This window comes from Saccostrea cucullata, unplaced genomic scaffold, assembly GCF_032062105.1.
Source record: "Saccostrea cucullata isolate Sc308-1 unplaced genomic scaffold, CSIRO_AGI_Scuc_v1 ctg5491, whole genome shotgun sequence".
NCBI classification, from domain to species: domain Eukaryota; kingdom Metazoa; phylum Mollusca; class Bivalvia; order Ostreida; family Ostreidae; genus Saccostrea; species Saccostrea cuccullata.
In genome coordinates, this window is record NW_026936884.1 from 10,433 (window position 1) to 74,633 (window position 64,201).

Genomic DNA, 64,201 nt, shown 5'->3' on the forward strand with positions numbered 1-64,201 from the left:
ATCCCTCACCGTTCAAAAGTTATGGCCAAGGTTAAAGTTTTTTCACAAGTACGGAAATCTACAAGGTCAAGGGGTCAAGGTTGTAGGTATCCAAAAAAAGGTCTTTCAACAAACATAACATGTGAAGTATAAATGTCCTGGTATCTACTGTTAAAAGATATGGCCAAAGTAAAAGTTTAAAATTTTCATGTGAAAGAGGGTCAAACTCCAAGGTCAAGGTCAAATTTGGTGGTGCCCAAAGAAAGGTCTTGTCACAAGGAATATACATATGAAATATGAAAGTCATAGCTCCACTAAATCAAAAGTTATTGGCAAGGTTAAAGTTTTTGCGGACAAACAGCTAGACAGAAAGACGGATGGACACGACAAAAACTACATACCCCTGAAACTTCGTTCATGGGGGCATGAAAATATTACTGCATAACAGATACGCCAGTTCTTATGTTATCTGGGTCACCTATTGCTATCCGTTTTTGTCCGTCATCGTACGTCGTTAATCGGTCGTAAACTCTCGAACATTTTCAGCTTCTTCTATTGAGTCGCTGCATCAATTGCAACCAAATTCGGCATAAAGCATCTATGGTTGAACAGGAATAAAAATTGTGAATTTAAGAACCCTGCCCCCTTTGAGAGATGGGGCCAAAACTACCAAATTTGATGCACTAGAGCGGGTCTCTATTGATTATTTAGTAAAGATGTATTAATTTCTTTGAAAATCGTCTCTGCTCCTGGGTATTAAACGAATTTTAATGTATAGTTATGACGAGGAAGGGTGTTTTTTCCCAATATTGTGAATTGCATGTCCCAGAGTCAAGGGACTTGTGTTAATGGGGCGGGGCTCTATGATTGTATATTATTTAACGTCCCATTCGAGAATTAATTTTTTATTCATATAGAGACGTCATCGTATTCCGGTGAAGGGCTTCAAATTTAGACCTACACTAGGCACTCAGAGATTGAGCAGTGAGGGTTCTTTATCGTGCCAACGCCTATACAGTGACATGGGACCTACGTTTTTAAGGTCATTTCCGAAAGGCCTTTGACTTTCACTTCAAATGTCGAAATTTTGGCGAAGGAACAATCACTACCTATGTTTGACGCAGCATCGTGAACGAGAATCGGGCCCAAGTCTCCCGATTATAAAACGAACTGATTCTATAGTGAAAATGCATTACACTAGGCACTCAGGGACATTGAGCAGTGAGGGTTCTTTATCGTGCCAACGCATATACAGTGACACGGGACCTACGTTTTTAAGGTCATATCCGAAAGACCTGTGACTTTCACTTCAAATGCCGAGCTTTTAGCGAAGGAACAATCACTACCTATGTTTACGTCCGAGGTTTGACGCAGCATCATGAACGAGAATCGGGCCCAAGTCTCCCGATCCTGAAACGAACTGATTATATAGTGAAAATGCATTGATTCTTTGAAAAAATTATCTTCTCCTCTGTTCCTGGTTATTATACAAACTAGCTACACACGTAGTAGTGTTGAGGAAGGGTGTATACAGTCTGAAATTGTAAATTTCATGGCCCCAGAGTTAGGGGTTCTCTTGTTAGGGCGGGGTTATTTTGCTTATATTTTTAAAATGCATTGTTTCTTTGAAAATATATTTTTCTGCTCCTTGGTGTTAAACAAATGTAATGTATAGCTAAGATATAGAAGGTGTGTCTTTTTCCAGATTTGTGAATTGCAAGGCTTCAGAGTCAGGAGTTCTGGTGTTCAAGTGGGGCTCTTTAGATTATACAGTGAAAATGGAATAATTCTTTCAAAATCTATTTCTCTGCTCCTGGGTATATAACAAACTTACTACTAAGGTATGATGGGAAAGGTGCCTCTTCTACCATTGTATCATGGCCTCGTGGTCAGAGGTTATGACGTTAGCTTGGGTCTCTATTGATTATGTAGTGAAAATGCATTCTTTAAAAAATATTCTCCTCTGCTCCAAAAACTAGCTGCATAAGTAGTTTTGGTAAGGAGGGGTGCCTCTTCCAAAATTGTGATTTTCACGGCCCCGGGTATAGAAGTTCTGGTGAAGGGGGGGGGGCTCTAAAAATACTCAAAACAAAACTTCGCCTAGATATTCTTGTGAGAAATATACAAAAATTTCATATCTGTATGTGCAACCCCTGCAAAGAACTAGAGGTACTGTGAGCAATGAGCTCACTAAATAATAATACCCCCCCCCGCCTCCCATATGAATATAATGGCAGTATCCATGTTTTACTCTGGAAAATCCAAAGTATATGTCAGATCAAAAAGTAAAATAGGAGGTGCACAATGGCAACATGTAATAAAGATTTTGTGAAAGTTTCATGAAATTTCCTTCAGTGGTATGAGAGGAGTTGCGGATAAGAGATGGGTACATGTACCCCAAAGCGTGACAGACGGACGGACATACCGATTACTATCTACCCTCCCGCTTTTCAAGCGGAGGTATAATGAACGGAAACTGTTGATGGACCGAACTGACAGACAGCAGCAAAGCAATATACCCTCACTTTAAAAAATATAGGGAATCACTGTTTAGTTTATTGGGTATGCCAGGAACATTAATAACAGTTCGAATTGTGGGATTATTTATGCTAAATATCCCACAATTCTAACGATTGTTGATTCCCTGGCATACCTAATAAACTAGATAAAGATTCCTTAAATATGATCAGAAGAGCCCATTGGAACAAAAGTACTTACTTATTTAGGTAACTGTCCTTCATTCTTTCTGCAAAACTACTGCACTTACTCTGCTTTTAGTGATAAATTTTCACCATAATGCCTGCAATTAATCAAAGTGTATTATATATTAGCAAGAAGTATTTAGTCCTCATACCTACGAAGAACAGCCTTTGAATTCAAGTCAAATGCTTATATGTGCTTCCCCGTTTTATTGTGTAAACCGGACCACAGCATCACAGCAGCTGTTTTTGCACCTTATATGCAGCACCGAACCAATACCATAACGTTTTTCCAGTGTTGATAGGTGTAGTGGCACTTTGCATAATATGACAAAACATCTGCCTAGTAAGGTGGCCTAATTCTACGATCCTGCTACCTTCTGTCCATTCTTTCGATATTTTGGCGATGGGCCCATCACCTACTTCAACTTCGCAACCGAAGTTGTCCAGTGCACCACCAAATACAACTGGTTCGTGGAAGTCATGGCAGAGACCATGAAATTCACAAATTTTGTTCCCCTTCACCCATAGCTATTGGGTTCAGTGGTTCCATAAAGGAAGCTAAAATGTTCTAAAGTTTATGACCGACGTACGACTGACGAAAACAGATAGCAATAGGTCACAGGTGACCTAATAAAATCCCTGATAATTTGGTTTCAAGAAAGGCTGAATATGAACTAGTGTTCTTTAATGAAATAAAACATGTGGAGCATCCATTTGATAATGCGACACAGACCTTTCAATTTCTTAGAGACATCAAATTATCTGTGCCAATACCTGTTATTAGATTTAGCCCAGGTGGATCAACACAGACAACTCTTGTTGTTTCCATGGCTCCAACAAATACATATGACCCTGACATTCTAATAACTTATGCAAGAATGTTACAGCAGGCAAGACCAAAGCTTCTGGAGTTTTATACGAGACAAATGAAGCGTGTTTAGAAAGAAAAAATGAACAACATCACAACTTTGTCTCCTTCATTACTAGAGTTAATCTACAAAGAAATAGGATTTGATGGTTCACAAGCTGTAACCCTGTCACACAAGAAGGGGAGGCCAAAGAATAAGTTTGACGTTTTCTTTAACAAACTTGGATCCACCGTAGAGGACATCACTGCAGCTGATGACAGAAGACATGGACAAACACATCTGAGTGAATGTATATCTATTCCTGATCACATCAAACAAGCTTCTTCTAATTGCCCTCCTGAAACAACTATACCATCAGCAAGTCTTGTTTGTCTGCAATTTTTTGCCTCGAGAAGTTGTAAATTTTACATCTAGATTAAACGTTCAGTTCAAGATTCAGAAGGACAACTTCGACTAGCTCACCTAGACAGTCATTTCTGCAATGACCAGTTCAAATATTTGAAATTATATGCTGTTGAGGAGAGAGACAAGAGCGTGCTGGTTTTTTGTGACGATAAAGCCAAAATACTAGTTGGTGACCCAGGGACAGCCATTTCAAGTGGAGTGAGAGGAAAAAAGTACCTACCACATCGACATTGGTGGCTCTGAACCATGATATGACAACCTCGTTAACACAATCTGTTGTTCTTAAGTCTGCTTAAGGGTCAAGTTACAACGATTTTAAATGACTCAGTATTTTAAACTGCCTCTCCCTTCCGTCATGCTGCAGATCTGTCAAAAATGATGCATGTGATTTTAACAAATTTTGCTGAAGTTTACTGATGGAGGTGTTGATCAGAGAAGTAATTTGGAGTCTGTCAAGTTGCCAACATATGCTTGTTCCAAGGAATATATTCTTGATTTCTTGGTTCATGAACGGTGTGCCCCTGGACAGCGATGGAAAATGTGAAGCAAAGAATAATGGAGAGATTCATTCGATTGAGTCTGAAAAAGTCATGGATCCTGTCACTGATGAGAAAATCGACATCCTGAAACGACACCTAATGGAAATGTTTCAAGAAATGGATCTCAGCAAGTTACAAAAAGCTCAATCACACTAAATCAATTGGTGCTTATCAAGACTGGTTAGAAATTAATAGTAAGAGCTCACATTACTTGATGAACTTGATGAAACTGGCAGTCATTACAAGCCCTACAAGATGAAAGTGAAGAAAACAACTGAAAAAGATCGGCCCTCATTAAAACCACCAAAGCAAACAAAGGAAAGGTATATAAATAAAAAAGGTAGCTGCAGTCAGGGAAATACCACAGAAATCACCAGAAAATGAAACAGGACAAGATGTCATAGAACCACAAAATGTCCATGAAGACAGCTATATTAAAATGCCCATTTCTTCTCCAAGTTTATGCACAGTCCAAAACGCAAGATCACTCATAGAATGTGTAGAGTGTCGAAAACCCGGGGTTATACACTCAAAATTATGACTCACTGAGAGCCAGCAGTGTTCTCTTGCGTGTGGAATAAATGACTATGAGTATACCTGTGGATCCCCACTACTGCCACCAGTCAACCCACTTTTCAAGACCTTTATGTCCAGAACCCTTGCATGTGATATTCCAGTTGAGCTCGCTTATTATAAAAGTGGTCTAGAAAAGCCATAAATATGATGTTACTGTTGGCAGAGGGAGAAATTCACAAGGAACTCTTTAAAAAATTCAAAACTCTGCTGCCTATATGTAAACCAAACTGGTTTAAATTTCAATCCGGTTTACCTCGGTAAAACAAATACACAGTTTGTATAAGATGGCGTCGTCAAAAAGATGGAGAACAACATACAATGTACATGTACGTATTAACCAAATTACACATGCAAATAAATTTGTTAAAATTTAATCAAATGAACAATTTCCACATTTTTAACACATGGAAAGATAAACACTCGGGTATATATATAATGACTCTATTTAAACTGTCTTTACAGTATGTTAAACAATTTACCATACATGTTGAAGTCTGCCCAAATGATTCAAAACTTATTTTTGAAAAGGAAAATTTTACATATTCTGTTCATTATTATTGAACAAACACCATTATTTTCAATACACAGCATTTGTCTATTCTCTGAAGCCTTATATATAAAACATCAAATTTCAGAGTGTGGCATTTTAGTCAAAAGAGTTGTTTGTCCTAAAAACAATTATTTATAACTTTTTTTCTTTATTAGAATAGTCACCATCTTTCATCACCGCCATATTGGAATACTTCCCGCTCTTTCGTAAACCGAATAAACCACCATTGGAGGTGGTTTAGTTGGTTTAACGAACTGGTTTCAGTTACAGCCAAAACAAATGGAAAACCGGTTCTGGGTTTAAACTAGTTTAAAACCAGTTTGTGGAACAAATGAACAGTTTACAAAACTGGTTCAAAACTAAACCCAGTTTTTGAGAAACAAATTCGCCCTAAATTATGTATCTTAGTGAAGTCTACTTGTGTGCAAAGTTAAATTGGAACCAGACCAAAACTGTAGGAGGAGAAGCGTTTTAAAGGAATTTCAAAGAAATTGATATTTAAAGTAACCATGGCAACAGTATTTATCAAAATTAAGAATCAATGCACTTAATTATGTATCTTAGTATAGTCTACTTGTATGCCAAGTTATACTGAAGTCAGACTAAACCTGTGGGATGAATAATGTTTTAAAGGAATTTCACAGAAATTTCTATTTTTAGTAACAATGACAACACAGTTCATTGAAATCAAAAGCCGATATACGGAATTATGTATCTTAGTGTAGTCTACTTGTGTGCCAAGTCATATTGAAGACAGACTAAAACTGTTGGATGAGTAATGTTTTAAAGGAATTTCACAGAAATTTCTATTTTTAGTAACTATGGCAACACCGTTCATTGAAATCAAAAACCGATGCATTCAATTAGGTATCTTAGTGTGGTCTACTGGTGTGCCAAGTTATATTGTAATCAGACCAAAACTGTAGGAAGAATAGCGTTTAAAACGATTTTCAAAGAAATTTCTATTTTTAGTAACCACGACAACACCGTTCATCGAAATCAAAAACCGATGCACTAAATTACGTTTCTTAGTGTAGTCTACTTGTGAGCCAAGTTATATTAAAATCAGACCAAAACTGTAGAAGGAGTTGTGCTTTGAAGGAATTTCACAGAAATTTCTATTTTTAGTAACTATGGCAACGTTCATTGAAATCAAAATCCGATGCACTAAATTATCTTAGTATAGGCTACTTGTGTGCCAAGTTAAATGTATATTGAAATCCGACCAAAACTGTAGGGGAAGTAGCATTTTGAAAAATTGTTTATAGCCAGACGGGCGGACGGACACCTTACTATCGCATAAGCTCTTCTGGTCTCGGACCAGTAGAGCTAAAAATACTGAAAAAACTATATAAAGGAGCTTTATAGATAGTTTTCGATTGACCAAGAGTTACTTCCCGTTGGCCGCCATACTGGAGGTCCAAATGCTCATATTCCTTCATTGTTCAACCAATTTAAAATTTTTATATTTGCTATTTTGAATTAGAAATCATTATTTTTTTAAGAATATAAATTTTTGGAAGCCTCCTTTATTTAAAAAAAAATATTTAAAAAAGATTTTCCACCAAATATTTCTGCTATATTTTCTTAAACTTGGTAAGACAAAGAGGGAAAATCACTGAGTCGACCTCAAAAAAGGCGGTCAACGGGAGGTAACTTTCGCTAAATTCAGGCCTATCGAAAACTATCTATACACAGTGTACTGTCTATTATAAAATACCACTTGTGTTGTGCGTCAAGACATAAAATTTAATTGTAAAGGATTATATTGAGTGACCTGTGATGTTATTTTTAATCGTGTATTCAGTTCATATCCAAAAATTGCTGTCGGAAAAAATAAAAATAAAAAATTAATTTCCTATCTACCTACCATATTTTACTTAAGGTGGCAGGAATCAAGACTATATTTTTCCGGGAATTTCCGTACTTTCCAACTTAAATTTTTGGCCATACCATGATTATGAAGATGAACTTTTCAGCACAACGCCTTGTAAACCGCTGCATGCAATTTCGTCAAACTTTGCAGACATTTAGGACAACATATGTAGATGTGGATATATTACCAGGAATTTCCGATTCCTTTATTTTTTCCGGGAATTTCAGCACTTCGACTTTTGGGGGAGCGTGGGGTACATGAGCTTGCTCACTTATTCTTTTATTATAATTGAAAATATGTGGCTCCTTATTAAAAGAGGCTTCAAGGAAGGATATGGAAAATTGAGAACAAAGACGATCTCTTCCGTGAAATTCAACACATCTAGATCGACATAACACCAGAGCCTGCACATGACCATACCGAGACGGTTACTTAGTGTAATACGCTTTTAAAAGGTTATCAAACTTTAATTTCTGAAATGAAATAAACGAGCTACAATGTTGAACCTTCTTTCGTCGCGAATGGAAACATGCCGGCATTTTGTGCGAATATAATTATATTGAATCAATACACTTCCATTTATATACTAGTACCCAAAAATAAAAATTTACTGTAAGACACTGATTACAAACTTTTAGTTCATAATATTATTTTCGTTATATTTTTTCATGCCCGAGATTTATTGATTGTATATTGTTTAACGCCGAGTCGGCAATTTTTCAGCCATATTTCGGCGGACTATTAGGTTAATGGATCGATAAAGTTTTTGGTTTCTCTGGCGGCCCGCAATGAGCCTACTCTTTTTCGAACCCCAGAGAATCGATCTTTTACGTGCCAAGGGGGTTGTCATCCCTGACACGGGGCACCATTTAACGTCCCGTCCGACGGACTTAAATATTTTTAAAAATATATATACTGTTAAAAATAATGTATAAACTGTTGATAAAATAAATTCATATATGTTAATGTATTTCTAGTTAAAATTACTTTCAAATTTTTTTTTTCAAATTTTACTATAATAATCCGTTTCTTGTAGATATTCTAAAATTTTGTAAACATGAACATTTTTAAAAAGTTCATACATTGTTTTTACACTTCCAAAAAGTCTACTTCGAATAGGTGTAAAAGCGGAACATTCTAAAAGTATGTGATTTATAGTTATCGGACAGTCACAGGATATACATTCTGGCTGTGACTCCCGATTCAATAAATATTCATGTGTAATTTTTGAATGCCCAATACGTATTCTTGATATAATGCCCGAGAAACCTCTTTGTTAAGTGATTTCATCCAAGTTACGTAAAAAAAAATTAATACGTACACATATAAATTTGTAAATTGAAACAAAATGGGAATAGAGAAGGCTGTTTTCATTTAAATGTTTAATTTATTGAAAAATTAATTTATACATAACTGGTATGTAAAAAAAAAACTTGTGTCATTGAAAATTGATCAAGATTGTCTCTTAGTTGTATGATATAATTTAGTGTATTAGAAAGGTTCAAGGTTACTGTGTCATTATTAAACTCGAAGAATGCTGTTCCGACAAATATACTAAAAAAAGAATTTAAAAAAGTAATTGTTGCTTCATCATGCAATCATACGTCAATGATTGGCTCTGCAATAATAGGAGAAGGCTTTTACAGTCATGTACAGTAAAATCGATATGAATGGGGGGGGGGGGTCAAAGGTTTGAAGCATTAGAAGTCATCGACGTATAACCCCCCCCCCCCCCCCCCCCCCCCCCACACACCCACACCAAATTGGGTTTTTTAAGTTTGGGCTACTTTGCATTTTTTGGGGGGGGGTGGTTTTTTTTTTTTTTTGGCCTGGGTGGACCCCCCCCCCCCCCTTGGAAAAATTTTCTGCATCCGCGCCTGTCTGTAAATTGTGATCGTATCTGTTATTGAAGCCCTAGACCAAAATTTAAAAACACATCATATACTGTTCTTTATTGAAAATGTACTGTAGGCAGCACATTTCTAAGGCGTTCAAATACAGTGGTACCGAAAACGACTTGAAGACCCTTGTAAGCGATTCATAAAAGGGGTGGTTTAAGGTGGTTTTCATCCCAAAATCGAGAATAACTGATTGTTTGAAAATTGTTCAGTGTCAATATATTTACATTTATTTTCATAGATATTTGTTGAATTCCGAGTCATTTTGGTATACCAGGAAATACGAAGGCTGAAAGTGCTGAAAAATGCACTTCAGTATGAAATGGTACACTTTAAATTCCTAATACTGATCTAAAATCTTGAGTAAAAAGTTATATTTCACTTTTGCAAATATTTTGCGATTTTTGCAATGTTGATAAACTTTATGCAATACAAAATAAAGTTTACCAGTCATCTTATTTCGAATTTGAAAGGGCAGGACGAAGTCATAATGTCAAGGTTACGCATTGGACATTCAAAGTTTACTCACCTGTATTTACTTTAAATATGGAACCACAACCCAAATGCATATCTAATGACTGCAATAGCTATTTTTGCAATTACCATATTCTTTTAGAATGTTCCGACTAGTTTTCGCCTATTCATAATAAACCTTTTTCCCTTTCGAAGAAGGGGGCATATTGCTTTGCGCTGTCTGTCGGTCCACCACCGGTTTCCGTACATTTTCTTAGCCGGGATTACACGCATTGAACTGAAATTTGATATGCATATTTATCATAAGAATTTCTAGGTCAAGTTCTATTTGGGTATGATTCAGCCATTTTGGACAGAATTATGCCCCTTGGACTTAGATTGGTTGATTGATTGTATGTTGTCTAACGTCCCTCTCGAGAATTTTTCACTCATGGAGACGCCAACACTTGCCGGTGGAGGGCTACAAATTTAGTCCTATGGTCGGCACTCAGGGCCTCTGAGCAGTGAGGGATATTTTTCGTTCCAGCAACTAGTGCGACACGGGGCCTCGGTTTATACTGATTCATCCGAAGGACCGGTCTCCACGTTCCACAGTGAGATTCGAACCCGCGACGTAAGGATTGACTCCTTACCTCGGAACTCTAGAGCAGACGCTCTAACCACTTCGCCACGCGGGCGACTATGAATGAACGAAAATTAAGAAATAAAAAATAGATTGGAAAAAATAAACACACAAATAATACTTATAAATGGAAAATTAAAAATAAACAAATTCAAGAAAGATAGCCGTCATATAAGTATAAAGAAACGAATTAAATTCTTTCGCTTTAATAAATATTCTTACAGTGAAAATTAACATAAGCTAGATGAAATAAGAATATAAAGTCCACCGAGAACCTGTTTTATACGCAACAACTCTCCTCATGCCCCTGTGCTAAAAATAGCGACATGTAATACAATAAATACTAATAAAACAAACGGGTCGGGGCACTTTGAGAGGGGTGAGAGAGGTTCTAGGGAGTTTTGGTATAAAATTACATTGCAAAAGCTCAAAATCTTCTTGAAATATCGCCCGGAAATGATAGTGTTTCATACAGACAGAATGTATAAATTTATGACCTTGAACTTTGACCTTTTGACCTCAAAATCAATAGGGATCTTCCTTCGGCCACAGGGAGTTGTTATGTAAAATTTCATCGCAAAAGCTCAGAGTTCTCGAGATACTGCGTGGAAACGAAAGTTATAAAAGACAGAATTTGCGAATTTATGACCTTGACCTTTGACCGTTTGACCTCAAAATCAATAGGGGTCTTCTTTAGTCCATAGGAAGTTGCTATGCAAAATTTCATTGCGAAAGCTCAAAGGGTTCTCGAGATATCGTGTGGAAACGAAAGCGTTACAGACCGACAGAAAGACGGACGGACGGACAGACCCAAATTAATATCCCCCACTTTTCAAGCGGGGGACAACAATTTAAAAGCAAACTGATATGACAATTCAATTTAAAAAACTTTTACAAGTTGTGGTATCAATTTAAATTATTTTTTGGTAGGTCCTGTAACTATGGTGTTTGTCATGGATATTGGCCTGTGTAGCTCTGTCGGTGGAGCACCTGTCTTGTGATGCCGGGTCCAGGGTTTGATTTCCGCTATAACCATACATTTTCTATTTTCCTGTTAGAGTCAACAAACTGTTCCCTATTCTGTCAATAAACTTTCCGAAGAACATAGGTGTTAAACACCGTTACCCTATATAGGCATCGGAACTTTTTTTGCAAATATATACTAGAATATAGGCATTGAAAATTGCGGTTTACCTTTTATTTGTTGGTTTAGCCCTCTCCCCCCCCCCCCCCCTTTCAATTGCCTTCCGACGCCTATGCCCTAGACTTTGATATGCTCCACTGAGAACAACTCCAGAGTCGAACACTTGTACCCTAGTCTAAGGATGGGCTCTACTGAGAACAACATTATAGTCAAACATCTGTCTGTATCCTAGGCTTCTTAGATTGAAAAAAACATGACAAACACCTGTACCCTAGTCTATTGATATGCTCTACTGAAAAAAAAAAACATGAAGTCACACACCTGTACATGTACCCTGGGCTTTTGCAGCAATCTAGCTGCAAGTTTATTCACTGTAAAAATTAAGGTCATGAGTTTTAATCTTATATATTATTTTGCAAATATTGTTTGGTTTCACAATAAATAGCTTTTCCTCCCTATCATTACTCAATATTTCATTGGATATAATCTTTTATCGGTATCTGAGATTGAAGAATTCAACAAAATGGAATCCATAACAATTTTGTTATTGCATGGTTATAGCAAGTAAAAAACAGTATATATGCACTTCAAGTGTATAGACAACTGTATTTTTAAGTCACCTGAGTGACTCATTGATATCCGTTTTCGTCCGTCGTCGTCGTGTGTCAACATTTGAACATTTTCAGCTTCCCTGAAACCACTCAAGCAAATTTTGTATACAGCATCTATGGATAAAGGGAAACAAAATTTGTGCATTTCATGGTCCCTGCCCCCCCCCCCCCCTTTGGGGCCTGAGGGATGGGGCCAAAACCACTAAAATTAACGAAATCTTTAAAAATCTTCTTTACTTCTGGACTTCAAGCAGGCAAACTGTTAGCATGAATGTAATGAGCATTAAGTCCTCTACCAAAATTGTGAAATTCATGGCCCCAGGGTCAGGGTTCTAGTGCTAGGGCGGGACTATATAGATTATATAGTTATATAGTGAAAATGGATTATTTCTTTGAAAAACTTCTTCTCTGCTCCTAGGTATTAAATAAACTAAGTACATAGTTATGATGAGCAAGAGTGCCTCTTCCAAAGTTGTGAATTTTATGGCCCCAAGGTCAGGAGTTCTGGTGTTAAGGCGGGGCTCTATTTATTATATAGTGTAAATGTATTAATTCTTTTAAAATCTCCTCCTCTGCTCCTGGGTATTAAATTAACTAAGTACATAGTTAAGATGAGCGAGAGTGCCTCTTCCAAAAGTGTGGATTTTGTGGCCCCAGGGTCGGGTTCTGGTGTTAGGGCGGGGCTTTATTGATTTTATAGTGAAAATGCATTAATTCTTCAAAAATCCTCACCTCCACTCCTGGGTATTAAAGAAACTATCTAAGTACATAGTTATGATGAGCAAGAGTGCCTTGTACAAAATTGTGAATTTCATCGCCCACGGTCAGGGATTCTGATGTTAGGGTGGGGCTCTTTTGATTAGTGAAAATGTATTAATTTTTTGAAAATCTTCTCTGCGCCTGGGTATTAATAAACTAAGTACATAGTTATGATGAGCAAGAGTGCCTCTTCCGAAATTGTAAACTTTATGGCCCCAGGGTCAGGGATTCTAATGTAAGGTCGGGATCTTTTGATTACATGGTGAAAATGCATTGTTTCAAAATCTTGTCTACCCCTGGGAATTAAATAAACTAACTTACTGTAAACGTATTACATTTGGCTGTGTATTCTTTTTAGCGCCTTTGGCGGAGAGAAACGTCCGCTAATTCAAGTGCAACACTAAATGTCTTGCACATATACTCATGTGTACGAAAATGATTAAATGCGCTAAATCAGATCTACGCTAACCTGTTCAAAAACCATTTCCGCCAGATATCGTACACGTCAGATATAAAACATTTACAGTAGTATAAAGTTGTGTCAACCAAATTGTGAATTTCATTGCCCCTGTGTCAGGGGTTTTGCCATTTGGTAGGGGGGGGGGGCTCTTTTGATTATATAGTGAAAATACATTAAATATTTGAAAAAAATTTCCTTTGCTCCTGGGTATTTATATGCTAATGATCCACGTATATATATTTATGATGAAGAAAGGTGTATCTAGCAAAATGGTTAATTTCATGTCCCCTGTATCAGGGGTATCTGAGGGGGAGGGTTACATAGTCTAAAAATAAATTAATGCTTTGAAATATGCTCTTTGGTATTAATCAACCGTTTATGATGAAATAAAATTTATGATAAATTTTCCAAAATTTTGAAATATATTGCTCCAGGGTCAGTGGTTCCTTTGGGTAGGGGTGCACAATTGGTTATAAAGTGGAAGACTAGTGCATTTTCTCTTTGTTACTCTGATCTACCTCTGGGTATTAAGAGTCAAAATCAGCAAGCATCGAGTATTTAGTTAAAAAATGTGGAAAGTGGCATTGAAACAGATCTGGTTAAAACTCATATATAAATTTTCAGAACAAAGGGTATGATAGAAAAAAGCAAGCAAAAAATAATTTTTCGCATTGTTGCTATGGAAACCACGCGCCTTTCATATAGCGTGTATTGTACTTTATCGTGACACTTGAATTTATGGTTAAACAAATACATTTTGATGTACTAGTCATTAAAAAAAGCTTTTTAAAGTATTATTTTATTTATATAAATATACTCTATTTTAGCAACTGTTGGTTATTGAAATTCTCTTCATCTTTTGATAAATTAACTAGTTTTTTGGAGGTTTATTTTGCTTTAAAAAACAGCAAATTTGAAGTACTTTCTAAGAAATCTACAACTACATTAAAGCTTATCAACATAAAATATTTATGAAACAGTATTTGTTCTAGAAGAATCAAGAAAAAAATCTGCAGGCAACTAAAGCATTTATATATTGTAACTGATTTAAATCCATAATTTTCTGTCACTTTTGCTTTAAATTACCTCCCTTTGGTAGAGCTCTCTAACATAGGAGGAGTAAACGGTAGTTTGCTTACATTGTTTTCAATAACAATGTACAGAAGACTAGCAGAAAATTACAAACTTGGAGCAGTCTGAGCCTCAGTTTTGGCGTTTTCATGAGTCTTAATTACGGTGAGTGATTGAAATTTTTACAATATACCATTACAACAGTTACTGAAGAATGTATAGCATAAATTAACCATGCAGTAAAATATGTAACGTTTGGCAAGTGTTTTTGCACATTTCAATTTAATTCTGATTGATTATATATGTTCGCATTACAAATACTTAAGTATTTTATAACTAAAAAGAAAAGATTACGCATGGCCTGAGGAACTTGGAGGAGGGGGGTATGCCCCCCCCCTCCATAATATTGCCGATATTAAACTATATGATAAAATGAAATTAAATTCCCTAACTTAGATTGTTTCTGCGGGCCTAACGTGAAAAAGTTTGTCATGATCAGTTATATAACTCAAACTGTATCCCAAATTATAGAGTTTAATTTGAATTTAGTTTAATTTTAATTTGTTGTATTCACGGTATGTATGTAACCATTAAGTCACTCACCAGCTAGAATGATTATTACTTGATTGATGGTCGGGTAAATAAAAAATTTGTATTTATTTTTATTTACCATTTAAGATAATACCTGCTTTTTACATGAAAAGTTATGAATTTATGAAAACCAACACTATTTTGAAATATTTGTAAAATGGAATGACTTTTGTTATGGCATCCGTAAATAAAACGAAAAAGGGGCAGTTAACTCTGTACTTAATATATTTTAGTTTAGGAAAGGGGATTACCTTGGAAGTATTGTGATACAGACAAGTGTATTATGTAATGGACTAGTGGTAACTGCATTGTATATAAACTACAGTAAAATAATTTTTTAAAAAATTAACTTTTTTGCTGATGTCATCCAGTGTTTACTTATAAAAGAAAATTCATATTCAGCTAACATTTTCTCCGGTACCACTGAACTAATTTAAGTCAACTAGGTTCCAATAATAAGCATCATTAGATTTAAAGCACGTAAATTTATGAAATGAATATCTATACTACATTTTTTCTTGGGGGGGGGGGTATTGGACAGAAATGAAAAACATAATTTAGAGTTTTGACAAAACCTAGAACCAACTGACCTTTTTATTGCAAGTTTTTAAATTTAAAGAATATCTAAAATCAATACGGTCTCAACTTTGTGTTGTATACTTCTGTTTTTAGAATGAAATTCGGCACTTTGAAGCCAAACTCGGAAAGAAGCAGAAACAGAATTGGATGAGCTGATATAGAATTAGACAGGAAAAACATGTAAATAATACATTTAGTAAAAAACGTTAACTTTTTAAAAATAAAATTATAAACCATTGCATTCATCATCATTGCTCAAGCTCAACTAGAAATGGTTCTAAGTATATGAAGGCAAAGCTGTATAATATAATTACATTTTAATTTTATTACTTTTTCAGAATATGAGGAGACATTATCACAATACAGACCATTGATGCTGGAAGTGAGTGGATAGTGTTACCGGAGACTCAGGGATCCAGAAAATAGATCCATAAATTGTACAGTGTATTCATGAAAATGGATCAAATAAAAATGTTCAATCCAAAAGTAACATACGTTGTTTGTCTCTTAGCATTTTTTATTGATGTAAATCTTATAACTATCAATTTTTAGTATGCAGATTAATAATTAGACCGTAGAAAAATCTGAAACATATCTTTATATTCTGTATTTTGAAGTATCATAATTAAAACAAGGTCTATATTAAATGATCAATCAACTAATTTCAAAACTGACAAAATGTTTTTGTTAGAAAAAAGAAAGAGGGCTAATTTATATATTGTACCTCATGTACTACTGATGTTGGTATGAGTGAAATAAAAATGATGATGATTAACTAGTTTAAAATCAGGCGACACGTTCCTCAAATTTATGTTTTGTATCTCTTGGTATTATATAAAAAAATATTCATATTTGTCATTCTCTTCTGATTTCTACATTGTTTTCAAAATGTTTGAAATATAAGTACAACAAAAATTTCGATATATGCCATTCAAAAGATTGCCCATTAGGGTTATTAATGAATATCTTTTAGGGTCAGTTCAAGTTTAGACATTCAAATACATTATAGCCCTTCCAGATTTTTATTTTAGGCACCAGTAGCTACTGAGGTCTTCGCTGTTTTGCAATATTGTTCCTTAATTAGGACAGCAGGAGAATATATCATCGGTTCAATACAAAAGGTTGCAGTCATTTGTTCATGACAGACAAGGTATCGTTTTTGAAAGTGCATGGTGTGGGGTAGGCAAAAAACAATTACAATATATCGCTATATTAATCTATGATTAATGTGCAAGCATGTGCTATTGATATTTATTTCTAGAATTTTTTGTCATACATATTTCTATAATTACAAGAAATGTATTTGAAAAGAACATTTAAAAGCTTTAAATTCCTGAAATTTGAACGGGACCACTTTCGAATCTAAGGTATCCGCAAATAGGCGGAGACATTTAAACCGCATGGTTGTGGAATGTAAATATTATCGCATATGATTTTTTCGCACTACGAATTTAAATGGAAGAGAGAGAGAGAGAGATCGTGTTGATTTTATGGTGCACAATTATTAAATGAATCTAATGTTAAGGGATGGGGTAGATGTCTCGCTCTGCACACCATAATACAGAGGTGACATAAGCTTACACATGTACGTACTAATGACACTGTCAATACCAGAATTCTTTCAAAACACCCCTAATGAAAAGCATTAAGTTAAATAAGGGACATATTATCTTCAAACCCTATTAAAATTTGCGCAAAAATCTCCCATAGTTTGAAGTTGGAAGTACGATAGATACTGTCACAACAGAGACTTAAACACAATGAAATTTTCAATGAAAGCGTTAGCGTATCGAACAGCAGATGGTCACGTGAGAAAGGTGATTATAATATCAATCGTTGATGCTCGATGACCGGCTAATTTAGTAGCTATCTCGACCCTAGTTTGGGGACATTTTTTAAAAAATTAGATATGAGCCGCAACTTGGCCAACATTGTCCTTTGGATATGTATAAGTTTAAGTTAAAATACACATTCTGTGCAAATAAGAAAAATGGCCAAGTTGCGGCTCGATGTAAACAATGTCGTTGAAAACTGGTATGCATATGAATAACAATAGAAATGAGACAAAACTGTTAAATCCCCGTCTTAAAAGCCAGTGTCGCTCGGCATTATTTAATACTTTCATGTAATATAATATTCCAAAACCTGCTCTTACGATATTGTTTTACGTATAAAACATAAATTAAATGAATTTTGGAATTTTATTTTGCGCAAAACATCGGGATCCAATTTTCATAACTTAAGTGCAGTCATTCTTCTCCAACCTCGAGGGGGGGGGGTGTTAAACATCAGGTTATGTTGAGAAAAAAGTTGGGTGGGGAATGTCATCCCCCTACCCAACCGAAACCTGATGCTACATGCCTGATTGATATGGTTTTACTTTAAAATTATGTGAGCTGTCATAGTGACTCTCTTTCATAAACTAGAACTATTGTGAGCAAACTCATTAAATGATACCAACCTGCTATTGCATCAAAGGTTTGTTATTACAAAAAAGGTCCAAATATTAATTTAAAACCTTTTTAAAATTTTGCTAGTGCAGATATACATACCAAAAATGACTATGACATATACGCAAGTCATAGATAGTAAAACCGTTGTGTAGAGCACAAACTTCCAATTTCTCTTCTTCGAAGTTTAATATGTAAATGTGCCAAACTCATATAGTACACTTTTACTGCAGTGACCTTGAAAAAGCTATGTCCTTGAGTCAAGGTCAAACATGTCCAAATGAGCTTTGGTCAAGGTTATGACAAACCTACAGCTCAAAAATAATCCCCGAGATGAAACTTCAAGTCTTTTCATTAGAATGTAACAGAATGGACAAAGATTGCACTATTCTTCTACCGATGACCTTGAACTTGTTCAAATGACCTTGGATCAAGTTTTTGACACATCTCTAGATCACAAGAAATCTTAATATCAAGTATGAAGTTTCAGTGGTACTTCATTGAAATGTTATGACAAGTCAAAATTTTACATACATATGGATGGGTGAACAAGGTGATTCCTACACCCCCCTTTTCCCAGTTTCGTTTTTGAGGAATATAAAATTCCTTTTGAAATTGAATGTGCATTTATTCATCAACAATAGTAAAATTATGAGTATGCTTTGATCAGAACTAATATGACCAATATAATGGACACTGTACATGTATTCAAATTACCCCCACCCCTTTAAAAAAGCCTATAAATGCCAGATTGTCACACATTTTAACCTTTTGTAACTTTTTTCTACTAATGTTGTCTGCAAATTTTATTGTATAGATTTGACATATAGATAACCCTTAACAAGATCACACCATTCATTTTTCCAGCAGTGGTTGTAGATTTTGTCTATATAGTGATAAAGATATGTAATTTTTTCAAAATTAATAAGCATTGATGCCATGTTCTTTTCCCGTTGTCATGGCAACAATATCACTGCAGAAATTTTGTTTTTCCTATTTTTGGAGAATAAAACAATTCCATCTTTGAACAAATAAAGTAACCAAAATACCTTATCTTATCACGTTCAGAAAACATATTCATAGAAAAATGTCTAAAAATCATTGCTTTTCATAAGGATTTATGAGCCCATTGCTAAGGAAATGAATTTCCTTGGATACCAGTCCCTTCATACGTTCAAAAAAAATTTTAATTGTGTTTTAGCATTAGGTAGGACAAAATCTTTTATATACCAAAAGCTTTTGAAAAAATAAAATTTTGACTTTCCATTCAATGCTTGATGCTTGCTGATTTTGACTCTTAAAAGTACATAGAGTAATCAAGGTAAATTTATAATTATAATAAGCAATAGTGCCTTTTTCAGAATTGTGAATTTCATGGTCTCTGGTTTAAAAAAACGAACCAAATTCAATTGTTGGAAAGTTGTTACATGATACTAAGGTGACCTATAAGGACCGTTGGTCTCTTGTTAAAGAGATATTAAAGAACTAGGTACATAAATCTTTTTTAACTATGCAACTTGGGGGTGGGTTGGGTTGGGTGATTTTCTGTTAATATCGTATGTAACATTACTACATGTAAATTGTTATCAATTTCGATATCTCGAACACTCAGATATCAGCATTTTGCCTCAGTCCCGACAAGTTCGAGATATGGAAAATTACCTGTTATGTAAATATAAGAAATGAAGAATCATGAGATGCATGAACTTTAGTGTAAAAATTTATTATGGTATCTATAGGTCAAGTTCTGTTTTGGGTATGATCGAGCGATTTTGGACAGAGAAATGCCCTCGGACTTACAAAAATTCTTATTATTTGGAGGGAAGGGGGCATAAATGTTTTACAAACATCTCTTGCAAATTATGTGCATGATCTTTTTTAAACAAAAACAAATTTACAAAATTTGCAAGAAAGTGATTTTTAAAGTGAAATATTTGGATTTAACGAACAGAATTCATGATCAAAAGTCCTTTATAACAATTAAAAAGTGGGAGCATAGCAGACACGGACCTCCAAAACATCAGACGTGGGATCAGGTGCCATGGAGGAGTGAGCATCACCTGCCAACTGGTTACAATCGGCGTGTGCTCGTCATTTCAGTGTATAAACAATGGACTAACAATTAACGTCAGCCAGCATTTGACTCAATGATAAATTGTATTTATGGTGACTTAAAACGAGACTGCTGATATTCTTGCTCCATCAACATGTTTCAATGTTTGTCAATAATTTACCTCGTTTTAGAAAATGTTCATACGTGTACGTAGAGCATGCTCTCGCGTATCGAATCAACTGAGATTCATTAACTCCGTATGCAGGTGACGAAGGTATACTGCTGCATAAGTAAGGGAAGTTGACTAAAGAAAGGTTAAAGTCATCACGTTTATCATAGAGCTTGGTTTTCAGATTACTATTAACGTCTTTTTCATGTAAAATATCCAAATATGAAACATCTGTGTCAGACTCTGTGGTATCTTTTATCTTAAGCTCACTAGGATATATCGTATCGACGTAGGAATGGAATTACCATTGTTAATTGACAATACGTCGTCGATATATCTAAAGTAAATGTCTGAGTTCAAGGCCACAGCAAAATAATTTAGCAAATGACCAGTGACTTGGTAAGTAAATTTACGAGTTCCATTTTTATTGAAAAAGCAGCTGTCAATGATATCGAAAAGCCTAGACTTTAATTTATCATGGGAAATGGTTGCATATAAAGTTGAAAAGCCAAAAGTCTTTAGGCTGTTGATTTTGGTAAAATCTTGTGATTTCATATTGTCCATAAAATCTTTGGAATTTTTGAGTATCCACATTTGATTCACACAACTTCTTTAATATATTGTTGCACAGTACTCTTGAAGTTTATCCTTCAATACTGTCAATATCTTAGTGAAGAGTAAAGAAAGGGGCTTGGTTGAACATTTACTGGAACCCCAAATGTATCTTTATTTGAAGTTTCGGAATCCAATACATGTATCATCGGGATATTAAAAATATTCAAAACTGACATATGACTTAGAAGAATTTCTTCCCTAGAAAGGGAAGTATGAGTATACTACCACCTGTAGAATTAAATATAAAATATAATTCATATAATGAGCCTTTCAAACGACGACAATGTTAGTTGTTACCTGCTTTGTCAGCTGGGACCTGTACATGTACGTACTGATCATGTAATCTATCTAGTTCTTTTTTCACTTCTCGATTATTGAATACAGAAGGAAAAATGGTTTTCAAATTGCCTCTCAACCTTTTAATTCGTGATTTTAAAATGGATCTCATTCATTTAATCCATTCTGACAAAGTGTCAACGTCTTCTTTTTCATATATGGCCACTTGAACTTAAATTTCCAATCTTTCGTAAGCAATGGTATGACCACCTAGTGTAATCGCAAATACGATGTTGTATTTCTACAGTGAGTCTAAAGGAGACAAATGAACGTTTATCACCCAATTTTTAGCTCTACCGGTCAGAGACCAGAAGAGCTTATGCGATAGTAATGCGTCCTGGCGTCCGTCCATCTACCTGTCCGTCTGTCTGTAAACAATTTTTCAAAATGCTACTTCTCCTACAGTTTTGGTCTGATTTCAATATAACTTGGCACACATGTAGACTACACTAAGATGTACATAATTCTGTATATCGGTTTTTGATTTCGATGAACGGTGTTGCCGTGGTTACTAAAAATAGAAAATTCTGTGAAAATCATTCAAAATACTACTCATCCCACTGTTTTGATCTGAATTCAATATAACATGGCACACAAGTAGACTACACTAAGATACATAATTCTGTATCGGTTTTTGATATCAACGAACAGTGTTGCCGTGGTTACTAAAAATAGAAATTTCTGTGAAAATCATTCAAAATACTACTCATCCTACAGTTTTGATCTGAATTCAATATAACATGGCACACAAGTAGACTACACTAAGATACATAATTCCGTGTATCAGTTTTTGATTTCAATGAGTGGTATTGCCGTTGTTACTAAAAATAGAAATTTTTTTGAAATACATTAAAATGCTACTCCTTCTACAGTTTTGATCTGAATTCAATATAACTTGGCACAAAAGTAGACTACACTAAGATACATAATTCTGTATCATTTTTTGATTTCAATGAACAGTGTTGCCGTTGTTACTAAAAATAGAATTTTCTTTAAAATTCCTTTAAAACGCTACTCCTTCTACAGTTTTGATCTGTATTCAATATAACTTGGCACACTTGTAGACTACACTAAGATACATAATTCCGTTTATCAGTTTTTGATTTCAATGAACGGTGTTGCCGTTGTTACTAAAAATAGAAATTTCTGTGAAAATTATTCAAAATGCTACGCCTCCTACTGTTTTGATCTGATTTCAATATAACTTGGCACACAAGTAGACTACATTCAGGTACATAATTCTGTGTATCGGTTTTTAATTTCGATTAACGTTGTTGCCGTTGTTACAAAAAATAGAAATTTCTGTGAAAATCATTCAAAATGCTACTCTTCCTACAGTTTTGATCTGATTTCAATATAACATGGCACAGAAGTAGACTACACTAACATACATAATTCTGTATCGGTTTTTGATTTCAACGAAAAGTGTTGCCGTCGTTACTAAAAATAGAAATTTCTGTGAAAATCATTCAAAATACTACTCATCCTACAGTTTTGATCTGAATTCAATATAACATGGCACACAAGTAGACTACACTAAGATACATAATTCCGTGTATCAGTTTTTGATTTCAATGAACGGTGTTGCCGTTGTTACTAAAAATAGAATTTTCTGAGAAAATCATTCAAAATGCTACTCTTCCTACAGTTTTCGATCTGATTTCAATATAACATGGCACAGAAGTAGACTACACTAACATACATAATTCTGTATCGGTTTTTGACTTCAACGAACAGTGTTTCCGTCGTTACTAAAATTGGAAATTTCTGTGAAAATCATTCAAAATACTACTCATCCTACAGTTTTGATCTGATTTCAATATAACATGGCACACAAGTAGACTACACCAAGATACATAATTCCGTGTATCAGTTTTTGATTTCAATGAACGGTGTTGCCGTTGTTACTAAAAATAGAATTTTTTTTGAAATGCATTAAAAATGCTACTCCTTCTACAGTTTTGATCTGAATTCAATATAACTTGGCACACATGTAGACTACACTAAGATACATAATTCTGTTTATTGGTTTTTAATTTCGATTAACGTTGTTGCCGTTGTTACTAAAAATAGAAATTTCTGTGAAAATCATTCAAAATGCTACTCTTCCTACAGTTTTGTTCTGATTTCAATATAACATGGCACAGAAGTAGACTACACTATGATATATAATTCTGTATCGGTTTTTGATTTCAACGAACAGTGTTGCCGTCGTTACTAAAATTGGAAATTTCTGTGAAAATCATTCAAAATACTACTCATCACAAGATGAAACACGATTTTTAAGTCCGGTTTAATGGTGGCTTATAGGTCCTTAATGGTGGTTTTATGGTTGTCTTTAAGTCACCATTAAGTCACCATTAAGTACCTTTAAGTAACATTTACACCACCATTAAGTTACCATTAAGCCAACTCAAAGTCCTTAATGGGTGCTTAAATGTAGCTTAATGGTAGCTTAATGGTGGCTTACAGGTTCTTAATGGTAACTTTTAGACCACCATTAAGCTACCATTAAGCTAGACTTACAGGTGCTTAATGTCCAAACTCCATTAAGCTACCATTAAGCCACCATTAAGTCACATTATGCAGTCGATAATATTGTTTATATGGGTGAAAATTTATTTTTATAGTGATTTGTTATCAATATTATAAATGTAGAGTTCGCACATATCTTGATTTGGTAAAAATAATGAAAAAAAAAATTCAAAATTCAAAAAAAAAAACAAAAAAAAAAAAAAAAAAAAAAAAAAAAAAAAAAAAAAAAAAAAACGCCACAGTCGGGGCGCGATCCCATGACCTTAGGGTTGCAAGGCGAACGCCTTATCTGTTAGGCTATCGCTGCTCTTGATTATGTAAGGAAAATATTAAATATTTAACCTTTTTTTTTTTTTAAAATTTGTTTGGACTTGTAAAGGTATTTAATAGTATTTTGTTGAACATTTCCAAAAGTCTTGAATTGATTTATTAATCAAAATATAAACAATTTTATTTGTGGATCTTTTTGAAAGGCTTATACCACATTAATATTTCTACACTGAGTTCGGCTTTTAGATTGATGTAATGTGATTGAGTTCTTCGCTCTGTTATTCGAAAATTTTCGAAATGTAAACAATAAACCATGATTGAAAATAAATTAATTATAGATAAAACACAAAAATCTATCATCAAAAAAGAAAGAGGAAAAAACAGATTCTACTATTATTCTTAATATACTGCGGATATTAACGGTTTCTGTGACAACAATTTAGTGACAATCCACAATCAATAAATACCGTATATCCGTTTTTTTTTCGCGTGTCGGAAAATTTGCGAAAATGGGGTAGATTAGTACAGTTTTTATTTTGCGTGAGTTATTTTTTACGATTGAAGATTTTTTTGTTTAAAATTGTAATGTTTTTATGTCACATTATAGCTGACATAATTTCTGCGTGTTTTATATTTTGCGAATTTAAAATGGTCGCAAAAAATAGATCACCGCGAAAAAAAACGGATATACGGTAATAGAATTCAGACTACTTTACTTATTTGGTTATATCTGAATGTATTTCCGAAATATTTACGGTAAAAGTTGTCACACCTGAAATCTGACCTAAAATTGCGTGCGAGTTATGCCCCTTGACACGAACCCGCCATATTTAAACTATCGACGCTGAAACGTCACGATACAGACGATGGTAGATTGAAACATAAAATATGGTGTTGTGTGCTGCGCCAAACTGTGATATCCGGTATGGACAGGGTGTGTCTATGTTTTCGTTCCCTGACGATCCCAAATTATGCCATATTTGGGTAAGAAAGCTCAAAACTGTTAATTACTGGCCATCCAAACACTCAACAGCTGCTCAAAGCTTTGCGAGCGACATTTTGCCCTCGACAGTTTTGTTATTGAGCCTTCAAGAGCGCGATGCATGGGGTACAGTCGACTCCAATTAAAAAAGGATGCCATACCTAGCATATTCGACTATAGACCATTGAATACTAAAGGCCATAAAAGGAAAACAGCAAATGTAGACGTTTTATATGTACCAAAACAAGGTCGGACATCGAATGCTCTGGAGAAAAGACGTGCAGTTGCAGTGTTTTTTTTTTTAAGTTTACAATTGGATTTACAAAAAATTCAATGCGTCCATAATTGTTAAGATTAGTTTTAATACAGATTAGGTTTGTCCATCATACATTGTACTTTAAATTATGAGGTTATCTTTAAAACTGCATGAATATTAGGCCTAAGCCTATGTATGGGGCTGGGCTATAAGGTAACTTGTACTGAAAAATTAATCACTATGGTAAACTTTAATTATATTTTTAATCTTATACAGACTCAGAACCTTGACGAAGATGTAGAGATTATTCTTCCTCCTCCAAGCCAGTTTCAGGACAGTCCAGAGACTCTTAACACAGAAGCCAGCTGTCAAAGCAACCCAATGACTTTTGAAATGTCTTCACAAACTACTTATGGGTTGGTGGTAAGTTTTGTTACATTTGTATTGATTTGCCACTTGAATGACATAGAACATTTTGAATTTATCAAGTTATTACATTTTTTTAATTAAATAATTATTTTCACTTGTAAATGTCATTTTTTGATTTTACTTCATGAATTTAAGAAACGCAGACATGTCTCTATACAGACAGAGATTCAACCCAGTACAAAATCCTGTGGTACCCAGACTGAAACACTGCTTACATTGGATGCACCTGAGGACCTTGATGAGAGCATGGAGTCACTGGTCAGCAAAGATTCGGAAGCTTCAGAATGGATTCCACCTGATATTGATGAAAACAATAACACAGATCATCATGATGTTCCTCCAAGTCACTGTAGCAGAAAATTTATTGTGTTTGAAGAATTTTTAGACCAGCTTCTCCAGATTTGTACGATGTGTGGACAGAAGTGTGACATTAGGAAAACCATAGTTGGAACTCTGCTGTTTGTGTCCAGGGTATGTGCCTGTGGGGAGACTTTCACATGGGGATCACAACCATTAACTGGATCAATTCCTACTGGAAACTTGATTTTGGCAGCAGCAATTTTGATTAGTGGCGGCAGCATAAATCAAAGTTTGACCATGTTTCAACATGCCAATATATCCTGTTTCTCAGAGAGAACCTATCACAACATCCAACAGCATTATCTTGTACCAGCTGTTGAAAGGGTTTGGAGAGAACATCAAAATGCAATATTTGATGTTATTAGACAACAGAATGTAGCTGTAGTTGTCGGGGGAGATGCTAGATGCTGTTCACCAGGACACACGGCTAAATATGGATCATGTAGTTTGATGGACCTGGAGCTGAGACAGACACTTGATGTTCAACTAGTTCAGGTAAAAAGAATGCAGAACCTCTGTTTGCCATATTTTACTTTACTGCACTTGCATGCATATATTACTTCAACATTCAGCACTGAATATGTTATGTTTAAAATGTGTTAACATGGTTCGAGTTCTCAAAACAATATATGCTTAACTTTTATAGAGCAATGAAGTCAAAAGTTCGTATTGGATGGAAATGGAGGGTTTGACAAGGTGCCTTAAGAGAGTGGAAGAGGAGGGTGTAGTTTTTAGTGACCTCGTTACTGACAGACATTCCCAGATTAAAGCTTACATGAAAAAAGAAAGAAGTGATATCAACCATTGGTTTGATGTGTGGCATATGGCCAAAGGTAAACTCAGTTTACATGATACACTATTGTTTTATACAATCTAAAATGCATTGGGTATTCTTTGAAGTTATTTAACTGAATAGCTACATACTTATCATTTAATAATTGATTTGTGTTTTGTAGGGGTGTTTAAAAAGTTGGAGGCTATTGGGAAGAAAAAGAAGTACAAGCAAGTGGGTGATTGGTCACGGTCAGTTTCAAACCACCTATACTGGTGCGCGGAATCTAGCGAAGGAGATGGTGACTTGGTTTCTGAGAAATGGCTGTCTATCCTCAACCATATCACTAATGTTCACGAGGGTCATGGAAAGCGATTCCCCAAGTGCTTACATGGTGACCTGGAGGACAGAGATTGGATTAAGAAAGGTAACTTTGTAAGCATGGGTTTGAAAAATAAACAAAAACATTTCTCTGTCCCTAGTTTGCAGATATACATTATAAGTTAGTACATTAGTATGAAGCATTATTGATCTAAACTACAAAATTGTATCCTTATTTCAGGTAGTCTAGCTTTCCAGGAGATGGAAAAGGTTGTTAATGGCAGACTTCTGGTACAAGACATCAAGAAACTCTCCCCTGCAGAGCAAACTTCAGCCCTGGAAGCATACCACAATGTTGTGTGTCATTTTGCACCTAAAGCTCTGCATTTCTTTTATGGTGCAATGAAGGCCAGGTAAGTATTTTCTCCTTTTATTCAAAACTCAAATGCTAAAATTGTTTTTAAAGAATTTAATCATAAATCACGAATGACACTGTTCTTCTCTTTTTCAGAATATACATTTTTCAAAATCCTTTGACATAAAATTATGATTAGTAAGGAAATGGCTATTCAAATAATTTTTAGAATTATAAAGTATACATCTTTTTTTAGTGCTTCTGATTATTAGTTTAGACAGTATTGTATTAAATAATTAAATACTGAATGTAACACACTTTTGATTGGCTAGAAAATTACATTGAAGTTGAAACTGTATACCCTGGGTTGCATGCGTCACAATGACTTTCGTCAAAAACATATCAATCCGCTTGACTTTATATTTAAATTTTGTACAATTTAATGTCATATTTGAGGTGAAATTGTCTACTTTCCTATATTTGATAGTAGTAAATTGAATGAGCTTATTAGCTACTCAAGTTATACTGTATAACCTGGGTTGGAACACTACACATTTTTACACAAACAATATATAGCGTAAACTGTCCCAATCCAGGTTATACTGTATAACTTGGGGAGATATTAAATTTATTCCTTTAAATTAATACCAGGTATTTCTTTCAGTCAGAATCATCTGTATGGATAGAATAAAATACTACTTCTTTATTTGTATTGCCAAGATTACCTTAAAATTTTACAAAAAAAACCTACTTGTGTACAAATTCATTTTCTTCCAGTGGTCCATTTTCTTGTAGATATTCATAGAAGGATGTCTCTAAAACCCATCTGTTGAGACAGTTTGCAAACCCCTCATGTTCAGTGATGCAGGTCCCTCCTCCCTCTTCAATCCTTGACTCAATGTCAGCATAAAAATGGCAACATTTGCATTCTCTTGCAGTTGGCATAGAAATGCAGTTTTTCCAGGAACACCCCCCCCCCCCCCCCCCCCCACCCCCCCCCCCCACCCCCCCCCACTCCGTTTGGGCGAGTTTTACTTTATGGTTTTTTTTTGCTTGTCAATAAATTTCAGGGATAGGAATTTTTTTTGACTGAGGTGAACCCCCCCCCCCTTGAAAAAATTTCTGGATCCGCGCCTGCATATATATCTCCAATGGCTTTTTAAACTCTAAAGTATTATTCTTATTTAATCTCGTCCTTAATCGCTGTTCAGGGGTACTAGAGATATAGGACTATAACAGAGTACTATTAAAGTAATCTTCAACAGCTCTTCTTTTCTTTCCTTTTCATTGTATACATGTGTATACCAATACAGGGCAATATATGTTGATATGTACATGTACGTTACATGATGAACTCTTAATCCTAAAGTCAGCATACTTAAATCTATTTCTAAAGATTCTTAGACTTTTTCTGTTAATCATTTCATAAACTTTTAGTTAATACTACGTTAAGATACATGTATGACTTTGTACCAGTGCATGTCTGAAGGTAGGTCTTCATCGTCGCTGTGGACGCTGCCTTGTACCGACTGCCCCGAGTCACTTTCATCGTCCAGTGGCTGTCTTGCTGTCTCTTGTCTTTTAACTGGCTCGTATTGATACGGCTGCACAGTCATTTTAATAGTTAAGTCGATTTCTGGTACGCTTTCATCCGTGTCACTTTCGGTAGATTCGTACAGCATGTTCCACTGAAGGGCAGATAACTCATATCGGATCGTTCTACCTGAGTTTCGTATATGAGAAATTTTACCTGTGTATCACCGGGGTAAAAAAATAATAATCATGGTACAATTCTTATTTAGGTATCAACTCCCCAAATAATAAGTTAAAACAGGCTTTAAGAACCTTTTCAGTTGACCTTTAAAAAGTTTTTCATGGTAAAAGTCAATCTTTGATAACTAAACATTTGTATACCAGTAGCCCCCCCCCCCCCCCCCCCCCCCCCAAAAAAAAAAGGACAGAGATTTTTTTTCATGAGATTATATAGTTATATTCCTGTGAATTCTGTTGCGGAATGTTTCTTTTAACACCTGAAATAAAAATACCATTTTGTTTTTAAAAAGTAATATATATTTTGTGTTCATGAATATAGATAATTTTAAGAACAAATTGATTTTTTGGTATTGTAAATTTAAGATATTTCACAAGGACTTGCTCACGGTGTGTAATAATTATTTATTTTTAAAAATCATATGCACTAAAAATAAAAACAACGTATGTAATAATGATTTATTTTAAAAAAAATAATATACGGTTCTGATACAGGATGTCTTGTTTTATTATCACTGTAAATGATTTTTTAAAAAAATTAGACACCTCGAGCAAGCCCCTGTGGCTATTAGCTAACTTTGTTCCCAGTGATCAAGTTTATGCATGTTGACAAAAAACTCGTAGAAATTATGATCGAGACACAATTATGAGTTGGAATAGATTTTGCGTAAATGATATTAAAATAACTAAAAGTTAGTTCAAAGATTCTATATAAGATGCATAAAAGTTTAATGAGGTTTGACCATTAAGTCACCATTAAGCTCAGCTTAATGGTGGCTTAATGGTAGCTTAATGAAGTTTGGACATTAAGCACCTGTAAGTTGCAGCTTAATGGTGGCTTAAAGGAATTAAGGTATACCTTTACTCAGAAATAAAAAAAAATTCCACTGATAGGAACGACAAACCATAAAAAGTATGTTATAGACCCCAATCAGTAGTGTCATTTTTCACTTTGAAATATCTAGGTCGATGACCTACTTTTTTTGCTATTGGCCACCCAAGATTTCCCGGAAAATTCCCCCAAAATCAACACAATGGCCATTTTTTCCTTTTCAAGCAAAATATGAAAAGTATAAGAAATCTTTTAGTATATAAAATGTATTATATAATAGTAAGGGTTGCTAATTACCAAATAATTTTCAGATTTGGGCCAACAAATTAAAAATTATTGAAGTCCGAATTTCCTCTGTCATTTTCAAAATTCAACCAGTTTTTCATCAATAAATTAAAAAAATCCCACTGATAGGAACAATAAATAAATCATACTTATTGAAGACTTAAATTCTCTTTATTATATTGGTAAAAAATGAATATGGGGTCAATGGTCAAATTTTTCAGAAATTTTGACTTGAAAAATTTTCATTTTTTTTTCACAGTGCCAATCCACTATATTTTGTAGTTAAATAAAATATTTTAAAAAATATTTATAATTTTTTAACCAAATAAGATTTTCAAATGCATCACTATATCAGAAAAATATAGTTTTGTAAATATAACAAAAAAAAGCTTTGGTTTTCATTAAATCCAAAAATTTTAATCAGAATTTCCTCTGTCATACTTTGATCAATAAATGCAATATTTTGTACAACTACATTTTGATACACATTTTTTGATGAATATTGAAAATGTAATGAAATATTTATACTGTACATGTTTTTCAGAGATATATTGTACGACATCTGTTATAATGTTATATTTAAAAAAATATATATACACAAAAATATGATTTAATTGATCTTTACATGCATATATCTCAATGGCTTCTTTTTTTTGACCTAATTTTGATAACATAAGAAAATGCATGGAATAAAAAATTTTAACGTTATAATAATAATAACCTTATCACATCTTACAAGATTATGGATTTTAAAAGTGTAAAATATCTTACAACAAATATTTAATCGTTATAACAGTCTATACCTTAATTTGAGGCAGGAAAATTAATTAAACTTAAATAATTCGCTTTGCACAATTACATAATCAATCTATTACCTCTTTGCCAGGTTATCATACAACGTTAGGCAAGTCTCAATCACGAACTACATTGTACATGTACATGTCGGTATAAAATACATGATGTATAAAATATAATTGTAAGATGAATATGCATTTGGTAATCTGTTATTTAATAGCATACATCAAAAATACATACTGATGAGAACAAGCTGTACTTTTTAACATTGTTGCACACAATAACATATATCTTAATTTTCTTCAAAACATATATTAAATATTCGCCTTCAAGAATCTTTTTTTTTTTGGTATAAAAAAAAACCTGGAAGATTATAAACTTGCTAAATTTGTATTTTAAAAAAAGCTGATGAAAATAAATTAATACCATTGAATTTCTTTCATTTAAATAATACAATGCACATTATAATATATTTAACTTTCATTTAATGACAGAAAAAAAGAGTTCACAGCCTCAATAATTTTGTTTGACTTTGTCACCCTCACCATGCTCACAGAACTGTTGCTACAGACTTCAGTAAACAATGCATGGATACCATTCTGATCTCTAGAGTAAGCTAGTCTCAAACTATCAAAATCTAACCCACTTCCAGCTATTCTTTTAGCCATACACACACTCAACACCTTTTTCTGAACAAGAATTTGTTAGGAAGGAAAATTTTTGTCAACTTCCTTTTGGTAAGACAGTACATTCATTGCATAATCAAGTGAAAATGTAGCACCTTTATGCTTTTCATCTGATAAATTCACTAATTCTAGCAACTTTTGCAACACTAAAATATCTTCAAGGGCATTATGTGCTTCATATGAACATGCAAGTAGACTTTCTACAAGATTTTGCTGGCTATAAGAGCTCAGGTTTGGATGAGATATTCGAAACAAAAGCTTTGTATCAATAAACCCCTTCACTTTTCTTGAAAATCTTGGTAACATTGAACATGATTCAAGAGCTCGAAAAAGCACTGGACAATCAAAAACCTTAATGTTGTGACCTACTAAAATGATGTTGTGATGTTGTTGTACTTTTCAAGAAATTTCAAGAAAGAATCCATTGCAGCCACCAGAGAAATGCCTCCCACTTCTTTGTTGTTATGGTAGAGTTTCCCATTCCTAACAGTGAGTCCTGTTATTTCGGAAGCTGTTGGCGTTATGGGCCTCTTAGGGACAACGTATGAAGAAAATCTATCCTCTTTCTGTACCGCTGCCAACTGAACAATATGAGAAGTGCGAGCTAAAAGAAAATATTACTGTTTAGCGTACCAGTTTATGTTTGAACAAGTAAATATATTCTCTCCAGGCCAACAGACATTAATAGTACTTTAGTGGAGTATATTTACTGCTATTTAATTATACAGAATAAATTTCACCATATATGGCATGCCTAAATATCAGATAAAAACTATTAGATCATTACCTAATCCTGTAGTTTCTAAATCAAATAAGATAAGTGTATGATTTTCAACATCAACTGTTTCCATCTGTGGCCTTGGGAATGGGACTGGAATTTCTGTAATGATGTTATCTTGCTGAGGACCTAACCCTATTCCAGATTCATATGTGGATCCTTCATGAATTTCTTTTCTAGTTGTACTCAAGGATCTTGAAGAATTGAGAATAAATGCTTAGTCTAATATAAATTCATGTATTGCAATAAACCAAACTGATTACCACAATCATTCATGTGACTAGGTTATTTTACATTACCTCCTGGCTTTCAGCTCACGTCTTCTTCTCTTAGCCTCCTTAGTTTTGGCGATCGCCTTTCTCTTCCTGGTCTGGGATTCCCTGAGGTAGCACAACTTTCTCGTAAACCTTCCTGGAGATAACCCTATCTTTTTGTTTACCTATTTCAACAGAAACAACATTAAACATTTATAAGAGGAATGTTAATTACAAAAATTGCTTGTACACATTTATTATATTATGATTTTAAAATTTTATGATTATTATCATTTTTTTTTTTTAACATTTTTTAAATATGAATTTACAAACAACCAGTATATATAATATACTCACAGCAACAAGATAAGATGCTCCGGAGTTTTTTTCTGCCACAGATGCTGCTACTCTGAAGTTTAAGCTAGCTGAGCCGCTAAAGTAGCGGTTTTTCGGAGCTTTCAGTGACACAGTCCTATTGAAGGACTCATTTGGTTGGGTGCTTCCCAGACTGGAAATCTTACAGCTGTTCTGCTTCCATTGGTTGCATAACGAATGTAGAGAATCTTGAAGGGCCGAGTCTTTTAATGGCTTTCCATAAGGCAAGGAAGTGTACCTTTAATTTATTTTGAACATAAATTGAATCAATTAAATCAGGATTAAGAAGTGTAAAAAATAAAGCTTGCACAAAATAAGATGAATGTTTATAAGTATTTTAATTTGTTCAAATTGATTGTGAATTACATCCTAGTTATTGTGCATGTACTTAATTTGATGTATTCAAAGTATATAGTGCAGTCACTGGGTATGGAGTTATTATTCATGAATTCGCACTACTTATATCCGTGCAGTTTTTTGTATATTTCAATGATTTCTTAGCAGTATATATATTCATGAATTAGCGCATCATTGTCTGCGCCATACCCGCTTAAATATGAAGCCTGCTTTTTTCAGTACACATACAGTATGTCTGACAAATTAGTCATATTTATGATTATTCTACCTTTGCTTCGGATTGTTGACATGCTGACACCAGGAATCGCTGCATGACTCATGGTTTCCGAAAGGGTGGTTACAGAGGGCATCAAGCGCTTTTTCTATTCCTTTTGGGTTTCCCTGGTTTTGTGCTAGTAAATAATTAAAGCATTTTTGAAGATAGCGGATAACCTTTGAAGACAGTGACTTGTGCTTTTTCTGCAAAGCATATAGACTTGAGGAAAAATTTTTCCTAAGTTGTCACACTTTTTTTTAATATCTGGGTTCACACTCTTTTTCAGGCGATAAATGGTGGTGGTGTCATCATCAGCTATAACAGTGGACACCTTCACTCCTTTGTCCAGTTTTTTCTCCACCATACTAATTACCATGCTTGGTTCCATAGATTTAGAACTTCCTAAAAAATCAAAAACAAATTTAAAAACTGATTTTTAAAATTTAACAAAATAAAAAACCTTTATATATAAGACCAATTTTACATTTGAAAATTAAATTCAAATATGTACATGTCCATTTCTCAGTTTCAAAAATTGCTATAATTTAGCAGTTCAGTAAGTGTTCATTCATTCTATTCTAAAGAAAAAACCCACATACATAGATATAAAGATAAGAATTATTAATACCATTTTGGGGCCCATCAGGACATATAAGTAAAGAGAAATACATACAAGAAGAAATTGATAGCAGCAATATGTATACATACATATAAATCAAAAGATGACAATTAAAACCTATTCTTAACTTCAAATTTAAACCACTCATTTCAATTGAATTATCTGATACCTTGCCAATTCTGTCTGCAGTCATGCTCCTTGGCTTCTTTCCCACTTCGTTTGGCACTTTCACAGATCCTGCAAGTCTTGCTACGAACTTCATAGCCAATTATTTTGCCAGTGTGCTCACCAATCATTGAGCAGTGTCCTTCAATTAAAATGAAAAGGAGTAAAGGTAAAATTATTACTTTGACCTCTCATATCATGTGAGTTGCAGAAATTACACTCTGACAGCTAGTTTTACTTACCTGATAAGCTATCGAATGAGTGACCACTACCCCTCTTCTGCCATCCAGCATCATCACTCACTGTTAATTCTTCAGTTCCTTCAGTTCTGAAAAATAAATTTATGTCTTTTTTTTTTTTGTTTTATTTTAATTATTTTATTGATATTACTATATTACTCCTATTTTTATAACTCCTATTATTATTACTCCTATTATTAATACAAATTATTTTGAAATACTGATTATGATAAAATGCAAAAAGTAGTTTTGTGAGGAAATACTGAAATCGGTATTGTGTCATGTATTGATATACCATCACTTTTTATAGATGTATACATGTAATACATTAAACAATGTACTCACTCAACTGTTGCTTGAATTTCATCTTGTAAGACCTGATGGATGGTGTCTTCAGCAACTTTTTCAATGGCCAGCCCTGTCTCTGTTTGTCTATTCTGGATGGTCTTTGTACTCAAAGCAGGGATGTTTAAAGATGTTAACAGGTCATTTACTTGAGCTGGGCCAATGCCAGTATGGATCATTCCTATTGGATTGTAAAAAAAAAATTGTTACTTGTTAATGAAAATCAATTTATTAAATTTGGAAACATACTTTTAAATTGCATGCAACATTCATACCTGTAGCTAATTTAGTATTTGCATCCCATATGCGACCATGGCGTTTTCCAGTTGGAATCACATTAACATGTCCACACCATAAATTTCTACAGCGAACCTGAAGAAAGCTTCTAAGCCACAATCACGTATTCCTTGGGTGTGAGACAACTGAAGTGGCAATCCACACTGTTTACATCCAGACAATCCGTGGGCCAGAACCCCAAGCTCCACCACCCTCCTTCCTTCTCTCCATGATGAATCATAGCTAACATAAAAATTTACATATCTAATAAATCTGTTTATATTGAAAGTAAAGCATGTAAATAAGATTATTATATGCATATTACAAAATTCAATATATTACAAGATACAAATTTCAATTCACTAGTTCAGTACTATAGCTAGGCCTATAATAAATATCATTTAGAATTTGCACAGAATTTAAAAATCAGAACCAATTCAAATCAATTTTAAAAAAAATTTAAAAAATTATACAATATATGCATTTGTTTGAATGCATTGTTTTCAGCTGCAGGTTCAGAGTTTACATGTTACACACACCTTTTTATACACATATTAGGCCGGTACTAAGCCTTTTTGTAGTCGGACTTACATGTACTGTAATCTACATCAGTACATGTATTAGATACAAGCCTTATGATATAATCACAGGGACTTGCTCCAGCATGTAAAATATCTATTAAAATGGTTTTTTTTTTTCTAAATATTTTTTCTGGGGAAAATGTGATATAATGCATCACAGCAACATTACCAATTGAGTCTTTAACTCTTTCTCTCTAATCATGACTGAGGGGAAAAATGTAAGATTGTTTGATTTCAACAATTTTTTTTTGTGTTACTTTTCATAAGTGTGTGAAATTAAAATTGGGAATGTATTGCCCGTATCCGTTTTTGTACGTCATGCATGCATAGTGCCGTGTGTGTATTCACCCAAAATGTAATTGCAGGTAATATTAAATAATCATTTTGAACTCAGATATATTAGATCACAGGCATGGCCATATTCAAGTAACTTACCCAGAATCTGAATGAACAAACACATTGCATCCAGCTGTGTCGGGAACTTCACGATCGTTGAACGTGTGGGGTACATGTTCCTGTGGAATTTGCTCGGAACTTGTTTCCTCGTAACGATTGGCCTGTGAGTGCGAATAATTGTGGTCGTCCCGGACGCACTTCCATCGGGATTTTAAGACATCCGAGTTTTTTGTGTATTTGTTATTTTGCTTTGAAAATCCCTGTCGTTTCCACCGCGTCATTCTTTCTGACAGACGACTGTTTACACTCGCCGCGAAATTTACGGCATGTCGCAAATACCAAACTGCATTCATCCTACAGTTTTAGTCCGATTTTAATATGGCTTGGAACATACATAGACAATGCTAAGACTCATAAGTCTGATTATGAGATTTTCATTTTGAGGAAGTGTTGCTATAGTCTGCATCATCCAGAAGTTTGCGTTTACCTCCACAACCCTTTGTGGAGGTAAACGCAAACGTCTGGATGATGCAGACTAGTGTTGCTATGGTAACTAGAAATAGAAATTTCTGTGAAATTTGTTCAAAAGGCTATTCCTATGAAGTTACTTATTAATAATTTTTTTTTATATATAAAACTTAAGAATTAAAACAAATACCAGAATTGGAAAGCTTTCAACATGCACAGTCCAGACCTACAAGAATAATGAAATATTTTAATGCAATTTGACATTATTTTAACTGTAATGTTATTGTATTCACTTGCAATGGCAGTAAAGGGTACTGTGATGCGTTGGAAACAACACTTCATGAAAGTGCATGTGCAGTCCGAGTTGATGTAGCCTTTTATCATGTTTATGATAATATGAGATTAGAGGGTGGTTTCTCATTTCACTTCAGTCAATCTTGCTTCAACTGTCAACTTTTGAACCTTAATTAACAACAATTAACATTCTCAGAACTTTTCAAATTCCCCTCATTCTTAGTTGAGATGCAGAGAAGGTGAAAAAGAATGTTGTAAAATATATTTATTTAGATATTTTCTTAAATGTAAAAAATAGCATTTTAGAAATACCAAACCATTCTCTTCTTTAATAAGAATATTAATTTCATTCATAGTTGAGAATGATTTTTAAACATCTGTGAAATTCAAAATAAAGGGAACGATGAACTTGTTTATTGTGCATGTTGGGTGTATGTCTGTCTAGAGCTAAATTAGTGTCAGTCTAGAAATATAAAATTAGATATGTATTATAAATTCATATTTGATTCAGTAAATAAGAATGCGTTGAAGTTATATGTTAGTCAAAATTCAAATTCTTATTAGTTATTCATTGTAATAATTTACCATAACAGTAAAACTGTATATAAATTAATCTTCCTGACCAATGTGAACATTCAGAATATTAGTACATGTGTAATATATACCATTTGATTTGGTTTGTCAGGATTTACTCCTGATTGCCTTGTGTTCTCAGGGAAATAGATACTGCATAGAAATATTATGCTGTAATTTGCATTATTGATAGATCTACTACTCTAAGAATCAGCTATGATCTGTCTTTTTAATCAATAGAGGAATATGAAATTTGTTCTTTCCACATGTTCTGTATTGATCATAACCTAGCATCAATCTCTATTTTTAGAAACTGATGTAAAGTTTATAAAAAAAGACGTTTTTTCATTATTATTTAATTTTCATGGCCTCTTTCCTTCTTAACAGGTTTTTAGCTGAAAATTGTAAAATAGCTGCAGAGTGTGCTAACTACATAACTGCTTCAATCTTGATTATACAATCCATAAACTTAGTAAATTTACCCCTTTACCCCCCCCCCCCCCTCCTTCAGTTTCACTTTCAAAGAGATTTCAGAAAGTTAAGTGGATAACTAATATGAATTGTTTTTTTTTAAATCTCCCCCACCCCATGTCAAGTAACGCAAACAAATATTTTGTGGGATTTAAGGGAATCACCTTGTCTGTCTGTTAATCTGTCAATCCATAAATCTGTCCTTGCAACCTTGTCCAGTCAATTACTTTGTTATGAACTGTGGAGAAAAAATGAAAGCTCATACTTGGTACAAAAATTGTCTGTGATCCAAGTGTGTCATGAACTTGATCCAACATCATTTCAGCAGGTTCAAGAAATAATTATAACATTTTTGTCAGGGCCATCACTTTGGTATAGGGTCTCTTATGATCCAAAGGTGTCTTGACCCAAGTTCATTCCAATAAGTTCAAGCTGAATTCTTAGTATATGAACAGATATTGTAAAATCTTTATGTACCGTACATGTATAACAGTACCAGGGTAATATAAAAGGTGAGCATTATGGCCCATGGACCAGTTGTATGACCCTCATATCAGTTTATATTTTACCTGTATTTAACTGTTTTGTCCAAGAATCATTAAATATTTCGTATTTTTGATATCAGACATGTACTTTTATATACTTTTATATAATTCATAATGTATATCATAGGAATTGAAAGTTCTAAAGGAATTCTTTTGTTTTTCAGTCGGAGGAGAGCCTTGACAAGGATTACTGTATGATCGATTACCCACCCACATCTTACGACTGTTACTATGATTTAGAGTGTATGATTTGTAAAAACAGAACAGACATTAAAGATACAGGCTGCGTCCACAGAAACAGACCAGAGGTATGGATATTACCATTTCCATAGGACAGTCCTATGCTTTTGCCTGGTTTCTTTGTTCAGTCTTATAGAATATTCAGGACTAGATAATTCTTTCAAATTATATTTTATCCTTCTTCTTTTTGACCTATATCTTGCTTCTTAAATAATTCCAGATGTGTCACAATGGTAAAATGTCTGCCACACCATTTCATTGCCACCATATTTGTTCCCTTCTGAAAACCTGTCAGGCTTGTTTGTCACAAGGTCGTGGTGTCAAGTTGACATCTACATCTCCGCGGCGGCGATTCTATCAGGTGGAATGCTCGTGGTGTGCCAAAAATTCAACATGTCAACGGAAAGCAGGTATTTTGATTTTTTAACTTTATTGCTATCCATTTTTGTCCTTCGTCATTCATCGTGTGTTAACATTTGAACATTTTCAGCTTCTTCTCTGAAACCACTGAACGATTTCAACCAATTTTGGCATATAGCATCTATATGTGAAGGGAAACAAAAATTGGGAATTTCATGGTCCCTGCCCCCCTTGGGCCTGGGGGTGGGGCCAAAACCACTAAAATTAGTGCAATCTTTTAAAATCTTCTTCTTTACTCCTGGACATCAAGCAGTCAAACTGTTTTCTTGATTGTTATCAACATTGAGTTCTCTACCAAAATTGTGAAATTCATGGCCCCAGGGTCAGGGGTTCTAGTGCTAGGGCGGGCTCTATTGATCATATAGTGAAAATGCATTAATTCTTTGAAAATCTTCTTCTCTGCTCTTGGGTATCAAATAAACTAAGTACATACTTTATGATGAGCAAGAATGCCTCTATCAAAATTGTGAATTTTTTGGCCCCAAGGTGAGGGGTTCTGGTGTTAGGGTTGGGCTCTATTGATTATATAGTGAAAAAAAATGATTTAATTCTTTGAAAATCTTCTTCTCTGCTCCTGAGTTTTAAATAAACTAACTTAGTACATAGTTATGATGAGCAAGAGTGCCTCTTCTAAAATTTTGAATTTTATGGTCCCAGGATGAGGGGTTCTGGTGTTAGGTCGGGGCTCTATTATTATGTAGTGAAAATGCATGAATTCTTTGAAAATCTTCTTCTCTGCTTCTGGGTATTAAATAAACTCACTAAGTACATAGTTATGATGAGGCAGAGTGCCTCTTCTAAAATTGTGAATTTTATGGGCCCAGTGTCAGGGGTTCCGGTGTTAGGGCGGGGCTCTATTGATTACATAGTGAAAATGCATTAATTTTTTGAAAATCTTCTTCTCTGCTTCTGGGTATGAAATAAACTAACTAAGTACATAGTTATGATGAGCAAGAGTGCCGCTTCTAAAATTGTAAATTTTATGGCCTCAGGGTGAGGAGTTCTGGTGTAAGGGCGGGGCTCTATTGATTATATAGTGAAAATGCATTAATTCTTTGAAAATCTTCTTCTCTGATTCTGGGTATTAGGCAGATGAACAACCTATATAGTTATGATGAACAAGGGTCCTTTACCCAGAATTGTGAATTTCAAGGCCCCAGGATCAGGGAAACCATCAAAGCGGCTCTACTTATATACTGACAAGCAAATTCAAAGAATTGTGGTCCCCTGCTTTCGGTGTCTTTTTGGGGGTTGAGATGTCATTTTTTATGACATTTTGTGTCTAATATGAACGCCCTTTCATAAGTCATCTATTTAGAAAATAGCACTAAACTCCAAGGCTAAGGTCAAAGGGTTAATGTTCTTGATATCCATTGAAAAGTCTTCTCGAAAGGATTACATATGTGAAGTATTAAAGCCCTAGCCCTTACCATTTAAAAGTTATGGTCAAGGTTAAAGTTTTCTCATAAGTACAAAAAATCTCCAAGGTCAAGGTCAAAAGGTCAAGGTTGTTGGTATCAAATGAAAGGTCTTGCCACGAAGAATACATATATGAAATATGAAAGTCCTGGTATCTACTGTTCAAAAGTTGTGGCCAAGGTCAAAGTTTTTGAAAAGTAGGTCAAATTCCAAGGTCAAGGTCCAAGGGGGCAAAGTTATACATATTCAATGAAAGGTCTTTCACAAGAATTATATACATGAAGTACGAAAGCCCTAGCCTTTACCAATCAATAGTTATGGTCAAGGTTAAAGTTTTCTCATAAGTACGGAAAACTCCAAGGTCAAGGTCAAACGGTCAAAGTTGTTGGTATCCAATAAAAGGTCTTGCTACATATGTGAAATACGAAAGTCCTAGTACCTACCATTCAAAAGTTAAACCGATGCACTATTTTATGTATCTTAGTGTAGTCTACTTGTGTGCCAAGTAATATTGAAATCAGACCAAAACTGTAGGAGGAGTAGCATTTTAAAGGAACTTCAAAGAAAATTCTATGTTTAGTAACCATGGCAACACCGTTCACCGAAATCATAAACCGATGCACTATTTAATGTATCTTAGTGTAGTCTACTTGTGTGCCAAGTAAGATTGAAGTCAAATCAAAACTGTAGGAGGAGTAGCGTTTTAAAGGAATTTCAAAGAAAATTCTATTTTTAGTAACCATGGCAACACCGTTCACCGAAATCAAAAACCGGTGCACTATTTTATGTATCTTAGTGTAGTCTACTTGTGTGCCAAGTAATATTGAAATCAGACCAAAACTGTAGGAGGAGTAGCGTTTTGAAAAATTGTTTACAGCCGGAACTTCAAAGAAAATTCTATGTTTAGTAACCTTCTGGCAACTGACCAGTAGAGCCGAAATCATAAAGTCTTTCAATATATCTATTTTTATAATATATGTTAGTGTATGTGTAGACATTGTGAAAATAACAATGTCGCTGGCAATATGCAATTGCTACCACGGGCAGTTTAAAACCTGGGGGAGGAAAATAATTTACACAGATACTTCTGAAACGAATACATAATTAACTCACCAGCATGTCATTGTGCAACAAAGTCGTCAGCATTTTATTTGTCCTTTGAATGGGTGAAACGTTTTGAATGGCATTCGTATCAAAGAATTTTACACTAAACCAAGCTATCTTCTCAGAACATCTGGCTTTATTTACCCGCCGTTTGTGGCGTTTCATCTATAAAACCGGAAGTGCGAGTTCGTAAATTTGAAATCTCGATCCCGACTCAAATTTGACATCGGAAAGAAAAAAAATATTTTTTTCTGAAAATTCAAAACCTTGAGCGCAGGGTTTGTAAAACTGCAAATAAAATAAATCCTGGTCTTAAATATGTAATTAGATCATTAGTATTGTATATTAACCAGGAGCAAAGGATTAGATGTTCAAAGAATTCATGCATTTCACTATACAATCATTAGAGCCCCCCCCCCCCCCAAAACAAGAACCCCTGACCCTGGGGCCATAAAATTCACAATTTTGGTAGAGGCACTCTTGCTCATCATAACTATGTACTTAGTTAGTTTATTTAATACCCAGGAGCAGAGAAGTAGATTTTCAAATAAATCATGTATTTTCACTGTATATAATCAATAGAGCCCCACCCTAACACCAGAACCCCTGACCCTGGGGCCATAAAATTCACAATTTTGGTAAAGGCACTCTTGCTCATCATAAATATGTACTTAGTTGGTTTATTTAATACCCAGGAGCAGAGAATAAGATTTTCAAAGAAATAATGCATTTTCACTACCTACTTATTTAGCCCCGCCCTAGCACTAGAACCCCTGACCCCAGGGCCATGAATTTCACAATTTTGGTAGAGGACTCATTGCTGATTACAATCATGCAAACAGTTTGACTGCTTGATGTCCAGGAGTAAAGAAGAAGATTTTTAAAGATTGCATTAATTTTAGTGGTTTTGGCCCCACCCCCAAGGCCCCAGGGGGGCAAGGATCATGAAATTCAAAATTTTTGTTCCCCTTTACCCATAGATGCTTTGTGCCAAATTTGGTTGAAATTGGTTCAGTGGTTGCTGAGAAGAAGCTGAAAATGTTCAAATGTTAACGCACGACGGACGACGGACGACGCACGACGCACGACGACGGACGAAAACAGATAGCAATAGGTCACCTGAGTTTACTCAGGTGACCTAAAAAGACGATATCGTGATGGTTGTCATGTTATGTGATAATGCCGATGTTCTATCAAAATAGAATAGAAAAAAGAAAAAAAAATATTGTTGAGTTATTTGCAACTGTATTGATTAATGTTTTCAAAACAATATTTACCAAAGACTTTATTATGTTAAAACCAGAGAAACAAGAGAACACATATATATCAGCATTTTTGGCTTAAGAAGAAGTCGAAAATGTGAAAAGTCTACAGATAGACGGACATACGGACGCCGGACAAAATGTGATCAGAAAAGCTCAATTGAGCCGAACCAAAAAAAACTTTTACAAGCTATTAGTTATTTTAGACCAATTTGTTCATAACCAAAAACTCAATACGTTTTGGTTCCATGTCTTATGCACGCCCATCTTGGGGAGCTGTTCATGCAAACAAATTTTATGAAATAAAAAAATTATGGAGAAAAAGAAAATCCGTTGACAATTTATTGTAAAAAACTTGGCTCAAATGTTAGTATGAAGAACGTAAATCAACATTAAAGTAGGCAATATTTTATTTTCCTTGAGAGGTCATTGTATTTGTGAAAACTTGACTTTTAATGATATAATTGGTTTCATAGGGTTAACGTATTTACCCAAACCTTCTCTTATTTTAGCTTCTGAACTGAAGTTATTTGTGGTTCACAATAACGTTACAGATCCCTTAATTCAAATAATGTGTAATTTACGGCGCAGGTTTTTCTGCGCACTTTTGGGGAGAATTTCTCCACTTTCCAGCATAGGGCAATCAACTACCGTTCACTCCCATATTCTTGACATATTCGTTAACCTTAGCCTTACTTGTGTGAATAGAATTATTTGTTGGATTGCTGAAAATTCACTGTAGAGATCTAAAGGGTTGAGAGGTGAATAAAATGTACAGATTGTTTGATGCACAAAACTCAACATACTCAATATTCAAACCTATGTCAATTTTTTATTTAGTTGGAACAATAAAATTTTCTTCATGAAATATATATAATAAATTGTTATTCCTTTTAAACATTATCGCCTCGCAACAAACTGTAGTTTCAAACAGTTTGTGCGCTTTTTCCTTCCTCAGTAACTGTTACAATTAAAAGAAATTGTTCCTTTTTTCAGTACACCACTGTTTAAGGAAATTTGCATCAAAATTTCAAAATATTGCAAGAAATATTAGTATAAGATAAATTCATTAAGTTTTCATAGCCCTCACCTATAAGTTTCCTTCTTTCTCTATCAAAGTGTTTGTCTGAAAATATATATTGATGAACAATTAAACAATACTTTCTATGAATTTAAAAATATGAATTAATGGTGCAGTTGTAAGCATATAATTTAAACTTATTCTGATATACATGTATCTGCAGCACGAGCTCCTCAAATAACGAACAATTAAAGGCCTTTATTTTTTGTATTGATGTATGTTTAAATGATGCATATAAATAAAGTATGATTAAGTTTTTTTTTAAATATTACATTACTGGTATGTACGCCTTTCAGGGCCGTAAGTAGGGATAAAAGATAGAGGAGGCGGGGGTTTGGGCGCCGCCGATTGAGGCCCCCAAAGATCGGGGGTGCGGGGGGCGAAGCTTCCCCCCCCCCAAAAAAATGCTTCAAACGGCTCAATTTTGGACCATTTCCTTGATTTTGAGAATGCTTACCACTTTTTTACTGTTTGACTGCAGTAAAACAGTAAAAGGCGACTGAATGAAGACTGTGTGTCGTAATAAGGGGCGACTGAATGGGGAGTGTGTGTCGTAAAAGGCGACTGAATGGGGACCCGTAATGATCTTAGTTACTTAGAGTAGGTCCTCATCGTCCCTTGCGTGTTGTAATATTGTTTATAATTTTACGTCCCGCTCAAGATAGTTACGGCCCTGAAGTTAAACAAATTAAGTAATAATAAGAAATCATATAAGATCTTTTGATATTTTTTACCTGTGTTTAATATAATAAGTATAGAGTATTTTTAAAGGGCTGAATTTGAAGTTTAATACTGGCAGATTTTAAGAAACATGTAAGTTCTTTAAAAATAGTTTGTAAAATTACTACTTTAGGGTTTATCTTTGCAGGAATTATTTAAAAACATAATACAAAAAAATGCATTTAAATTACTGTTGACTTTTTTAATGAACAAAATACACGATGACGTTGACATTTTACTCTTGATTTACTTTTGATCTTGTTGTTCATTGATCATGCCTGCTCTGAGCGTTTAATTAGACAAAATAAAGTTTAATTAATATAAATCACCACTAATGCAGAGTAATCCGTTGTATCCGGGAGAACATCCTGTCAGGCACGATATGATATGATCCCTATTCTTTGATCATATAGTCGTAAATAAAAAATCAACATTTCAAAAAGGAAACGAAATAAGGTAATCTGCTAAGAGTTGAAAAGAATAAAGAAAAATAAAAGAATCTAAATTTAAAGCATGAAAAAGGTTTCTTACGCTGTGTACAAACCAATCCTTTGTATCCAGTTGAACACCCTTGTAAACAGGTACCATTAACATGGTGGCACTGTGTACCCTGTAGACAATTTCCACAGCTTTGGCTGCAGTTATTACCATAGGTCCCACCATTACATTCTAAGTAATATAAATCAGGAAATTCATTATAAAATTACATTTTAGATCTCTTGATTTCTTTCGCTGTGTATAATATATATTAAGTATAGAGTAGTTTTGTAGGGCTTTGTGTGTTGCTACTTTTAGATACATATTCAATTATTCATCTTTGCAGGATTTAGGTACAGAAAGAACATTAAAATTCAAATAATATTGACATTTTACTTTTGATTTGCTTTGGAACATGTTATAGTGTATAAAGTGCTCATGGCTGATTTTCGTTTTTAATAAGAAATAAAGTTTAATTAATATAAATAACCACTAATGCAGAGTAATCCGTTGTATCCGGGAGAACAGCCTGTCAAGCACGTTCCATTGATATGATGACACTGTGAGCCGTCACGACAGTGACCACAGCTCTTGGCACAGTTCAAACCATATCTCCCACCGTCACATTCTGTAAATAAAAACAATACAAATCATGTATTTTTTTAAATGTAAACTTGTCCTTTCCTGGCTCAGGAAAAATCAAAAACATTAAGATATGTAGGGGAGTCTTTTTTACTCTTAAACGCAAATTTGAAGCTGAAATAGTTAATAATTGGACAAGGTAACAAAAATTAATTTTAAATATATACCTGGAGGTTAAAACAACTTGAAGGTGTTTAATCAAGACATTTAACTCGGTTGAAATATGGCACACTTTCAACAGAAAGCCCTTTTTTTCATTTCATCAAGTGAAGTTATTAATAAATAAGTATATTAAAGAAAGGAGATATATAAATCACATCAATTCAAACATCATAAAAAAAAATTCAATTAAAAAAAATATTCTGTCTGCTTTATTTGCATCATTTCAAACTTAAGTAAACATATTTCAATCCACATCGATGACTAAAAATGGATTAACTTTTCATGTTCTTTTTTTATATATGTACATTGTATCATATTCCGTCAACAAATATGTTCTGGAAAAAAGATTTTCCCCCACCTAACGACGAAATATTTTACCATCAAGTCTAGAGAGGCTAAGCATACATTATTTTAAAGTTGGTCCAATGTTTATATTTTAAGCAAGTGTACCAAATATTCCTAGTTCTTACTTTTCTTACAAACAGGACCCTCGTATCCGGCAGAACATCCTTGTAGACAGGAACCATTGATATGATGACACGCTACGTTACCAACACAATGACCGCAAGTCTGCCTGCAACCATCGCCAAACAATCCACTGTCACATTCTTAAAATATATGATATTTTTATGATCAAATCCTAAGCACGTCTAAAAAATTATTAATGAGTAAACACGTATATATAAGTACTTTTGATAAATGCAAGAAAAATAATCATACGTTCATGTATTCACTCTTTATTCTTAAAAGAGGAATGAAATCATTAGTTGGTGTGATAATGCAACAAAATATATGTATCTGAAAACGCTGTCAATCAGTTACCTGTGATACAGAAAGGACTTTTATATCCTGAAGAACATTCATTCACGCATGAACCATTCACATGGTGACATTTTGATCCATCAGAACAGAGTTTACAAGTTTTGTTACACATCAATCCGTAGGTTCCACCCACACATTCTACCAAAAAGTATCCAGTATTTAGTAAATCTCATATAAAAAGCTAATTGGAATGATTTTTGTTTTTTTCTATACATCTGTATGTCAACTGTCAATGTCTATTCCCAGAAAATCAAATATGCCAAATGTGTTTACCATTTTAGTTGGCGTTTCATGCAATGCCATTAACACAATATTTACGTGATTGAGAAAAAACTTGACACTGATCTTTATTAGACGTTGACGATATAGTTTTTCTTACTATTGTTGCAAAGAGATCCAACATATCCGGCAGAACATCCTGCTTGACATGTGCCGTTGATATGATGACACTGTGTATTACCATAACAATGACCACATTTTTGACTGCAGGTTGCTCCAAACATTCCACCGTCACATTCTTTTTGATAATTATAGAATGATTAATTGTATTGTACATATAAGATCCGCGTTTAAGAAGAAAAAAAATATCGCTCTCTGAGTTAGTTATTTACTATGGTGTACAATGTATACATGTATAACACAACTTATCAGAACAAATACATGCGATGCAGAAAGTTAAAAGAAATAGACAAACACAATGTACACATGTATATATTTCCTCTCTGTGTCATATATTTCATTACATTTATTTCGGAAAGGTTCTAATAAAAATTGTTAACAAATAAATTAGTAAATAACTTGTACTAACTTTCACTAGAGTTTTGCATCTGTTTTTGCTTAAAACGTAATATATTTATTACCTACACAAAAATAAACCTGCATATTAATTCACCACTTACTCTGTCTACATTGAGGCCCCTCATATCCACTTGAACATCCCATGAGACAGTTCCCTGTTAAGAAATTACACCTCTGTCCAAGGCAACTGTCCGAACACGATTGTTCGCAATATTTTCCATAGTATGTAGAATTAGGACATCCTGTTCCAAAAAGATAATATCACTGTTATCATTGTTTATTTCTTTTATAAACATCCATGTTGTATATCTACATGTATAACAGAAACAGAAAATGCAAAACTCACCATAAACTTCAAATTCACACAATTCATTAAAAGCAAATGCGGAGTAGTAGTCTGGATAGTGATAGCCAGCTCTCCTCTCGTTGTAGTATATCACATAACGTCCGTCAAATGGACAACTTATAGTTTGGTTTTCTGTGGGTGTACCGTTATTTTTCTGTATTTCATGAAAACATTCAATACCGTTGTCTTTGGAAGTATCATTTGAAATGTAGACGAAAAAACCAGCAAATCGACTGTAGAATGCACCAGGGCCTATATAGATTGAAATGTTCGATAAGAATGCTATTGCTTCTTTCTTGTAAACAACTATGATGTCAAGGAAAAGTCGCATCAATTTTGGCATGCCATTAAAATAGAACGTTATTTAAAATACAAATTACAATTTCAAGAAAAAAAAAGCGCAGCATTATTGTTACCAACTTTGAATAAAATGAACCTTTGCATTTTTTTTCTTACGCTAAAGAAAAAAAGCCCCCTAAACATAAAGAAAAACCAACATTATGTCCGATTCTCAAGTAACAATAGCTAACAAGTACATGTATCACACTTACTAGGTTTATTACCAGTCCTGTAGTAGATGTGGATGTGACTGATGCTGACTATCCTCCCTAGATCTACATACCATTTTGCCCTCACTTGATCGTTTGCCGATAATGTGCATTGGTTTCCCCATACTGAGCGGTTAGAATACTTCCCATCTACTGCCTTAGAGGCTCCCCAGTCTGAAGAATGACCTGGATAACCGTGTTCCTGCCATGCTGGTCTCCGCAGGGCAAAATTATCTTGTGAATAAATGAAAAACAAGAGGCCCATGGGCCTTATAGGTCACCTGAGCATCATGCAACAACTTTACAATGATTGACATTGGTTCATGTTTTAAACTAGACACCATGGCATTCACAATTTTGAAAAAGACATCATAACTATACACTTAGCATGTTTAGTTTGGTTACTTAATACCCACAGACAGAGTAGGGGAACAAAAATGCATTTCGACTAATCAGTAATATTCAGCAATAATCAATATAGTGCCACTACCCACAGGCACCTGACGTTACTTATTTTTCTTTTAATAAAAAAAATTATACCCTTATCTTATAATAAACAAGGTACCCAAGGCGCCATCTTGAATTTTTTTAGGCCAGCCACATCAGCACGATTTTTCGCTCGAAACGGAATGACAAGATAATTTTGCGATCCTCTCCGTGTAGCGGCAGGTCCTTCAACATCTATACTTACGACCTATTCAACCAAATCAGCACATTTCGTTTGCAATTAATTAAAATCTCTCCTCGTTTTCTATCTACTGCTTCAGATATGCGAAAAATCGCCAAAGGGGGCCGGAAGTTTACATCATTATGTTAATGGGAATTCCCTGCATGAATCTGATTGGTTAACATATTGAAACAGAATAGAAGCTTTGCGGGAAAAGCACCATGCTTACCAAAGAACAGTCGAGGGCATTGAATTTAATTGAAAGTGGACATAGTTGTGTAATTTTGGGGCAGGCGGGGACGGGAAAGTCATATCTAATAAAGGAAATGCTTAAAAGAATTAAAGACAAACGTGCATCCGTAACCGCTAGCACGGGTTTGGCGGCACGACAATTCCAAGGCGCCACAACTATTCACCACTGGGCAGGGCTAGGAGATGGAAGGTTTGAAAACCAGCACTTATTAAAAATCCTCAGTGAAGAAACCAAGAGCAGAATTCAGAAATGCGACTTGCTAGTCATAGATGAAATATCTATGATCAGTAGGAAAATTTTTGAGAAGGTGTGTATAATTTTGTTTGAGAAAATGAGAATGTTGCCATAAATATTACCCTGTGTATTTTCTTATAAAGTGCAATTATATAAGCATTACCATGGGTAACTATCACAAATATTAACGTTATAGGCCCGTTCCGATTTTGTTTTTACGTAGCAGACAGTATTTCCGGTTTCTGGGAGATAGTAAAAACATACTAGGCCATATCTATCTCTTAGATAACCTTACAAAATTTATGAGACTCAGAGAGCTCTTAGAATAATCTAGTTTTATACTGAGAATGTTTGCACCGACATCCGTGTAAAACTCAGTGCTCATTTGTTTATGTTGAGGAGGTACTGTTTACATATAAATACTAAAGTAGGTAGGCCTAATAGACGAATTTCACATTCCTTAGAGTTATCTCATTTGTTGAAATACCTACATAGCTATTAATAGCTACAGAGGTAGAAATAGTCTTTGGACTGTACCTGATTATATAAGGCCCATTGCCTGATTACTGTACATGTACATGTATGTTACTCACTTACTGCCAAGCGGTTGTTTATATCATTATTTGTAAAATGCATATCGATTTCAAAGTATATTGAACGATGCAGTGCAGCAATAGCTCTTTCCAATCTTACTGTAAATCTTAGTTATTCCCCGCTCAACTATATATAATCGTCTATTTTCTTTATTTAGCTAGAATTCATCTGCAGGTCAGTTAAGGAACCAAGCCTATATTTTGGTGGATTGCAGGTTAGTAATTTGAATCATCAATGCACTAAAAATTGCATAGCTTTAGATATTGCTGTTGATTAAACCTAGAAAATAGGTTCCATATATTATAAAGGATAATGGTAAATGATAGGCAAACTAATAAACATGTAAATACCGGTAAAAGGTGATTATTGTCATAAAACACTAGATAGCCTATGATTTTAATATGTGTAATACAAGTCTAGTTTGTGAGAATCATGGCATTTTGCAGAAAAGAAGATAAATATACAATAATATTCTGTTCTTAAAATATTTTTTTAAAATTCCCAATTATTCATAGGTTGTGTGTGTGGGTGATTTCTTCCAATTACCACCCGTCCCAAATGACTTATACAGGGATCCTGGAGATCATGCGTTTACTTCAGATGTATGGACAAAGACGATCACACACATCATAACACTTAAAACAGTAATTCGTCAGAGTGATGAGGACTTGATCCTAGCCATCAATGAGTTAGAGCGGGGTGTTCCAAGTCACCAAACAAACCAGTTGATGCTTGCCTTAGAGAGACCTTCGACAAAAAGCAGTCCCTGTTTTCTATTTGGTACAAATTTTGAAGTGGATTGTTTCAACATGACAGAACTGCACAAAATGCCAGGAGAACCAACAAGTTACTGTGCTGATGAAGAAGGGGAGCAGAAATATCTAAGAAAGATAATCGCAAATAAACTTCTTTTACTTAAAGAAGGTGCCCCAGTCATGCTGATTAGAAATCTCTCTGACTCTCTAGTTAATGGGTTACTGGGAACTGTGCTAAGGTTAGAGGACGATGGTCCAACTGTGAAATTTGAAGACAAAATAATTAAACTAAACAAGGTTACATTTAGTGTATTTGACCCTGCACAGTGTGCAACAATAGCACAAAGAAAACAATTTCCTATTGCTCTGGCTTTTGCCATGACTGTTCATAAGTCCCAAGGGCTAACTTTACCTAATGTAGTTGTGGATTGCAAAAATATTTTCCAAGCAGGTCAGATGGGTGTGGCAGTTGGGCGTTCTACAGACCGTGGAGGGCTCTGTGTGAGGAACTACGATCCAAAGTGCTGCAAACAGCACCCTCAGGCTGTGAATGATTACTGTTCATCCTTGGGGGTTGTTGCCATAGGAGATCTATCTTGCTGCCAAAAAGTATGTTGATAACGAATTTGTATAAAGCATGCTTTTACTTATGTAAAGAAAAATTATTTATGCTATCAACTACCGGTAAATGCATTATTCATTTACAGTGTATTAAACAGTTTTTTACATGTAGTTTAAAACTGATATATTGTTATAAACTAAAAAGTTAACAATTCATTATTGTCAAGGTGTTTATTTTTATTAGGTGTTCGAAGATGGCATATTTGAAGAAGACTTCTTTGATACCAGTGAGCATGGTGACATACATGTATATGTGGCAGAAAATTCAGATGAGTCTGACTTTGAGGAGGATGACATGAATATGATAGAAGAGCTAGAAAGGGTTCGCATCATGCTTTTGAATTTGTCTTAATTTTCTAAACAACAATGTCTACCTTTTGAAATATAATTTATAATAAGTAACAGAGACAAACACTTGGAATATTTCTCAATCACAAGAAATATTTAGAATGACAGGAATATTTTAAACTTTGTACATATTAATGGCATGTAGCATAACTATTTGAAAGTTAAACTAGATGCTGTCATGAGACAGTAATACCCGCACTAAGGTGTTTGCCTCTAAATGCACACTTCTTCATATTGGGCTTTACCAAGGAAAAAGCAGGGGCGGATCCAGCAATTTTTGAAAGGGGGGGTTCCAGGGTTATGCCCCTCTAACCCCCTACATATTCTCAAGCAAAGATTCACAGACTTGTATGGAAAGATCTAAGGTTGTGGTAAATACTATCTATGTTTTATGTCCTTCAAAAAAAAGCGTACCCCCATTCCGAACAAAATAAAAACAAAGCAAAAAAAAAAAAAAAAAAAAATCAAAAATTACGGAAGCCTTAAAATTGAATGGATTCGTTTCACTGTTGAAGATTATAAAGAATTTTCTTTAAGAATTTGAAAAACCTTTTTGGGGTGGGGTGTGGGTGGGCTTTAAAACAAAGAGTTACCTGTTAGTTCGTTCAATTGATCAAGATATGATAAAAACGGTACATATTTAGCCAACACAGCCAAAGATCGAGGGAATCTAATATCAAATTAAACCTCGCAACCATTCTCTCATAAAAAATATAATAGAGAAGGTGATTGGTGGAAACTAAATGTGTGAGAATCTATCTATTCAAAAAATAAGTAAGACTTATAAATATATAATCTAAGAAAACTTTTTATCCTCTCTCTCTCTCTCTCTCTCCACTTGGCAAAAAATAAAGGGGGGTTCCAGCCCCCGGACCCCCCCCCCCCTCTGGATCCGCCAATGAATAGTCAATATAATTCAATAATTTACATAATACATGTATTCATCAAATTGAGCATAATATGCTCAGGTGACCATGTAGCTGCAGATCTGGTTTTATATATTTGTCTTTGATCATAACGCTACAGATCCCCATATGCAAAAAAAGTGCAATTTACGCGCAATATTTTTTTAGCACTTTTGGGCAGAATTTCTCCACTTTCTTGCATTAGGCAATCAACTACCTTTCACTCCCTAATTTTAGACACATTCTCTGGCCAATATGTATATTTTGTCCACCTCCCAGCCATTTATAGTAATCTCTACAGGCAATAAACTCGCTTGATGTGAATTTTCAGCAATCTAACAAATAATTTTAATCAAGCGAGTTTATCTCGAGTAGAGACGACTATAAAGGGTTGGGAGATGGATAAAATATACAGATTGATTAAATAATGTGCCTAGAATTAGGGAGTGAAAGGTAGTAAATTGACCGATGCTGGAAAGTGGAGAAAGTCTCCCCAGAAGTGCGCAAAAAATATTGCGCCGTAAATTGCACCTTTTTGCATTACAGGATCTGCAGTCAAAGACTAATATATAAAACCATAACGCTACAGACTTGCAGCTAGTGACCATGTGACCCATGGGCCTCCATTTTATAGGTATTTCATATTCTTAATTCATTACCAGTCGGAAATTAAACTACAGAATTAAATTAATGATGTAAATTAGGTTTGATAAAGGGGGGGGGGGATTTTTGGCACATAATTGGAACTTTTTAAATCTATTTTCTCATATTGATTAACAACAAATAATATTATTCAAATTAGTGTAAAGCGTTTTTGATGAATTTTTCAATATGTGCAAAGTTTATTTATATTTGATTAGGCAGAAACTTCTTAAAAGCTGCCATATACACAATCAATTTAATAGTCAACCCCCACCCGTCTCCCATCAACACGCACACACAAACACACCTTATTTGTCTGTTTTTACAAATAGGCCTAGATTGCAAAGCTAAAATAAAACATCTTTTGTAAATGATAATTTTCAATTTGTTCTTGCACTAGGGCCTATACATGTATCTGAACACCTGCATCACATTGGGCTTGCGTCACGTACCCAACTTAAGTACTAGTTTTACCATTGGCATTATCATTTTAGATTTCACTGCACGTGCAGTAGGATACTAGTGTGCATATTTGCATATATGTCGGTAGGAATTATTTCATTTTGTGTTTTAACTGGATTATATTTCATGAAGATGACAGGGCCTAAATAATAACAATCGGTAAGTACAAGTTTTGGTATAGATTTGGGTAAAATAGTCTGAAATGCAAACGGTTAGGTTAAAGTTTAAAGGATCAAAGGTCATCCGATGCTACAATAGACGAATTTCACTAGCCTGGTTCCCGAGGCCTTCCGATTGTGCAAGGCCTCGGGAACCAGGCTAGAATTTCACATTCTGAAGAGTTATCCCCCGTTATCAACGTTCCATTCAGTTACAAGATCCAGAATTTTTTTTTCTGGGAGGGACGGGGGGGGGGTTCCAGACCAGAATTTCCTGAGAAGCAAGAAAAAAAAGAAGTTATGGTTTGGTCTGTTTTCTAGGGTGGAGGGACACTTAGGGCATCCAAAGTCATTTTTTATTTCCTCCACTACATATTATAGATAGTTTTCGATTGACCAAGAGTTACTTCCCATTGGCCGCCATACTGGAGGTCCAAATGCTCCTATTCCTTCATTGTTCAACCAATTTAAAATTTTTATATTTGCTAATTTGAATTAGAAATCATTATTTTTCTGAAGTATATAAATTTTTGGAAGCCTCCTTTATTTAAAAAAAATTATTTGATAAAGATTTTCCACCAAATATTTCTGCTATATTTTCTTAAACTTGGTAAGACAAAGAGGGAAAATCACTGAGTCGACCTCCAATATGGCGGCCAACGGGAGGCAACTTTCGCTAAATTCAGGCCTATCGAAAACTATCTATAGTCCTGCAAATTCCGGGGGAAAGGGGGGGGGGGTGTTGAGGGGGCGATCTCCCAATCCATTTCCCTGTCCCTGTAATGACAAATGATCATGTGACTCCTAAATAGTAGGAAACTTTTTCCATTTGACTATACATAATATTGTGTTATTATGTTATGTAAATTTAATGGTATAAAGGTTATGAACCCCTAGAGGTCATCCCCACTCTCCTAATGAGCTGGAAATGTTCACAATATGACTGCAGTAAATTAAATAAAAGTGCATCAATGATAAGATTACTTGACATTTTATTCATGAATTTGTGTCAACATATCTTCCTTGAATTAGGAATGAGAATCATTCAGAGATGGACCACATTAAACTATTTGTATAAACATTTTTTTTTTTGCATACATGAACAAACAGGGGTCTGGGAAGGGGTGAGGGGAAGGATCGAGTTAATATTTCTTTACGTCTTAATGGTTGAAAACTCCTAAAATGAATGTTGACCTCAAATCTAACTTGTCCTCATTATTTTTCAAATGGTGGTGTCTCCATATGAGTGAAAAATTCCTGAGAGGGATGTTTAACAACAAACAAAATGACATAAGAACACAATATTAATTTGCGTTAAGAAATATGCAGGGGATTTTTTCCATCATAAATCTTCTTCTCAAGAACAGCAAGGGCATATTCTTGTCCCCCATTTTGGGGAAAGGGAGGGGACACTAAATCTCATTTGTCTGTCAGTCTGTCCATCTTATTGACAGCTAGTATGTACATCTGTCACAATAAATTTAACCTTGGTCATAACTTTTGAATGATAAGAGATAGTGCTTTCATATTTCACATGCACATTACCACAAAACTTTCTAAATATACTATGATTTTTTAACCCAAGTGAGACCTTGACCTTAAAGTTTTACCTACTTTCCAAAAAATAACATTTTAAATTGATCATTTTGAAAGAGAAAAGAAAGGGCATTCAAATTATACATGTTTATTACATGTGAAAAGACTTTTCTAAATATATCATGACTTTTGACTCTGTGACCTTGACCTAGAAGTTTAACCTACTTTTCAAAAATATTATATTGTATACATGTATAAAACTTTTGATTCAAAAGAGATAGGACTTTCATATTTGACATGTACATTACCTGCAACAAAATGTTTCAGAGCATGCTATGATTTTTCCCCTTTGACCCAATTTTCAAAAATTGATATATGATAGGGGTGCATATTTGACACACAATCTGCCATAAATTATGGTATCTCATTCACTAAAACACAGAAAGCAGAGGACCACAATTCTTTGAATTTGCTTGTATAATCTTGATAGATGGAAACATGCTCATATAATGTAGATTCAAGTTTTTTATGCCACACCATGATTAGGAATACATGTATAGTTTTTGTCATGTCCGTCCTCCACCCTTCCATCTGTCTTTCCATCGGGCTCAAAGAAACTTTCTAGATATTTTTATCAAAGTTCATATGTTGATGCATACTGATGTAAATATCCAACTGCAGCAATATTTTTTGACTTTGACTTTGACTTTCCTTTGACATTCACATAACTTTTCTTTAAATTAGTGTTTAGCTTTATTTTAAAGAAACCATTCAAGTTGTGTAATGAAACTTCACATGATGATACATACTGATGTAAGCTTTACGATGCTTCACTCTTTTTTACCTTGACCTGTCCTGTGACCTTGACCTCACTTTTCTAAAATTAATGTCTAGACCAGTTTTGAATAAACAATTCAAGATATATTTATCAAACATCATATGCTGATACATACTGCTAAGAGCTATTAATACATCAACATATTTTGACCTTGAATTTTCCTTTGACCTTGACCTCAGTTTTTAAAATATCATTTTTCGACACCATTACTCCCCCCGGGGCAAAATCAACATTCCAAAACCTTACTGTACATCTACATGACACCACCAACCATCTCCCAAAAGATGATTAGGCTACTTTGTAAAATGTAAGAGGAGTTCAGGGAAGACGGGGCTTTTTGCATAAAAAACGTCATTTTTCGACCCCCATTTGACCCCCCGGGGCAAAATCAAAATTCCGAAACCTTACTGCAGATCTACAGGACACCACCAACCATCTCCCAAGAGATGATTAGGCTACTGTGTAAAATGTAAGAGGAGTTCAGGGAAGACGGGGCTTTTTGCATAAAAAACGTCATTTTTCGACCCCCATTTGACCCGCCGGGGCAAAATCAAAATTCCTAAACCTTACTGCACATCTACAGGACCTCACCAACCATCTCCCAAAAGATGATTAGGCTACTGTGTTAAATGTAAGAGGAGTTCAGGGAAGACGGGGCTTTTTGCATAAAAAACGTCATTTTTAGACCCCCATTTGACCCGCCGGGGCAAAATCAAAATTCCGTAACCTTACTGCACATCTACATGACACCACCAACCATCTCCCAAAAGATGATTAGGCTACTGTGTAAAATGTAAGAGGAGTTCAGGGAAGACGGGGCTTTTTGCATAAAAAACGTCAAATATCCACACCCAAATGACCCCCCGGGGCAAAATCAAACTTCTGAAACCTACATGACACCACCAACCATCTCCCAAAAGATGATTAGGCTACTGTGTAAAATGTAAGAGGAGTTCAGGGAAGACGGGGCTTTTTGCATAAAAAACATCATTTTTCGACCCCCATTTGACCCGCCGGGGCAAAATCAAAATTTCGTAATGATTACTGCACATCTACATGACACCACCAACCATCTCCCAAAAGATGATTAGGCTACTGTGTAAAATGTAAGAGGAGTTCAGGGAAGACGGGGCTTTTTGCATAAAAAACGTCATTTTTCGACCCCCATTTCACAACCCGGGGCAAAATCAAAATTCCGAAACCTTACTGCACATCTACCTGACACCACCAACCATCTCCCAAAAGATGATTAGGCTACTGTGTAAAATGTAAGAGGAGTTCAGGGAAGACGGGGCTTTTTGCATAAAAAACGTCATTTTTCGACCCCCATTTGACCCCCCGGGGCAAAATCAAAATTCCGAAACCTTACTGCACATCTACATGACACCACCAACCATCTCCCAAAAGATGATTAGGCTACTGTGTAAAATGTAAGAGGAGTTCAAGGAAGAAAAGTGTGACAGACGGACGGACGGACGGACGGACGGACGGACATGAGTAACAACAATATACCCGAACTTTCTTTAGAAAGTGCGGGTATAAAAATCTCAGTGTATGATAAAAGAAATATAAAGATCCTTAAGAAAAAGCATGTTTTTGTTCATACAGTTTTGTATTGATTTGATTCAGATATCTGTGACATATTGGCATGACATACAATGTATTTAACTTTCAGGCTGAGAACTCAAGGCCAGAAGGAATGAATCATCAGAAAGCAAGACATCTTCTGACTGAATTAAGGGTGCAGAATCCACTATCAGATAATCAAAAAATACTGAATTCCGATATTATTTACTTTGAGATACACTTTGATCGGTTTTTGGACTTTGTTCAAGTTTTAACTCAAAAGATTGAATCTATGAAGAGTGAACATTGCAGTTCTTCACAGTCTGTGAAAAACTGGACTTCATTTTATTCCAGCTATCATTCGTTTCTGCAGTCCAAAGAATACAATTCTTTATGCAAATCTCTATTCTCAAGTCGAAGTGTTAATGACTTATTCTGTGGAAGTGTTGCTACAGCAATTCGAAAAAATATTGTAACGTCACAGACAGAGCAAGAGCCAGAGCAGCCAATGAAAACCTGTGATACATTTATATCTGACTTTGCACATGGCAAGATACGTTATGTTGGTGGCCGTGCTGTAGCGAAATTGAAGTATCATAATACTAACTTGGTGCGAAATGATCTTAGAAATTATGGGAAAATTTTGAACCAGCAAGCGAAAGTAAAGGTGGAAGTGCTTCAATCTATCATCGTCTCACAAGCAGATGTTGAATGCTCCACGAAATTTCCACGAAGTATAATTGACGTCAAGAGGAAACAAAATCTGTCTTGTGGTCTAACAAATATTACAGATGGAGCATTCCAATTCTTTTTAGAATTGGAAAAGACTCGAATTCCGTTGTATAGTGAACATGAACTTAAGTACCATGGACAAAATGTTTTGCAGCATATTCAGGTAACAATAGTAGAAGACAGAAATTTGTTCAATTCATGGACCAATCTATTTTCTAATCTACAGACTAGATTGTTTACCATGAATGCAGACTTGGACACTTGTTCTCTTATATTGTCAGACATAGTTGATGGAGCAACAGCAATTACCTGTTTATTTAAAGACATTGTGAATTCTTACCTGAGAGTGACAGAATCTGAATATAGAAAGAAACTTTTAGAAGAAGTTGGACAAAAGAAATCTATGGAGCACAGAAAAAAAGTTTTAACTAAAGGAAAAGCAAAATCCTCAGCAGCAAATACTAACATTTCCATTCACGACTTACTTGGTGCTACCAACAGGGAAGCATATCACTTAAAACTTAAAGCAGCTTTGATTGAAAATTCTGGCTTGTTGAACATTTTTAAAAAGAAAGAAATGTTAATCTTCGGAAAGTTTTACAACACTAAGCTTAAACAAGCTGACAAGAAGGAAGTTCAGTGTGATATTCTAAGAAACACTATTTTGAATTGTGACAAGATGCCAAATCCAGATATTCAGTTGAATCTGTCGGATCGTCAGGGTTCATCTAGTAATTAGGATCATTCAATGTAAGGTAAAATCATGCAATAAATTTACTGCAACTTTTAAAGTAAAATTTGAAATCAAATGTTGATCAAGACTAAACTTAATTTTATTTATTTACACATTTATTATGATTGTTTTTGGTTTTCTTTAATGTTCAGATTTTTGCAAAGCTGTTTCAGTGGAAGTGCTGATCCTCCATGGGAACCTGCTTTCCTTCTTGCAGCATTGGATTTCTTGGAAACCAAATTCTGACATAGGGTTATACTGTTTGTAGCACTACAGTATTGTAGATAATTTGGATTGCTTCCGGCACCATGATGGAGTCCCCTTTGCTGAGAAAAGATGTTTTCAATAATGTCGCTGTTCACAAATCCTGGTGTAAGTATGTACTTAATGTCATTCACAACAATTCTACATAAACTCTGAAATCCATAAAGAAGGAATTTCAAGTCCTCCCTAGTCTCATGTGACATTAAATGCTTAACATCTGAAGTATCTTTTTCCCACTTAAGGAAGAAGAGGAGAGCACTGGAAAGCTGTTGTAGACGTTCATCCTGAAGGTCTGCGATGGGACGTCTGTCATGGAAGACATTTATCAAAAGACTAGTCTGTTCCAATAATTTGATGGGCCCATCACAGCGGGATGCAGCAAGAGTACTGTCCCCCAAACTTTCCTTGAACTGTCGCATGAGATGCAGCATGTCTGAGTTGAGGCATTCCTCGGCGAGATGATTCCTCATTTTTTCTGCTTGGTTTGGATGCAGATGTTGAGAGGTAAGTTTGTGATGGATAGGGAGACCATGCTTTTTATCCCATTCATAGGCATCAATGAAGGTTTTCCAAGTTGTTTCACATCCATCAATGTTGAGAAGTCTAGAGTGCCACTGGCATGTACCACTGCTCAGAATGTTATTTCTAATTTTTTTAAACAAATGTGATGGATCTGCAATGAAGATTACTGGATGGGTATTACAGAAAGGATTAAAGCCAGCCATATCAGATGAAGGTGATGGAAAATGCATTTTGATGAACGATCTGTTGTTAGATGCTCCATCTAAGGAGGTGTAAATAATATGAAACCCCCATTGTTCAAGAGCTTGCACTACATCCCAGAACATTGTATAGATTTGTGGTGCATTGGCTTGGGTAGTGGGATAGTGAGCAACAAGGAAGCGGAAACCTGTCAGACCGTGGAAAATGAATTGAATGACATGGTTTGCCAACAGGTATTTGGAGGACTGCATTCTGTTACCCTCAACTCCTAAGTCAGGCATTCCTATCAATTTGCGGGACTTACCATGATGGTCTATTTGGATGTCTTCCTGAATGGCCATTTCATCAAGAATAAGGCCTCCATAATAGCCCTCTTGAGGAATTCCATCATTTTTGGCCTGCATGAACATCCACTGTAGCATGTCGTTATTGACTCCAGATGTTTGATATACAGAGTTTTTGTCTTTTGATAATGTGTTTACACAAGGTAGAATAAGTTTTTTACTAAAGCAGAGTTGCTCATAGGCCCTGGGACTTCTTGTCCAAATAGATAATGCTAATTGCATAATGTCAAAATCCCATTTTCTTGATGTAGTTTTACTGACACTAGAATTGATAAGTTGAGATTTTATAAGTGCAAGCTGTCCTTCTCCTAAATAGGGTGCCACCTGCTGAAGATACTGCAGTATTTCAGTTGGAGAGTTGGGAACATGGTTGGTGGATGTGGATGGTGGAGGAGGGGGAGGAGGTGAACTTTCTGTTGACTGTACCAGATGTTCAGATTCTGTAGCAGTAGATTTAACGATACGTAGACTTTTGCAGTGGTGACATGTCACAGTTTCCCTTTTGGAATTCAATGGCAACACTTTCATGCACTGTGAAGAGTATGCAGTACTTTTATGGTGAGAATTTGTTTGTAGAATGACATTTTCCTTGTTATGTACTGAGATTTTTTCTGCGTCTAAGCCCTCACAAAAGCGAAAAGAGTTTAGTAAACAGAATAATGAGTTCACTTTGAGGAAAGTAAATTCTATTTTGTCATGTTTAATTCTTTGTATTTTATTCCCAACAGATATCTGAAATGACCCATCAACATTGATCAACACTTCCATCAGAATTTTATGACCATTGCAAGATAAGGAAGTATCTTTCGCAAAAACAACGGAAGAGGATGAGTTCCTTATCAGAAAAAAATCATCTGGAATACACTTGTAGATGTCTTGCAAATTTGCAGGAGTATCAACATCACATCTTGGAGCTAATCCTGTATACACAAAATTTTTTTTGAGTCCAGTTTCCCTTTTTACGGACTTTTTCTCTTTTTACACCCTTGAAAGTGTTTGAAACAAGTCGCCCAATATATCTATTTACATCTGTTTTTAGGTAAAAATATTGACTAAAATTCACTGCGACATCTTCTACTGGTACATATGAATCTTTGTTTTCAATGTAGTGCTGATGCAACCTGCATGTATAAAATTAATGGGTCAGAATACTTTTGATATATTTGTATAATAAGTAAAATTATGTTTATGTTTGTACTTTTATCAAAACTGCATTCAGTCGTGTATTTAGAGAATTAAAACCAGTTACAAATTAAACATTTTATTCAGATCAGCATTATACTTCCAGGAATTAGAAAAGAAGTCATGTATGTTCATGTGTTTAGATAGACATTTCTAGTCCTCTTTCAGTTTGTGTAAATCTGTTTTTAGTAAATGAAGAACCTTGTCCCTTTAAAAATACTAGAAGGTATTACAGGAAAAAATAGGCCATTCCAAGTATTTACTAGGTTTAGAGTCCAGGGGCGGATTGGTATTGAGGTTAATAACTTTGAAAACAAACACACACTAAAAATGTAAAAATACAAGTATTTGAAACACTATTTACTGTTTTGAGATTGGCATCATTTTTTAAAAAGTTTTTTAAACCAAATTATTTTTATAAATAAGTATTTTTATTATAATGCAAGGAAATTTCTCCAATCTACAAGTATTCATTTAATGATGATGATATGGAACAATAATAGGTGTTTCAAGTCTTGCAGAGGATTTTGGTTTTATTATATTTTGTAAACCATGCAGCAACTTGACCAATATTATCTGGCATCCATGTCATGTATTAATTTCAAATTTCTGAAGTTACTACATGTATTGCTCTCAGGGGGAGAGTTTTTTTTTTATTTGATTGTTGTTTAACATCCCTCTCAAGAATTATTCAATCATATGGAGACACCACTACTTGCAAGAGGAGAGCTGCAAATTTTGTCCTATACTCAGCAATCGGGCCATTGAGCAGTGAGGGATCTTTATCTTGCCAACATCTACTGCGACAGGACCTTGGTTTATACAGTCTCATCTGAAGGACCTGCCCCTAATTTAACCACTGGGTCACTCCGGCTACCAGGGATAGGGTTAATAATTTGATTATGTATTTTTTCTTTTGAGGGGAGGGGGGGGGTTATGATTAGGTTGACATGAATCTCAAATTAGCAATTGTGACCCAAGAAAATCTTGTTTTTAAATTTTATAGATGTTAACAACATAATAATTACTTTATTTACAAACTGGATCCTAGTCTTGGGTAAAATGCTTCCATGATTTTTGTTAGAAACATTTATAAAATGTAGGATCATAATGGATGCTCTCAAGCTCTGCTGCTATAGTTAGTTATAAAGACCCAGGTGTCATTAAGCTCCTCTTATTGCCGAGAAATATACTATTGCCAAGAAATATACTTCGATGAAGTCAGACATTAATATTTTTCATATTGTCTTTGGTTTAGAAGTATGTTTATTCTGTTCAACATTAAGTATTTATTTTCATAATGAAAAATTGCCAGGTCCCTGTGAATCAATGTTAAATTACATTGTTTTATGAGATTAGGATCAAGAGTTGACTTGATTAAACCTGTTGGCTCATATATGAATAATTCTCTGTTGTGGAGATTGAATTCTTATGATTTTGTACAAGGATGATATAAAAGTCACTCCCCAGGCAGGGACGTAGCAACGGGGAGGGAGGCTGCCCCCCCCCAACTTTTTTTCCCCAACATTACCTTTACTATTGAAAATGTTCATTGAAAATGGTTGCCCGGTTCCCCCCCCCCCCCACTTCTTACCACAGTATAGTGATATGAAGGAAAATGTAGATTGTATGAAA

General features: G+C 34.7%; 3 protein-coding genes, 1 long non-coding RNA gene and 2 pseudogenes across 4 annotated transcripts; 2 read left to right on the forward strand and 4 right to left on the reverse strand.

Annotated features, from left to right (window-relative positions):
- The first annotated feature begins 24,895 nt into the window (after positions 1-24,895).
- On the forward strand, positions 24,896-27,670 carry LOC134246801 (uncharacterized; annotated as a pseudogene).
- Positions 27,671-28,355: 685 nt separating this feature from the next.
- On the reverse strand, positions 28,356-29,290 carry LOC134246797 (uncharacterized). The gene is made up of 2 exons (XM_062729152.1): positions 29,082-29,290; positions 28,356-28,497 (listed from the first exon to the last, which is right to left on the reverse strand). The coding sequence occupies exons 1-2, from the start codon at positions 29,288-29,290 to the stop codon at positions 28,356-28,358; spliced, it is 351 nt and encodes a 116-aa protein (XP_062585136.1).
- A 2,399-nt stretch (positions 29,291-31,689) lies between these two features.
- On the reverse strand, positions 31,690-36,898 carry LOC134246798 (uncharacterized; annotated as a pseudogene).
- A 9,269-nt stretch (positions 36,899-46,167) lies between these two features.
- On the reverse strand, positions 46,168-47,820 carry LOC134246799 (multiple epidermal growth factor-like domains protein 10). The gene is made up of 4 exons (XM_062729153.1): positions 47,697-47,820; positions 47,318-47,455; positions 46,966-47,103; positions 46,168-46,319 (listed from the first exon to the last, which is right to left on the reverse strand). The coding sequence occupies exons 1-4, from the start codon at positions 47,818-47,820 to the stop codon at positions 46,168-46,170; spliced, it is 552 nt and encodes a 183-aa protein (XP_062585137.1).
- Positions 47,821-48,231: 411 nt separating this feature from the next.
- LOC134246802 (uncharacterized) lies at positions 48,232-49,183 on the reverse strand. Its single transcript, XR_009987721.1, has 3 exons — positions 49,013-49,183; positions 48,462-48,713; positions 48,232-48,270 (listed from the first exon to the last, which is right to left on the reverse strand). It is a non-coding gene; the product is annotated as an uncharacterized LOC134246802 (long non-coding RNA).
- A 714-nt stretch (positions 49,184-49,897) lies between these two features.
- Positions 49,898-60,059, forward strand: LOC134246800 (uncharacterized). The gene is made up of 5 exons (XM_062729154.1): positions 49,898-50,236; positions 50,915-50,971; positions 51,273-52,121; positions 52,318-52,478; positions 58,712-60,059. Exons 1-5 carry the CDS (start codon positions 49,898-49,900, stop codon positions 60,057-60,059), a joined length of 2,754 nt encoding a protein of 917 aa, XP_062585138.1.
- The last annotated feature ends 4,142 nt before the right edge of the window (positions 60,060-64,201 follow it).

Coding starts and splice junctions, on each gene's coding strand:
- LOC134246797 (XM_062729152.1), bottom strand. CDS start 29,290: ATGCTGTACGAATCTACCGAAAGTGACACGGATGAAAGCGTACCAGAA. Junction 28,498..29,081: donor CTACCTTCAGACATGCACTG/GTACAAAGTCAT, acceptor CATTGAGTCAAG/GATTGAAGAGGGAGGAGGGA.
- LOC134246799 (XM_062729153.1), bottom strand. CDS start 47,820: ATGTTTGGAGCAACCTGCAGTCAAAAATGTGGTCATTGTTATGGTAAT. Junction 47,456..47,696: donor TGGATCTCTTTGCAACAATA/GTAAGAAAAACT, acceptor ACTTTTTGGTAG/AATGTGTGGGTGGAACCTAC. Junction 47,104..47,317: donor AAGTCCTTTCTGTATCACAG/GTAACTGATTGA, acceptor ATATATTTTAAG/AATGTGACAGTGGATTGTTT.
- LOC134246800 (XM_062729154.1), top strand. CDS start 49,898: ATGCTTACCAAAGAACAGTCGAGGGCATTGAATTTAATTGAAAGTGGA. Junction 52,122..52,317: donor ATCTATCTTGCTGCCAAAAA/GTATGTTGATAA, acceptor TATTTTTATTAG/GTGTTCGAAGATGGCATATT. Junction 52,479..58,711: donor CGCATCATGCTTTTGAATTT/GTCTTAATTTTC, acceptor TGAGAACTCAAG/GCCAGAAGGAATGAATCATC.